This window comes from Carya illinoinensis, chromosome 2 (genome assembly GCF_018687715.1).
Source record: "Carya illinoinensis cultivar Pawnee chromosome 2, C.illinoinensisPawnee_v1, whole genome shotgun sequence".
NCBI classification, from domain to species: domain Eukaryota; kingdom Viridiplantae; phylum Streptophyta; class Magnoliopsida; order Fagales; family Juglandaceae; genus Carya; species Carya illinoinensis.
The window spans coordinates 333,079-405,167 of record NC_056753.1 but is presented as its reverse complement, the minus strand read 5'-3'; the positions used below and the strand labels follow the sequence as shown (position 1 = coordinate 405,167).

At 35.5% G+C, this 72,089-nt stretch overlaps 2 protein-coding genes across 3 annotated transcripts; one reads left to right on the top strand and one right to left on the bottom strand.

Annotated features, from left to right (window-relative positions):
- The first annotated feature begins 28,806 nt into the window (after window positions 1-28,806).
- Window positions 28,807-30,221, top strand: LOC122295781. Its single transcript, XM_043105023.1, has 2 exons — window positions 28,807-29,400; window positions 29,840-30,221. The coding sequence occupies exons 1-2, from the start codon at window positions 29,109-29,111 to the stop codon at window positions 29,926-29,928; spliced, it is 381 nt and encodes a 126-aa protein (XP_042960957.1). The 5' UTR covers window positions 28,807-29,108; the 3' UTR covers window positions 29,929-30,221.
- A 16,459-nt stretch (window positions 30,222-46,680) lies between these two features.
- On the bottom strand, window positions 46,681-64,606 carry LOC122295765 (flap endonuclease 1). Of its 2 annotated transcripts, XM_043105005.1 has the most exons (18): window positions 64,404-64,606; window positions 64,189-64,305; window positions 63,997-64,055; window positions 63,784-63,843; window positions 63,601-63,654; window positions 63,461-63,509; window positions 63,307-63,354; window positions 63,015-63,080; window positions 62,862-62,912; window positions 62,533-62,652; window positions 62,376-62,460; window positions 61,985-62,066; window positions 49,596-49,710; window positions 49,442-49,498; window positions 49,269-49,315; window positions 49,118-49,172; window positions 47,519-47,703; window positions 46,681-47,059 (listed from the first exon to the last, which is right to left on the bottom strand). In XM_043105005.1, exons 1-17 carry the CDS (start codon window positions 64,413-64,415, stop codon window positions 47,533-47,535), a joined length of 1,248 nt encoding a protein of 415 aa, XP_042960939.1. In that variant the 5' UTR covers window positions 64,416-64,606; the 3' UTR covers window positions 46,681-47,059; window positions 47,519-47,532. The 2 variants fall into 2 exon arrangements, with proteins under 2 accessions (XP_042960939.1, XP_042960943.1); XM_043105009.1 differs by lacking the exon at window positions 47,519-47,703 and having other exon boundaries at window positions 64,404-64,604.
- Window positions 64,607-72,089: the final 7,483 nt, after the last annotated feature.

Here is a 72,089-nt window from a genome sequence, read left to right as displayed (position 1 = left end):
GAATTAGTCGCCCAAATTGAAGAATGAGACTTCAACAACAAGTTCTCAGATGTTTGCAGGGTCCGTTCAAGACCATATATTCTCAATGTAGTAAGAGTTGTGAGTCGTCTAATAGATGTGCTGATTGAGGGTGATGTACATGAGAGACTGAAGTCGGGCTTTATTGCATCTTCTGGCTTGAAGATGGGAGCTGTGAGCTATAGAGGTGATAGGGCAAGGCTAATGTTGAAAATAGTGGTTGTGAAACACTCCATTTTCATAGGATAGAGATGTTACTCATGTTCATACTATAATACTTGGTAAAGAGATTCATATTCTCAAATATCTCATTTATTGAAAACATTAATTAAACTGAACATAACTATTTTTGAAAACATAAAACTGAAAACGTAAAGTAAAAACATAAACTAACCCTACGTGTAACTTTTTATCCAAAAATCATAAAAGAAACTAAGGCCTTGCACTAGATCTACTCGTAGTCCTCCAACTTTACATCCTTACAATTATCATCTGTGAAAGTTAAACATAAAAGAGAACAAACAAACAAACAAACAAAATGAGTCAAATATTCAGTAAATAGTATATTTTACCGTAAAATATAATTTAGCATAGACCTAATTTTTGAAAAACTCTTCAAACAAACATATATGTTGAACCCAAGGTTTCAAATTTTATATAATTATGCATCTACACATGGATTTTGATGATAACAAATGAATTCAAATAATAAAAGAGTCTCAAGCTCAAATTGTCTATACAATGGAATCAAGTACCTCAAGAAAACAAGCATGAGCAACAAAGGAACAAGTTTATATTAAAGTCATAGAGTAATGTTGTAAATCTCTTAAAAATTCAAAATTAGGATTAAGGCTTCAAATTAATATTTTATCATAAAGCATTAAAATACAGTTTCCACATGTACATAAATATTTTGAAAATTAAATTTGAAAATTTTGAAAGATGATTGATTGTCATCTTTCACATGTGTATGCCTTAATTAAAAGTTTGAACTTTGAAAATATGAAAGATGATTGATTGTCATCTTTCATATGTGCATGTTTTATTTGAATATTTTCAGAAGTGATTGATACTTTTTTTGACTTATGCAAAATGTAGATGTTTTTGTTTGAAAACTTTGAAGAGCAAAGTGTGCTCATTTTGTCATATGCAAAAAGTAAAAAGATTAGGTTTGAATTTTTTGAAAAGTAAAGTGTGCTCCTTTTGTCATATACCAAAAGTAAAAGATTAGGTTTAAAGTTTTTGAAAAATGAATGATATTGTCTTTGACAATTGAAAAAGAAGAACGTTTTATTTGAATTTTTTGAAAAAGTGAATGATGTTGTCTTTGACATGTGAATCTTTTTAAATTTGAACATGAAGTCTCATATGTCTATAAATAAATCATTTGAGAGATTCACATTTACAACATCAAGAGCATACAATATTCATTCAAAACTTTCATTCTCTCTTCTTTAAACATTGAGCCTTAATCTTTCTTCATTTTGAGAGAGATATAATTTGCGCTGTATTATTCTTATTTCACTCATTGAGGAGTGTTTTCTGATAACCTATCCATTATTAGCTCCTGTATCAATAAAATAGTGTGTATAACCCTTATGCGTGTAGAAAATATTCTACACAAGGAATAGTTGAATCACCACGTCTAAGGTGATTGCAAGTGTAGAGGGTGTTCTACATATATCCTTTGTAGCAGTGTTGTTTAAAGGTGTAATATGTTTCTATCTCCACCTAAAGGAGGTTGAATAGTGAATTTAAGAATCCTCAAGGGGTAGCTTGAAGCAATGACGTAGACAGTAGGGCCGAACCTCGTTAACATACTGAGTTTATTTTTCTCTTATGCCTACTCTTTATATTTATTGTTGTTTCGTATTTGTTTTATATTTTATATTGTATATTTGATTTATAATTACTTTTTTTAAATACAACTCAATTCACCCTCCCTCTTGTGTTAGTTATCTGGGCAACAATTGGTATCAGAGATAAGAGCTCTGTTATAAGATTAACTATCTTTTGAGTTAAGATCTTATGGCTAACATTACAGCTTTATTTGGTGAAGTTCAATCTAGCAGTCGGCCTCCACTATTTTGTGGAGACAATTACTCATTCTGGAAAGTTAGAATAAGAATATTCCTTCAGGCTCAAGGTCGAGAAATCTGGAAATGTATTGTAAATGGAGCTTATATTCCAACAAAAGTAGTTGATGGAGTAAAGATCAAAAAGGAAGAAGAAGAGTTTGATCGTGAAGACGATAAATTTTATATTTTGAATTTAACCGTTATGAATTTATTATTTAATACTCTCAATGTAAATGAATTTAATAGAATAATGATTTACGCTACGGCAAAAAAAATTTGGGATAACTTGGAAGTTACTTATGAATGAACTTCACAAGTCAAGGAATCAAAAATTTATATTCTTACTCATGAATATGAAATGTTTAAGATGAATGATGATGAATCTATTACTAGTATGCACACTCATTTTACTAACATTATAAACAGCTTGACAGCTCTTGGCGAAGTTTATTATAAGGTGGAGATAGTAAGAAAAATTCTCAACTCTCTACCAAAACGCTGGGAATCAAAAGTGACAACGATTCTTGAAACTAGAGACCTCAAGAAACTTGAAGTGAATGAACTCATTGGATCACTTATCACCCATTAGTACACATTGAAAAGAGGAGAAGAAGAATGGAAGTCAAAAAAGAGTTTAGCACTTAAAACTATTCCTCATGAAAGTGAAAGTGATGAAGATGAGGAAAATGACGTGAAAGCATAAATTAATTTTTTATCTTGTCTTTCACTTACTCTATGGTGAGCCATACTTGAGTCCATGGCACCCCATAACTTGTCATAACATGGAGTGAAACACGTTTGAATCTGTATTTCAGTTAACATAAGGTGAACCATGCTTGAGTTCGTGGTACCACATGACATAACTTGTGGTAAACACGCTTAGGTCCTTGTCACCCTTAACATAACTTGTGATAAATACGCTTAGGTCCGTGTCATCTTTAACATAACTTGTGATGAACATGTTTAGGTCCATGTCATCCTTAACATATCTTGTGATGAACACGCTTAGATCCGTGTCATCCTTAATATAGCTTGTGATGAACACGCTTAGGTCCATGTCATCCTTAATATAACTTGGAGTGAAACATGCTTAAGTCCGCGTTTCTCTTAACATATGGTGAACCACGCTTAGGTCCGTGGCACCGTCTTAACATAGCTTGTGGTGAACACGCTTAGATCCATGGCACTGTCTTAACATAACTTGTGATGAACACGCTTAGATCATTGTCACCCTTAACATAACTTAGAGTGAAATACACTTAGGTCCGTATTTCATTTAACATATGGTGAACCATGATTAGGTCCGTGGCACCGTCTTAACATAGCTTGTGGTAAACATACTTAGGTCCATATCACCCTTAAACCTCTTATCTTTTTTAATGCATGAGAACTTATTTAATATCATAAACTTTTCTAGCATGACATATACTTGTAAATGGCATAGCATAACATGGCATATTTTTGTACATGGCATAATATAATCTAAACATAAACATTCCATGGCATACATGATTTGAGTTCTATTATGAACTTTACATAACATACTTGATCTAAATACTTCATGACATTACATAGCATATATGATTTAATCACTACATGAACATGGCATACATGATCTAGATACTACATGAATGTGGCATACATAATCTGGTTATTTTATTATATGGCATACTTGACGTAAATTACTACATGAAAATGTCATGGCTTCCATGTGATTTTAGAATCATTCACTCCATCAAACAACAATATCATTCATATAAGCATAATATCATAATTCATCAAAAATCATGAAATGAATCTAACCTTGACTTAACTCGTAGCGTAGCGTAGACAAATATCATATTATCATATACCATTAGAAAATTTACAGTATACACGCATTTATATAATCTTACTAATTACTTCTTAGCACTACTTCCACAAGTTTGCATCATAGCTCGTGACATATACGAGGCATTAATCGTCACTAACTTTTCTAGAAAGACGTGTCGTAGCATTCTAAATACTTAAAAATCATATATAGATATAATTTAATTACCCTAAGATTATTACATAATAATATTATTCAAAACTCATATCATATTACTTAATATTCTGACTGAACATATATCTTAATAATTTTATAAAAATCTAGTTAAAGGTCAGTTAGAATATTAACTAAAATAATATGCTAAAAATAATATCAAAGAATAATTTTTAAAATATGATTAAAATCCTTTAAAAATAAGTAAGCCCAAGGCCTAATTAAAGAAAGTAGTCCACTTAAAACATTAAAACAATTTTTGAAATGTGGTAAATCAAGCCCAATTTAAAATAAGAGGTGGCTGACTTAACTAAAAATTAAACAAGCCCATGCTAATCAGCCCATCCCAAAAGAAATAGGGTCATTTTTGCTGAAAAATATTAAAAAGTTTTAAGTCTCTTACAGAATGTTACACGGTCAGCTTTTTAGTGGCAATTTCTGTTAATACTGAAAAGGCACCCATGAGTATAATTGATTGGGGCTAAAAGACTTAAAAGCAACTCTATATTTTGAAAAGTAACGATATGACTCAACTTTAGATGGCAGATACCGTAAATACCAAAAAAAATTATTGTTTGGCCCTTTTTATTTTGCAAAGAATTGGAGAGAAAGCTTCGAGAGAAAATTGTGAGAGAGGAAGAGATAAAAGCGATCAAATCGAAAATAGTGAAAGGGAGGGAAGATTTTGGCGTGGGCTTACCAAAAATCTATGGGTTCGTCGGGGTTTAGTTGGTCGGCACTTTCTAAGTTGCCTAGGAGTTGGTTTGACTTTCCCTGATGTGGTCAATAATGGCTGGGAAAACACAGGGACTGTTTTATTCTTGGTGGGTTTTGCTTTGTCTGTTATGGCTACCATGTTGGCTAGTGTGTAAAAGTTTCCTGGTTTTTGCTGAGGGTTTAGTGGGTTTTATAGAGAGGGAAAAGAGGAAGTACATGAGTGATTTAGAGATTGGATAAAGTTTGAATTTGAGTGTTGGTTCTTGTTGCCTAGATGACTAACACAAGAGAGAGTGAATTGAGTTGTATTTAAAAAAAATAATAATTATAAATCAAATATACAATATAAAATATAAACAAAATACGAAACAACAATAAATACAAAGAGCAAGGATAAGAGAGAAGTAAACTCAGTATGTTAATGAGGTTCAACCCCACTGCCTACGTCCTCGGCTTAAACTACCCCTTGAGAATCCTCAAATTCACTATTCAACCTCCTTCAGGTAGAGATAGAAATATATTACACCTTTGAACAACACCGCTACAAAGGATCCGTGTAGAACACCCTCTACACTTACAATCACCTTACAAGTGGTGATTCAACTATTCCATGTGTAGAATACTTTCTATACACACAAGGGTTATTCACACCCTTTTACTGATACAAGAGCTGATAGTGGGTAGGTTATCAAAAAACACTCCTCAATGAGTGAAATAAGAACAATATAGTGCAAAATATATCTCTCTCAAAATGAATAAGAATTAAGACTCAATGCTTAGAGAAGAGAGAATGAAAGCTTTGAATGAATGGTGTATGCTCTTAGTGTTGTGAATGTAAAGCTTTCAAATGATCTATTTATAGGCATATGAGACTTCATATTCAAATTTAAAAAGATTCACATGTCAAAGGTAACATCATTCACTTTTTCAAAAAATTCAAATAAAAAGTTCTTCTTTTTCAATTGTCAAAGACAACATTATTTATTTTTCAAAAATTTCAAACCTAATCTTTTACTTTTGGCATATAACAAAAGGAGCACACTTTACTTTTCAAAAAATTCAAACCTAATCTTTTTACTTTTTGCATATGACAAAAGGAGCACACTTTACTTTTCAAATTTTTCAAACAAAAATATTTACCTTTTGCATAAATCAAAAAAAGTATCAATTACTTTTGAAAATATTCAAATAAAACATGCACATGTGAAAGATGACAATCAATCATTTTTAATATTTCAAAGTTCATACCTTTAATCATGTTATGCATATGTGAAAGATGACAATCAATTATCTTTCAAAATTTTCAAATTTAATTTTCAAAATATTCATGCACATGTGGAAAATGTATTTTAATGTTTTATGATAAAATATTAATTTTGAACTTTAATCCTAATTTCAAATTTTTAAGAGATTTACAGCATTACTCTATGATTTTAATGTGAAATTGTTTTCTTCTTACTCATACTTGGTTCCTTGATGTGCTTAACTCCATTGTGTGGATAACTTGATCTTGAGACTCCTTTATTCTTTGAATTCATTTGTTATTATCAAAATCTATATGTAGATATATAATTACACGAAACTTGAAACTTTGGGTTCAACAGTTCTAATCTAGGAATCTATTCAAACTCGAAATTAAAGTTAACTATGTTGATAAGAAAACGTCCTAATGAAATACATATCCTCTTAATTTGATCCATTGTTAAATTATGGAAGTAATAAAAGTAAAAATAAAAACAGATAATAATGAAATAAATCAAAATTACAAAAATAAATAATAAAAAAAATCATACTTTGGGGTCTAGATGTTACAGGCTGGCATGTGAAGAATCGTTCTCCAAGTAATAGATTGTTGGGTTATAGAGCCTGATTAGTTTTGTGAGTTGGAAGAAGCGTAGACAGATTGGTCGCTCAATTGTTGTTCTAGCAAAACTCAAATAGTTAGTTTGCTCAAGACGTGCTTAACAGTTAGCTTGAGCGAAGCTTGGATAGAAAATTCGCTAGAGACTCGCTTGACAGTCTACTCCAGCCAATGTTGGATTGGTTTTCGCTCAAGGCTTGCTCGACATCCACTTGAGCAAATTTTTCCATATTAGGGTTTCCAGCACCATTTGCTATATATATATATATATATATATATATATTATATTTTATGTTTATAATGTATCAAATTGAGAGAATAGTGAGAGACAAACGGTGAGAGCACTCTGAGAGAGAAAAAAACCTAGAGAGAGAAAGTTGAGATTTGTTTGAGTAGAAAGATTCTCTTGCAACTCACTGTATGTGATTGTAATATCATTTGAAATAAAATTGTCTGTAACTCTGTGGAAATAGACAACTTGTCGAACCACATTAAATACGATGTGTCATATGTGTGTGTGCACACCTAATTCTTGTGTTTCTGCATTTATTTCATTATTTGTCTCATTATCATTGTGTGTGGGTGTGGTATTTTTCATAACATGACATTTTGGCTATATTTGGGAAGTGAGATGAGTTGAGAAAATCTTATATCAAAACTTATCATAATTTTTTCATAAATATTACTCAAATACAAAATATTTTTCAATTTTAAATTTTTAACTTTTTCATTTAATCATTATGTAATCATTATAACTTTTGAAAACTTTTAAACAAAACATAAAAAATAATACAACTTTTTTTTCAAATTTGGAAACAAAAATAAAATCCAAACAATATTTTAACTTTATCATATTTTTATTCAATTGTTTCTCACTCATTTCTCAAAAATCCAATAAAAATCTTAATTCAAATCATTTCATTACTATTCACAAACTGTTTTATTACTATTTACAGAATTCTCGTATTATCTCATTACTCAAGCATGCCCTTTAATCCAAAGCCAATATTCAAATGCTAGTATGCTACTTTATTTAAAGAATAATAATATAGTTACAATTTTTTTTATATAAGGCTCCGTTTGAATATAAGAAGTGTTTAATCTCATTTTATCTCATCATTACAACTTTTTCAAATTTATATACAAAATAAAATAAACAATTCAACTTTTTTTAATCCCAAAATAATAATAATATTAAAAAATAATATTTTAACAATATTTTATTTAAGTTTCAATTCTTATCTCAACTCATCTCATCTCAACTTACTATCTAAAGGGCACCTAACTTATTTTAACATAAATCAATTTAATCATGTAATCGTGCCACTTCATTAAAATAATTTTATTTTTTCATAATTAATTTCCATTTGAAATAGAATTGTAAATAGTTATAAAAGAAATTGGAATTTTATCCTTTTTATTATTTAAATATTTTTTGATTATTCATCTTTTTAACAATTATATATATATATATATATTAACATTTTGTTCTAACCATCCTATTTTCAGAAGTTCATTATGGCTAGCTATAAGGAGGAAGCTAGAAAAGCTTTTATAAAATTTTCAGCAATAAAATTAAAATATATACTTTGAAGGAGGATTGGATAAAAATAACAAATTTCCCAAGCATGCCTTAACATATACAGCGCCAACTTTTAACATGTTTTTTACACTAATATTAGATCATATTTCAACATCATTGCTGAAACTGAAAGTCCTACATAAAATAAATTAATTATTAACCAACTAGTTTTGATTAAGAAATTCTTATGATATAACTTTTTTATTAAATAAATTAACTTATTAAAAAAAAGTAACACATAAGACAAATGCAATAAATTTAACCATTATATATATATATATAAGTGTATTAGAAGCGTATGATATAAGCTTTTAGTTATAATATATAAGTTATTGTACATATATAAACACTACAAAAATATAATAATATGCGAGCATTAAGTAATAATTAATGGTTATAAATTACAATATGCATTGTCATTTATTTAGTATAATGAAACCATATTGTGTATAGGGTTAATGATATAAGTCCTTAATTAAAAGAAATACTCTCCACTTACGTTAGGATATGCATTATTTATACGAATTATAGTTAATCAATTAAAGTTAATTTGATAATTGTTTCAAGTAGATGTGCATTCACTCCTTCAATTATAACTATATGAATAGTCGACTATAATCTATATAACAATTAGAAAATAGATATTTAACATTAATGTTATATTACATAATACATAATTAATTAAATTTATACAATAACTTGTATTACAAACATAAAATAGCTTTTATATATATATATATATATATATATTATATTGTGATGACCCGCTTTTGAGTGTATTTTCGCTGAAATAATTGTTTTTAATTTAATTGATGTTGTGTTTTATTTCTTTTAGTTGTTTTGTGGGTTTTAATCTCTTTTTGGCGGTTTAATTTTGTTTCCCGGAATGAGGATTGGATCTCATCTTTTCCCTACATCTCTTTTCCTTTTTCTCTTCTTTTTCCTTTTTCTTTTTTTCTTTTTCTTTTTCCTTCTTTCTTTTTCCTTTCTTTTCTTTTTTTTTCTTTCTTTTCTTTTTTTTTTTCCTTTTTTTCCTCTCCCCCGCGTCGAGCCCCCCCGGTCTCTCTCTCTCTCTTCTCTCTCCCTCACGTCGGAACTTCTTAACCCTAGTGTACCGCCGTCCGGCCACCGTGTGGCTCACCGCCGGCACCATTCTCTTCGTCTCCCTCCGGCGCACCACCCCACCGATTTTCACCCCCATCCGGCCGGCCGTTTGGCCGGAAAAGCTCTCCAAAGGCTGCACGGATTTTGCCCCGATCCGCCGCCGTCGCTCCACCTCCGGCCACCATTTCTTCACCACTTCATCACCGGTCCCTTGCCGTCCTAACCCACCTATTTCCGACCTCCAACGACCACCGGAACAGCTCCTACGAGCTAGCTTTCCTTTTTGGGAAATCCGGCCTATTTCCGGCGATTCCACCGCCACCCACGGCCAACCACCACTTCCAATAGCTTCACAACCATCCCTAGACCATTCCCTATCAATCCCAAGCCCTAGTTTGTCCCCATTCAAAAGTGGGTTTTTCACAACCCGCGGCCACAGTGAATTTTCACTGTGACGTTGCTTTTTCGCCGCCATTTGCAACGCCTCGTGTTTTCTAAAATTGCCATATAGCGCTGTAAGTATTTTCCAAACTCTATTTTCAGATTTAAATATATATTGCTCATTCAATTATTTTATCTGTTGGTTGGTTGATTCCGAACTGAGTCCGAGGAGTTCGGGGGTCGGATGGATGGAGGACGGAGTTGCCTGTTTACTTGATTTATGTTGTTGGATTATTTTATTATGCATTGTTATGGCATTGCATGGTGCATGCACGTGTGTTTGTGAAATAGTGTGAAAAGCCTGTGTATTGGCGTAAGTGGTCTTACGGGTGCGTGTGTATCACAACCCCAAGCCGGGATGGGGTATTATCCCGGTGGAGCTCCTCTGGTCACTCGGGAGCAGAATAAACTGAGTGATGTCCCCTGAGTTGTCGCTAGACGACGGGAGCGGGGGCTAGGGGTTGCTTGGCTACGAACGCGCCGGGCGCGGAACCGAGCATCGCTCTACGCACCGACTCCGTGGCCCTTCGCTGGTGAGGGCTAGAGGATGCTTGGCTACGAACGTGCGGGGCACGGAACTGGGCATCGCTCGTTAGGTGTCACATGCGTGGTGGTACTCTGCGGTGTGGCACTGGAGCCAGGGTGTGCGGATGACCCCTAGGGGAGGTCATGGTGCATACGGATAATATGGATAATGGTTTGAGTCGGTTAAAGGCCAAATGTGACTTTTGGCGTGTTTTTCAGAAAGTTTGTGTTTTTGGGCCAAATGGATTTTTGGCGTGTGTGGAAAATTATGTTTTTGGGTTTTATGCATTGGGCATGTTTCATGCATATTGTTTGAGTTCTATGTGTTTTTACCTAGTAGTGTTTGGGTTTTACTTACCTGCGGTACCATTTTTGGTTCCGTAACTTTTGGTGCAGAGTTAGAGGACGAAGAGGAGGAGGCTGAGCCCGAGGATGCGGCTCCGCCGGATTGCTGATGCTATGCTTTATGTTTGGTTTAAAACTGTATTTGTATTTTTGTAATATTTTATCTATGTATGTTTTAAACAGCTTGTATTACGTTAAGAAAAATTCTGGTACTTAGTTATGACTTTCGTTATTCGCTGCGTGTTTCTTCGTACACATATGTTGCTTTTGCACACACTTGGCACCCGTCGATAGGATGGTGACCCGGGTTGTCACCATCCGGATGTCTCGATTTTCCCGTGTTCGGGCGTGGGGATTTGGGGGCGTCACAGGTGGTATCAGAGCGGTTTGGCTCTGGGTAAAACCACATGTCCCGTAGGTAGTACCAGAATGTTTTTAAAGTTGTGTTTTAAAAATTACGTTAAGTACAGTTGTTTTATTTGTTTGAGCTTGTTTGTTTGTTTGTATTTATTTAATTATGTTTTTGCAAGCTGGTTTCTTTTGTTTCTTGCTGTGTGGTGTTGATTTTGTTTTTGTTGGTTTTATGATGGTTTTATTTGTTTTCTTAAAGGAGGGTCAAGAGTGGTGTTGTGGCAGGAAAATGGGGAGACCAAGAAAATCTACCCAGGAACCACGGGACAATACCTCTCGGGATGACTCCATAGCCGAAGCAATACGGCAGATGACGAAATTTATGCAACAGAGTGTGAGGTCTCAACAAGCAGGGCCTTGGCCACAACAAGGACCTTGGCCACAACAAGAGGGTCCCTGGCCACCATCAGGAGGGCCTTGTCCACAACAATGAGGGTATTGGCCACAACCAGGAGGTCCTTGGCCATATCAGAGAGGGCCTTGGATGTATCCAGGAGGGTCCAGTAGCATGGTGCAAGCTGGATGCACCTATGAGCGCTTCCTGGCGCATAGGACTCCACACTTCACTGGAAATGAGGATCCACTTCAGGCTGGAAAATGGATCAAAGATCTGGAGAAAACCTTTGAGGTGTGAGGATGCACTGAGGCACAGCAAGTACTCTACGCCAGCTATCTCTTGCAAGGTACCACTTCTGATTGGTGGGATACCAAGAGGGTGTTGTTGGAAGCTGAACTGGGATCTTTCGCTGCGGTGACCTGGCAGCGTTTCAAGAAGGAGTTCAATGACCGCTTCTTTCCCGCATCGGTAAGGAAGCAAAAGGCAAGAAAGTTCTCCAATCTGGTCCAAGGGGGCGCGACAGTGGAACAATACGCTCAGAGGTTCATCGAACTTGAGCGATTTGCTCCTCACCTTGTCGCCACAGAGGAGATGCGAGCAGATCGGTTTCAGGAGGAGCTATGCCATGACATACGCCGTATGATGGTCAGCCATCGGATATCCACTTTTCAGGAATTAGTGGATGTGGCCACCCTCGTGGAGCGGGAAAATAATCTGAGTGTGGGCTCCCCTCCAGGGCATAAGAGGCGGAGTTTTTCTGGTGAAGGAAGCAGCGCGGGTTCGCCCCAGAAGTTTGTTCAGCGGACCGGAACTCAACCTCAAACGTCCTCAGGTGTTCGTATGGGAGGACGGGTGCCTATTTGTGGAGCTTGTAATAGAGCTCATGAGGGCGAGTGTCGGATGAGTAGCAGACTCCAGTGTTACCGGTGCGGCCAAGTAGGACATATCGCTCGGGATTGCTCCGTCAAAGTTCAAGGAAGCCGTGGAGGTAGACACGGTGGAAGAACCAACCCGAGACAAGCAGTGCAAGCCCGGGTTTACGCTATCACACCCGGAGAGGTGGATGATGAGGCACCAGTGACCCATGATGCTGGAGTAATTACAGGTATGGTTTAATTTAATCTTAAGTTGGATTTAATTTTTGGTGTTTGTGGTTTATTCTTTGCTTTTTGGATTTCATGGGTTGATGTGTTTGGTTCAGGAAGAGTCCGTTTGTATGAGTTTTATGCTTGTACTTTGTTTGATTCCGGTGCTTCACAATCGTTTGTGTCTTCCACGTTTGCACGGGTGTGTAATTTGGTCACGGAACCGTTGCCGAAGGCTATGGTAGTGGCTCTACCCGATGGTGAGATGATGTGGTGTGCCAAGGTTGCTTTGGGATGCCCGTTAAATTTTGAGGGAAGATTCTTTGATGCTGATTTGGTGGTGTTCAAGCTGTTGGGTTTTGATATCATCCTCGGGATGGATTGGCTATACCGATATTCTGCGAGTATTAATTGCAGAAGTCGGATAATTAGCTTTCAGCTTCCAGATGGCGATTGTCTGGAATTTGTGGGGAGTAGATTAAAAGAAAAACCGATAATTATATCGGCGATTCAGGCAAGAAGAGAGATTGCATGGGGAGCGGATGCATTCTTGGTTCAGATGGTGTCCACGCCGTCTGAGAAGAAGTCTTTGGCAGACATTCCAGTTGTGGAAGAATTCCCCAATGTGTTTGTGGATGACTTGCCCGGACTACCCCCTGTTCGGGAGATGGAGTTTGTTATAGACTTGGAACCTGGAGCGGCTCCTGTGCATAAAGCTCCTTATCGCATGGCACCGGCTGAATTGAAAGAGTTGAAGACTCAATTGCAAGAACTGGTAGAGAAGGGATTTATTCAGCCTAGTACGTCGCCGTGGGGTGCACCAGTTTTATTTGTTAAAAAGAAAGATGGAACCCTCCGTATGTGCATTGATTATCGGGAGTTGAACAAGGTGACTATCAAAAATAAATATCCTCTCCCTCGGATAGATGATTTGTTTGATCAGCTTCAAGGAGCAGCCGTGTTCTCTAAGATTGATCTGAGGTCGGGATACTACCAGCTGAGAATCAGAGACCAGGATGTGCCTAAAACTGCTTTCAGGTCGAGGTATGGGCATTATGAATTTAAGGTGATGCCGTTTGGGTTAGCTAATGCCCCTGCAGCTTTCATGGATTTGATGAATCGAGTGTTTCGACCTTATTTGGATTCCTTTGTGGTAGTGTTTATTGATGATATACTGATTTATTCCCGAGATGTTGAAGAGCATGTGTATCATCTTAGTCTGGTACTTGAGAGGTTGAGAGAACACCAGCTATACGCCAAGCTCAGCAAGTGTGAATTCTGGTTGGAAGAAGTTAAATTTCTTGGGCATGTAATTTCCCGGGGCGGAGTGGCTGTTGATCCTAGTAAGGTAGAAGCCATTTTGTCATGGCAGCGCCCGACAACAGTGCGCGAGGTCAGGAGTTTCTTGGGGCTCGCCGGATACTACCGAAGATTTGTAGAGGGTTTTGCTCGCCTATCCGGACCTCTCACAGCTTTGACTCGAAACAATACAGAATTTGTTTGGTCAGAGAAATGTGAGAGAAGCTTCCAGGAATTAAAGAACAGGTTGACAACGACACCAGTGTTAGCACTCCCAGAACCGCATAAGCCATTCGTAGTCTTCAGTGATGCGTCTAAGTTCGGTTTGGGTTGTGTCCTTATGCAGGAAGGACGGGTTGTAGCTTATGCATCTCGTCAGCTAAAGGACCACGAGAAGAATTATCCGACGCACGATCTAGAATTGGCTGCGATTGTTTTTGCCCTTAAGATCTGGCGGCACTTCTTGTATGGGGAAGCTTGCGAGGTATTTACTGATCACAAGAGCTTGAAGCATTTGTTTTCCCAGAAAAATCTGAATATGAGGCAGAGGCGATGGCTGGAGCTAATCAGTGACTATCAGTGTGAGATCAAGTACCATCCGGGGAAGGCTAATATAGTTGCTGATGCTTTGAGCCGGAAGTCACACTTGGAAGATGAAGCCGAGCCGTCAGAATTGGAGTCGTTGCTTTGTGGGATGAGAAGGCTCATTATAGAGAGTTCGCAACAAGTGGAGATCTTGTCTTCAGTTCTTGATATTCGGGTAACTGATTTTGAAGAATTGAAAACTCTCCAAAGAAAGGATCCGAAGCTGCTGAACATCAGGAAAAGAGTCAGAAAATCTCGAGGGCCGTTGCATTATAGCATGGATAATGATGGGATACTTCGGTTCCGAGATCGCAGAGTGGTCCCAAAGGACTCAGATTTCAAAGAACGGATCATGGCGGAAGCTCATGCGGCCCCTTATTCAGTTCATCCCGGCAGTACAAAGATGTATCGGGACTTGAAGAAAAATTACTGGTGGGACGGAATGAAGAAGGACGTTGCCTTATATGTGGAGAAATTCCACACATGCCGTCAGGTAAAGGCCGAGCATCAGAGACCTGCAGGTATGCTCCAACCCCTCCCTATTCCTGAGTGGAAGTGGGATGACATCACGATGGACTTCGTTGTGGGTTTGCCGAGAACGCCTAGTGGGAAGAATTCTGTTTGGGTGATTGTGGACCGGTTAACGAAGAGTGCTCATTTTCTGCCTGTTAATAACACCGACTCTTTGGGTAAGTTGACCCGCTTGTATGTCAAAGAGATAGTGTGGCTACACGGCGTACCAAAGAGTATAGTGTCGGATCGAGACCCGAGGTTTACGTCGCAGTTCTGGAAGAGTTTGCAGGCAGCTTTGGGTACTAAGTTGAAGTTCAGTACTGCTTATCACCCGCAGACAGACGGTCAGTCAGAGCGCACCATTCAGACCCTGGAAGACATGTTGCGGGCATGTGTCATGGAATTCCAAGGAAGTTGGGAAAACCATTTGCCGCTCATCGAGTTTGCATACAATAACAGCTTCCATGCGACCATTCAGATGGCTCCCTATGAAGCTCTTTATGGGAGAAAGTCCAGGTCGCCCTTGTGTTGGGATGAAGTTGGGGAGAGTAGGATAATTGGACCCGAAATAATTCAAGAGATGCAAAGCCAAGTCCAGATCATCAGAGATAAAATGGCGGCAGCTCAAAGTCGCCAGAAGAGTTACGCTGATACCAGGAGGAGAGAGTTGTCGTTTGAAGTTGGTGATTGGGTTTACCTTAAAGTCTCTCCCATGAGAGGTGTTAAGCGTTTTGGTAAGAAGAGGAAGCTAGATCCGAGGTACGTCGGCCCTTTTCAGATTCTGGAGAGAGTAGGGTCCGTCGCCTATAGAGTTGCTTTGCCAGATTATTTTGGGGATGTTCATGATGTCTTCCACGTATCATCCCTGAAGAAGAGCTTTGGACAGCAAGAACCACGCTTCGTCGACCCAGCGGGTATTCAGTTGCAACCGGATCTCACTTATGAAGTTGTTCCGTCACAGATCTTGGATTGGAAGGAGCAACAGTTGAGGTCCAAGACGATACCTTTGGTTAAAGTGGCTTGGGGAGATCCGTTAGCTCAAGACTTCTCTTGGGAGCGAGCAGCGGACATGAGGGAGCAGTACCCGTACTTGTTCGAATAGAGAAGGTATGTATCTTAATCTTGATCACAGTTGGTTTATGTGCTTTCTTGTGGCTTGCTTTAAGTTAGTGGTTCATCTGCAAATTTCGAGGACGAAATTTGTTTTTAAGGAGGGGAGGATGTGATGACCCGCTTTTGAGTGTATTTTCGCTGAAATAATTTTTTTTAATTTAATTGATGTTGTGTTTTATTTCTTTTAGTTGTTTTGTGGGTTTTAATCTCTTTTTGGCGGTTTAGTTTTGTTTCCCGGAATGAGGATTGGACCTCATCTTTTCCCTACATCTCTTTTCCTTTTTCTCTTCTTTTTCCTTTTTCTTTTTTTTCTTTTTCTTTTTCCTTCTTTCTTTTTCCTTTCTTTTCTTTTTTTTTTCTTTCTTTTCTTTTTTTATTTTCCTTTTTTTCCTCTCCCCCGCGTCGAGCCCTCCCCACGGTCTCTCTCTCTCTCTTCTCTCTCCCTCACGTCGGAACTTCTTACCCCCGGTGTACCGCCGTCCGGCCGCCGTCCGGCCACCGTGTGGCTCACCGCCGGCACCATTCTCTTCGTCTCCCTCCGGCGCACCACCCCACCAATTTCCACCCCCATCCGGCCGGCCGTTTGGCCGGAAAAGCTCTCCAAAGGCTGCACGGATTTTGCCCCGATCCGCCGCCGTCGCTCCACCTCCGGCCACCATTTCTTCACCACTTCATCACCGGTCCCTTGCCGTCCTAACCCACCTATTTCCGGCCTCCAACGACCACCAGAACAGCTCCTACGAGCTAGCTTTCCTTTTTGGAAAATCCGGCGATTCCGCCGCCACCCACGGCCAACCACCACTTCCAATAGCTTCACAACCATCCCTAGACCATTCCCTATCAATCCCAAGCCCTAGTTTGTCCCCGTTCAAAAGTGGGTTTTTCACATCCCACGGCCACAGTGAATTTTCACTGTGACGTTGCTTTTTCGCCGCCGTTTGCAACGCCTCGTGTTTTCTAAAATTGCCATATAGCGCTGTAAGTATTTTCCAAACCTTATTTTCAGATTTAAATATATATTGCTCATTCAATTATTTTATCTGTTGGTTGGTTGATTCCGGACTGAGTCCGAGGAGTTCGGGGGTCAGATGGATGGAGGACGGAGTTGCCTGTTTACTTGATTTATGTTGTTGGATTATTTTATTATGCATTGTTATGGCATTGCATGGTGCATGCACGTGTGTTTGTGAAATAGTGTGAAAAGCTTGTGTATTGGCATAAGTGGTCTTACGGGTGCGTGTGTATCACGACCCCAAGCCGGGATGGGGTATTATCCTAGTGGAGCTCCTCTGGTCACTCGGGAGCGGAATAAACTGAGTGATGTCCCCTGAGTTGTCGCTAGACGACGGGAGCGGGGTCTAGGGGTTGCTTGGCTACGAACGCGCCGGGCACGGAACCGAGCATCGCTCTACGCACCGACTCCGTGGCCCTTCGCTGGTGAGGGCTAGAGGATGCTTGGCTACGAACGTGCGGGGCACGGAACTGGGCATCGCTCGTTAGGTGTCACATGCGTGGTGGTACTCTGCGGTGTGGCACTGGAGCCAGGGTGTGCGGATGACCCCTAGGGGAGGTTATGGTACATACGGATAATATGGATAATGGTTTGAGTCGGTTAAAGGCCAAATGTGACTTTTGGCGTGTTTTTTGGAAAGGTTGTGTTTTTGGGCCAAATGGGTTTTTGGCGTGTGTGGAAAATTATGTTTTTGGGTTTTGTGCATTGGGCATGTTTCATGCATATTGTTTGAGTTCTATGTGTTTTTATCTGGTAGTGTTTGGGTTTTACTTACCTGCGGTACCATTTTTGGTTCCGTAACTTTTGGTGCAGAGTTAGAGGACGAAGAGGAGGAGGCTGAGCTCGAGGATGCGGCTCCGCCGGGTTGCTGATGCTATGCTTTATGTTTGGTTTAAAATTGTATTTGTGTTTTTGTAATATTTTATCTATGTATGTTTTAAACAGCTTGTATTATGTTAAGAAAAATTCTGGTACTTAGTTATGACTTTCGTTATCCGCTGCGTGTTTCTTCGTACACATATGTTGCTTTTGCACACACTTGGCACCCGTCGATAGGATGGTGACCCGGGTTGTCACCATCCGGACGTCTCGATTTCCCCATGTTCGGGCGTGGGGATTTGGGAGCGTCACATATATAATTTGTAATAAAATACCAAATTAAATATAGATAACTAATTACATAAAATATTAATATCTATATCTCTATTTGTTATGTCTATGTCTCTATATTATTATCATACATCATGAATACACAAATTTAAAAGTTATTACTTCTAATCTAAGAGCATTGTTAATGGATTATACATATGTAAATGACAATTTTGATGAATGTAAGATGATTTAGATTTTGACTATTTCATTTACATAAGTCTCCACATTGGAATAGCTATTTTTTTAATTATTATATAACAATAAAATAATATAAGATAAATTTGATTTTGGCTATTTTATATCAAATCTCCACATTAAATTATCTATTTATTTATTATATAGTAATGAGTAATTAATAATTTAAAAAATATTTAATTTTTTTAATTATTAATTTATTTTATTTTACCATATTTTAATTATCCAATATTATTATATTTTATTTTATCATATTTTACTATTTAATTTAAAGAAACTGGTAAAAATTTGTGGATGTAGATGGAGAGAAGGGAGAGAGAGTGTTATAAAAAAATAATAAAATAAGATTTGCTCTTTGTACAGTATAGATCAAATTTGATATTTTCCTTTGGAATACTGTAGCTAGGAGCTATAAACTTTGCTGATAGCTAATCTATTGTAAGTTTATCTTCTATCAAATAGTTAAAAAGTATAAGTTATTTTGAATATAGAATATCTAATGAGACTGCTCTAAAAGAACATGACTCTTTGTATTTAAGTATGAAAGCACCTATTATTGACATTGAAGAATATCTCAAAGAACTTTGTGAATCATATAAAAGGTATCAGGATCAACCGACCTTTCTCTCCTTAAGTCAGAAAAAAAAAAAAAAAAGGAGTAAGAAATTAGTAAGACAAATTTTTAACAAACTAATCTACTGGAAGGAAGATTAGAAAATATCAAGAGTATTATGTTGGCAAGCCAAAAAAATTCGTTAGCAACCTGTCAATGCTACGAAGCTTTAGGATGGTCCCTAATGGCGGAACCAGGAACTTTAATAGGAGGACCAACTTTTCTATTGTGTGACACGTTTATATAAAATAAAAATAACTAAAAAATCATAAAATATAACTATATATAAAATTAGATCTTAATAATTTGCTACATATACTTAGAAATAAAATTCTAAAAAACACAAAATGTTTCAAATTTCTGACAATAACGTTTCATGGAATAATATTAATCGATCTATTATTATTATTTTTATAATGAAGTATTTAGAATTTTTTTTATAGAAACTATCAAGTGATCTTTTAAAATGTCATCTTTAATTCTAGTTTGTAAGCTAGTTTATCAAGTTTCATGCAAAATCAAGATATTTTCATGTCACATTAAGCATATAATATTATCATTGAGACCTTAAATAATTTTTTTTATTCAATGAAGTCTAGAGAATAAAATATCTCAACTATTTTTCATGCAAATTATCAACCTCAACTGATTTTTCTTATATTTTCACTTTAGATTCCATATTAAGAAGTCTAATATTGTATAACAAAAAAAAAAACTTGGAGATCCATACTAATAAGTTTATTATTTTTGCTAAACTTAGTTTTAATTTAATTTTAGTGAGACCAGATTCTTGAAAATAAATAATATATAGACATTATACAAAATTTCAGGACTATAGGAAAAAAATTGGAGAAAGGCATTTCTAAATATATTGAGATTTTAAAAAATTTTAAAAAACATATGGGAGTGTAAATTTTTTTGGGATGGCCATTTCCTATATTAATTAAATTATAAATAAAATATAAGGTATATTTTGAATTTTTTAAAAACTTTGGTGGGGGGCCATGGCTCCCCTTAAATATAAGGTAGGTCCGCCACTGGTGGTTCCGGTAGTGTTTCCTCAAGATGTGATCTATCTATTTCTCTTGTGATAGATATATTTGGTATACTTCTATTTTTATGAATTCCTTATTCAAAGTCTAATTCAAATAGATCTTCAATGTCCATTCTAGTAGAGCAAGATTTTGTTAATCAAATATATTAGATATTGAAAAAAAAAAAATTGCAAGATTGGACTATTCCTTGTACTCCAAAAATTAAAATTCATAAACAATCTACTTTCTCCTCTAAATGATCACTTCCTACTAATTATTCGATTGAAGTTGTTGAAAAAATTATTAACTTAAATAATGATTACGAATCACTATAATTATAAACTAAAGAAATTATTAAACAACACATTAGCCAAAAGTATTCTTTTATTCACATTGGATTAATACAAGTCACTATAAAACCACCGAGAAGAAAATGATTTATTGTTTTAAGTATTATTATGTTTAAGAGATGAGCATCATTATAAGTTTTATGATTCATTACTGCCTATATGAAGGATATGTTTATGTTGATTGGTATCATAATTATTCCTTATCATTATTTGATATTAACATTCTTCGTGCATTATTATTAAATATTAAGGCTAGCGGTTATCATATGTGCTATTTTCTCTATCAAGATCTTTTTTTCCAAAGTCCTATACATGAAAGTTGTAGGGTTTTGTCTTGAATTTTCATAGATACCCATATTGCCCTCTTTGGAGAAAGAAACAATAAGGCTTTCTACTAAATTTTTCAGAATTTAACTATAATAAAACAAATATTACAAACCCAAATAATCAAATATGAACATAAATCCAAAATTACAATCTCAACAATAAAAATATAAGCATTTTGAGAATACCAATATTATAACTCAACAATAATAAAATTACAATTTTGAAATAAAATTTAAATGGGTTATTGCAAGTTGATTTCAACTTAAGCGGGTTAATTTTAGCTTAAGTAGGTTGATCTGTTTTTTATTCGTTTATTATTCGTATCTTAACAGGTTTACCCGTTTTGACATGAATTCATTTATTTCAAATCTAAATTTGCTTATTTTATATCATGTTCAGATTAATTCACAATTCGTGTCGCATATTGCCGCCCTACCCTGCTGAAGATGATATGAAAAGAGGAGTGTATTTTCTTCTTTATAATTTCGAGGTTACAATTTCAAATGGATATATTAATTACATTCGGATCATAGCTTTCTCAGGTGGCTCCAAACTGTTAAATATTTTAACATGAAACATTAAATATAAGCATCCACGATAATAGATAATAATAATTAGAAAAACGCACCGCCCTATATTACAATTTGATAATGAGTCTACTTTATTATGAAAAAATGATCACCCTAACAACTTTACCTCTAAATGTCTCTCGATGGCTAGAGGCACAATAATATTGTGAAGGTGAGAACCCTTGAACCCCTCAGTACTATTTATAGACTTCTGACCATTATAAAATTTAGAGACTTTGTATCGCATTGTGGTTAGATGTAGATGTATTCTAATCCCACTGTAACTCATTAAATTAAGTGATAAAATTCAGCAATCTAAGCCCATTAGATATGGGTGTATAAGACATAGAATTAAATAAAACTCTTACATTCTACCACTTGGCCCATATTAGGGTTGTAATCGGTCCGATTTAGTCATATTTTGGATAAAATTTAGGACCGAACCGGTATGTACCGGTTTTGCAATTTTCAAAACCAATTACGTACCGGTTATCCTCCAAAACTAGTATTTCGGTTTTACTGGTTTTTGGTCCGGTTCGGTCCAATTTTATCGGTTTTAATATACTATATTATAATATATAATATAGTATATTATAGTATATAATACTATAGTGATAATATATTGTAATATATTATAATATATATTATAATTGTATTATAGACTATAATGATATAATATAATATATAATATAATATAATGATATATTATAGTATCTTATAATATATTATACTATAATATATAGTGATATAGTATTAGTATAACTATTAATATGCATTATATAATATTAGTATAACTATTAATACAATAAGCAAAATGATATAAGATTTTAGAATTTAATATTATATTAATTAGTAATTTGTCATATAATATAAAACTATTTTATATAAATATTATATAAAATATAAAATATTAAAATATATATATAAATCGGTCCGGTTTGTTCTGGTCCGGTTTTAGAAAAAAAAAATTGAAACTGGACTGATTTTGACCAGTTTTAAGAAAACTAAAATCGATACCGGACCGAACTAACCTCGGGACCGGACCGATGCCACCGATTTGGTCCGGTCCGATCCAGTTTACCGGTTTATTGGTTTTTCTTTACACCCCTAGCCCATATGCCCATAAAATAACAATTTTCCATTCATGAGTTTAATTACAATAAATTAGCCATACTACATAAGTTCATTTCCAGAAAACTTTCATAGCTCAAAATACATTACATGAGCTCCGTAATATCAATGTCAAATCAGCTACTAATATAAGTCATTTCAGTCCTATGTAATATAACCAACAAATTCCTTTCCATGTACCACAATACTAATAACTTAATTTAATATGATCTTTAATTGGGATAATTAAGGCTAATACCGTGATGCCTTGGGCTCCAATTCATATCTATTGCAAATATTATTTTGTCATCATTCTTCTACACTATAAAGTGGATCATGAATACTTAACCATATAAAGTGAAAAGACAAGAAAACAGAAACAACCATAATATATATCTTTCATTGTCTAGTAACAAAATACTCAAAATCTCAATAATCTCTTTAACATGTTCACATCATAGGTATAAGTATATGACCCATCTTTTCAACATATTCTTTAAAGTATAATCATTAACACACTATTGATATGGACATATTTATTTATGTACTTTTTCCTTAACACTTAGGTATTTAAAATTTCATTAAATACTCATCACTTGGAGAAAAATACTCTAAAGAATTATGCCATACAGTCTTAGTGGCTTGGCTATAAGTTGACAAATCCAAATCATAAAATAAATTTCCTTAAGCATTTACCATACATTGTTGCCTTAAAGTATACCATAAACTCAATCCCTATTACACATGAAGTAGTAAGAGATTTGCCTCAAACTTTTTCAAAAAATAACTCTATTGGATAGAAAAATATATAACCATAACTGTATTTTCTATAATTAGATTAATCCCACAAAATAGCAGAAAAAGTATACCATAAACTCAATCCCTATTACACATAAAGTAGTAAGAGATTTGCCTCATACTTTTTCAAAAACTAACTCTATTAGATAGAAAAATATATAACCATAACTGTATTTTCTGTAAATAGATTAATCCCATAAAATAACGGTTGAATATCCAGTTATTTTAAGAGTATCAGTTCTTCTTAAAACAACAATATAGTCTTTAATTTCTTACAAATAATCTTGCACTCTTTTCACAGCTTTTGGGTCAAATTTTTGTAATAACCAAGGATGTTGACTGAAAAGATGATATTTAACCTTATACAAGTTTGTGCAATTATCAAAATCCTTATAACAATCATATATAGAATTTCTTTAACAGCCTAATCAATTTTAGGACACTGCAAAGTACTGAGTATGTCACATTTTATTTTTGAAGTATTCATTGACCAATAATTATCAATGCAAAATCTTTCAAAACTTTATATAACTATACTGAAACAATCCTAACAGTCATCGTTTTGATATTAAATTCAATCCCAATTACGAATAATGTCTTATTCATAAATTTCATTTTTAAAGTTCTTGAGAGACATAACTTCATTGTCATATTACAAACCATGGCTCATACTTGCCAAAAAGTCATATACATACATGACCATACATACAAATATACTTCCACTGACGTACATGTATATACATTAACAATAAATAGTTTTTTTAAATCCAAAAACAGTATTGGTATTATCAAATTTCAAATACCAATTTTCAAAAATATGTTACTTTTTCTAAGTAATCATTTTATTCGTTTCTTGTAGATTTCAAACTTTCACTCTATAATTATTTTCACACCTATTTAATATAACTCTAGAGCATAATGAGCTATTAGTGCCATAGTGATCCTTAATGAGTTCTTTCAAGTTTAATAGAAAATTTCTTTCTGATCAAGGCTCATTTCTGAGTAAAACCCACGATTACAAGTCTGACTTTCCATCATTCAATATTGTCCTTAAAATTAGGTTCAAGACCCATTTACATTAGAATTTTTATACTTTTTAGACAATTAGACGAAATTACATACTTTACATTTATTCATAAATTTTAAATACTCTTTTATGTATTGATCTTTTATAGAATCACTTATTTCTAAAACTTGTGAAAACATATGTGAACTTTTATTTATTTATATGCCAAATTCAAATTTTGAAGATACACCACGTAGCTTGATCAAATAGAAAATCTAGAAGATTACGTGAGGTTACTTGTTCTGATGTCTCCATGGACAGTTCTTCAACAATATTTCTCTGATAAGATAGATATTCATTTGCTTATTGTTCCACATTATCATTGAGATAATTATATATATATATATATATATATATAAAAAACTACAACAATTTTCAAAGTACAATAATGCACTTCACGACAATCACATCTCTAGTTTTTATACTCCCACTGATTTTGCCAGTCTTAAGGAAAATGACATTTCAATTTTCTCAAAATTCAAACTATAAATGGAAACAATACAGCCTATATCATTTTTATCTCCCAACTAATCAATAATAATAATGTACGTAATAACTATTATACGACTCAATTTTCTTTCATTTGGGTTATAAAGTATACTTTAACTTGACTATCCATACATGTATATGCCTTTAATCAATCCATAAGTCAAAAATAAGTCATTAAGATTGCATTACTAAGAACACGATATAAGTTCTATACCATTATTTTTAATAGTTTTACTACATGTTTTCAAGAAGTTAACAAATTAGGTTAGGATTATGGCACAACTTTTAATATTTTTCATGACACTACTTTAATCCAATTCGATGATTTTCACCTTTCTACCTAACTGCACTTCCTCCCCATGAGAAGTATCTTAAGAATTATTAATGATTTGAAACTTCTCATGTAGTAGATAGATATATCCATACCATGAAAATCATCTATAAAAGCAATGAAATACTTCTATCTATCACAAATTATAGAGAAAAAAGTTTATATGCATCTATATGTATCATCTCAAGAAATTCTCTATTTCTTGTGGCATATTTTATTGATATGTTCGATTATTTTCCTTTAATACAAATCAACACACATTATGAGATTAGAAAATCTAAATGTGGAAAATATTTTATTTACTAACATCTTCAACTTTTCTTGGAGATATTATTCAAACTTTTATGTCACAAATTATATTTCAATTCTATGCTATAAATTGTAGAAGTTTTTTTATAAATCATTTTTCTTTTGATTCCAATACATACCTCATGAGTATGAAAAAAACTTTTAACAAAAACATTATTATGAAGGCATGACAAATAAAACTTTATTGGAAGGAAAAATGGAACCAATATAAATGGCATTTTGAAAAAAATTAAAATTTGAACATTTGTACTCGAGTGCAACAACTAAAATAAGTATCAACATTTATAAAGTTTGATTTGAAACTTATACAAACAAAATAAATATGAACATTTACACTCGAGTTTAATATAAAAAATATGTATAAACATGTATAAGATCTTATTCGAAACTTATACAGAAAATGGTTTACCCTTCCATTTGAATCATGTTTATGCTCAAGGCACCTAAACCTTCATGTGTCACTGTTTCTTTCAAATTTCAATTGACACAATTCTTATATTTTTATCACAATTATTTTCTTCATTTCCCAAAAGATACAAATGATTTTTCATATAAATTAGCAAAATAAATTTGTATCTAACTAACAACCATGTTACTAACTTGTTTATATCTCATTACTTTAATAAAATAATAATGCCTCTAAAGCAAACCATTATGTATAAAACTAAGAAATTCTTATAGTTTGATATGTAGTAATTAATTCAATATTTTTAAACATTGTATTTTTTTACCCTTATCACTATTCTCAATAATAATTGGTGTTAGACTTAAACAGATAAACTAGGATCTAAAACTCATAGTGTAAATCAGACATGCTAATCTTTATCTGAACTATAGTCATTCTGTATAAGAAATCTTGTAACGATATTCACATACTTGCTGCAAGAAAATCATTTTAATTACACTAATACTTTGAGTTTGACACTCATAAACAATAACATAATTTAAATTATTATGGATAAACTAATAGTATCATCGAGATCCCTCATTTGGGAGTGAATCCCAACACACAAAATGTTTCCTCCAATTTGAAGTTCATAATTTGAATCATGCATTATCGAGAATTTAAACTATTATAAATTAAATCATAGTGTCATCAAGGTCACTCCTTTGAGAATGAACCCCAACACACAAATTATTCCCTCCAGTTTTTAAATTATGTAGATAAATTAGCTGTATCATCAGAATTCTCATTTGTGAGTAAACTCTGATACACAAAGTGTTCTCTCTAGATTTAAATTTTGTGAATGAACTAGCTGTATCATCAGAATTTTCCTTAGGAGTAAACTCTAACATACAAAGTGTTCCCTCCAACCTTATTTTGATGGATGAACTAGTAGTATTATCAAGATCCCTATTTTAGAGTAGATCATGATATACAAAGCGTTCTCACCAACATTAAATTATGTGGATGTATTAGTTGTACCGTGAGAATTTTCCTTTGGGAGTAAACTTTGACATACAAATTGTTCCCTCCAACATTGTTTTGATGGATGAACTAGTAGTGTCATCAAGACCCTCCTTTGAGAGTATATCGTGACACACAAAGTGTTCACTCTAACTTTAATTTGATAGATGAACTAGTAATGTCATCAAAACCCTCTTTTGGGAGTAGATCTTGACACACAAGGTTATTCACTCCATCCTATCTAATTTACTATGGAGTTTAATGATTTTTCACCAAAATTTAAGAAAATCTTGTATCTTTGAGCAACAATATTTTCCTTAATTTTGGTATAAATCATTTGTGCATGTTTATTCACATAATAACAATAATTTAAATAGGAGCCAAAAAAATAAATACTATATAAATCATACATATATTTTAATAGTAAAAACATGTATATAAAAGAAAATAAAAATTTCAAATCTTTTAATAAATAAATAATATTAAAATATTAATATTGTATTATATTATATTATAATCTGACTGGTTCGATTCAATAATCTAGACCAAAACCTGATTAAAAAAAGAGACAATGGTCGGGCTAGGCCACAACAGTGGCCCATTTTTCTCTTCTCTAGGGCTGGGCCAGAGCCCACAGCATAAGCCCTTCACATATCATAAGTTTCAATTTTTAATATCTTGGACTGGATCAAAGCCCATAGCCCAAGTCCTTCACATCAGAAGAAAATACTAGCAGTTTTCTACTTCTTTCCTTAGTGACGCACAATAATTTTTCTTTTCTTCTTCCCTTGGCATCGTACCATTGCATCGATATATTTTTCATACTTCGTTTTGGTCACAATGGTTGACGTCACTGGCGAGGAGAAGTTGGCATGGCATCTCCAGCCTCTTCCTACCGCCGAGTTCCACTTCCATTCGTTGTTATCCCTTTTTATTTATTTATTTACAATCACCACCATGGCTACTGGGCTTTAAAGACCCCTGTGCCGCCATCACAGAGGTGTCGTAGAGGAGGTTCTCAGCCTCCTCCCAGAACCAAACATCCCCCTTTATATTTTTTTTAAGAGCAATCGCAATGGCCACTACGCTTTAAAGCCCCTTGCGCCGCCGACACAATGGCGTTGACGAGGAGATTTTCAACCTCCTCGCAATGCCACAACACCCTTCTGTTTTTACACCAAACACAAATCAAAAACAAAACTTTCAAGTAGCACCCATTCATGGCTTCATAGCCCCTTACGCCACCCCTTTTTACAGCTTCATACGTGGCGAGTTATTGGCACGGTAACACCGGTCATACACCGCATACTATCGATCCACATGGCAGCCCTTTTCCTCAACTCTCTCTTTTTCCATCTCATACACAATACAAAGAAGGGCAGTTCACATTTCAGGAAATTTGAAGCAATTTTAAATACATATGCATAAATACACATGCAATTTCAAATATATATTTGAAATACAATTCATGAATATAAATGCAAGAATTTTACACATAGAACCAAAATTGTGTATAGATGGGACATTCACGTAGCAGTTTATGTTTTGATGCACAGTATCACAAAGCAGTTTATGCTTTTGTCTTTTACACCGAAAAGAAATAACAAAGCGAGGTACGGGCATATGCAATATTTTATTCCATAATAAAAATCTATAACCTGACACTCTAATACTATATTTTAAATATTTTAATATAAACATTAAATATAAAAAATTTTTATTTTATATAATTTATGATAATAAATAATAATAATTAAAAAAATATATCTCACTTTGTTACAGTTTGATAATGAATCGTATCTAACTACAAGAGAATAATCAAACTAACAATTTTACTTTTAAATATTTTTTAATAATTAGAAATATAATAATATTATAAATAAGAACACTTTTAACTTTTTAGTATTATTTATAAATATCTTACCCTCATAAAATTTATATACTTTATATTATTCGATGTAAAGGTATATCTTACTGTAATTCATTAAATTAAATAATAAGATATTCTAAATCCATTAGGTATTGGTGAGTGGGTGAGTGGGAGGTAGTCTTACACGGACGACCAGGCGAAGAAATCGAACAATTATTTCTCCGATCTCGTGAAACTCTTCCTCTGAGAAAAGTTTGCATAATCAATTGAAATTTCCATACCTCGGAAAAGCAATTTCCAATCTTTTCAACTGGATCTTCTTCTAACCCTCCTTTTATCCCATCTCTTTGATCGAACCTTTTAAATTATATAAATTTCAAAATATTGTGAGCGTCGGAATTTTGCTTTAAGAATACGAATCTGGACAAATAGAAATTGATGTCTGTGCCTGATAACGAGATCTTCAACGCGATTGGCACTGGTGGTGGGGTCCAATCCAGGGATGCCGAAGACGACGACGACGACGACGACGACGACGATAGCGGAAAGAAGCAGAGAGGTGATAGACATGGTGTTGGTCGTGGTGACGGTGGATGTACAAGATATTTCACAAAGGCAAAGCTGGTGGTTCTACGGCCATTCACAAAAGCCAAGAAGCAACTCCTCAGAAAAATGAATAAAAGAACTTCCTCCTCTTCTCGTTCTGCGGCGGAAAATGCCGGGACTTCAGGTAAGAGGTTTGGTTGTGTTGGTCGTGGTAAAGGTTGTTACTTCTGTTCCACGCAACCCCAGACTTTGGAATCACCGACTGGGTCTTGCGCAAGCGACCCAAATAGCCCAAATTTCACGTATGACATGCTGAAAGCTTTTATAGAAAAGAATGATTTCTATTCTAAAGAATGCAATCCCCACTTAGATTTTGATCTCACTGCGGGCGGTATGGAATGAAGGACTCGTGTGTAATCATTTCCTTAACTATCGTTATGTTCTTGTTGTGTGGTAGTAATTGTTCGGATTAGTATCAGTAGCTTTGGAGTTTAAAAAACATACAGTTGAAGGCTACTGAGCTCATTATGCAATTCCAGGCATTAAATATGTATAGATTATGAAAGAATTTTGTGAACTACTGGAAGTCTAATGCACTGTGTTAATGGGGAATTATGTCCTAGATGTTTCAGTCATGTTCCTTGTTAGCCTCAATGGTATGGACTACAAGCTGAGGATTCCTGCTGCACAAAGTTGTGAGAACGGAGCCTGAGTCCATCCAATGTTATTGTGGTATATCAATTCGGACCCTTCTTTCGTTGCGCTACACGTCATTTGGCATCCCGCATTACCTCCCATTGTTCAATGAAGAAATTCCATCTTCTGTTATACTTGGCAGTCAGTTGTTACCTTCCATACTAAGTATAGTTGCAGGTAGCAGATATTTTTTACAATCTATATGTTTCCTAGAGGAAGAATAGATTGATCCATTTCGGGAGTGGAAGGGGTTGTTGCCTGTTGGAACCTTTCATTGTTTCAAGTTATATAGCCTTTTTGTTTAATTAATTTATTTTCGTACAGAATATATTTCTTAATCTTCTGTGCATTTATCTTCCCATTTTCTGTTTACTTTATGACGGAAATTTTCTATATCTACTCTAGTAATCCATGATCAATGTCTTTTTGTGAGGAGATTTTATACAATAACAGGAGCGTGAATTCAACTTCTAGTTCAATCGCCATCACTTAGTTGGGGTCTTTACTTCTTGTTGGATTTGATGATGTTCAATAGAAAGAAATACCGACTTGCACTTCAGTTTGGTCATGAAATCACTAGGGGGATCATTTAGTTTGTTTTATGGACATGAAGTATTTTGCACTAAAATGGATTTATGCATATTGGTTTCTTTATTATTACTTCTGAGGGATAAGAAGCCTGTAAGAAAGAGTTTCATTGACCTGAAAGTGTTCTCTGCCAATATAATCTTTATTCAGGGAAGTTAATCTTGGTCACTTCTTTGAAGTTCATAGGCTTCTCTATATTTATTCTTGTTCAGGGATGTCACTCTTATTAACATAGGTTTCTGGGATAAGATATTGCCATCCAGCAGAAATAACTTTGTGGTATTCATTGTCTGTAGTTCCCAGATTTCTCTTTTGTGTCATTGTTCACCTAATTGGAGGCACGTGTTCTCTTAAGAAATATTCTGTAGCGTTTTGTATCAGATAATGTGACCTCTCCGTGTGAGGTGGATGGAAAATTTCTAGGATTCCCAGTTTAGTGTTGGCAACACATGCCAATCCACAGGTTATAGGAGATTTCTAATTAATAACGATGCACAATGTCTTAGGCAGCTAGCTGTAAGTTTTAGAGTTTCATCTGAGTGTCATGAAATTTTCCGTTCTTCTGATTTGTCATATCTCTTTTCACCTCAATTGTTCTCGGCTGTGCGAATATTAATATTTCTTGATCAACTAGTCAGTCATCGGTTTGATATTGGAGACCATGAAAATTTATATGTTTTTCTCAGTTCTGAGAGTACTATCCCCAGTTTGTGGTATTGACATAATTATGCCAGGTGAGAAAAAGAAACCCTCCAAGTTTCTATACGATGGACACTTTTCTCTCTTTTTTTCTCATTCTTTCTTCATTATTAAATTGCAAGTAACAAGAACCGAATCTGGAACTTCTTAAATATTAGTAAGCATAATTTCTGTTATGCAAAGTTAAGATTCATTGAAATTTCTTTTTTTTCTTTATAGGTAAGATTCATTGAAATTTCTTCAAGAGAAATGCTTTAGCCACAAAGCAATTTCACAAAAAAAGTCACAAACTGACATGACTTGATAAGATATATCAAATTATAAAGTTGCATTTACTGTAAAATAGGTCTAATGTATTATATGAAGCCATGTTATACAATGAGTTCAATTTTATGAAATTTCTTTGTAGCTGTAGCACTTCTCTTTCTTCAATAATGTAGTTTAGAGCATAAGACGATTTCCATTGATCAAATTTATAGAAGAGCCTTATGAGAAGTGAAGATTTTCTGCAGTCTGTTCTGCAAGCATCACTTCGTTTCTTGCATCTAACCTTGTCCACCAGCCTACGGCCTGCTGGCCTTATGGCACCACCCATGGTCTTTAGAGACCATTGGGTCCATGGGTTTCAACTAGGGCTGATGTCACTAAAAAATTACCTATCAAAAAAAAAAAATCTATCCTTGTCCACCAAGTTTTCTTGGGAATGTTGCATATTCTGATAATTAGATTATCTATACTAAGTGGATTCAGCTGTACAAGGTAATTTTTAGGGGTGTAATTGGTCCAGTCTGGTCTATTTTGGATAAAATTTATGACCAAACTAGTAAGTACCGGTTTTACATTTTTCAAAACCGATTACGTATCGGTTACCCTCCTAAACCGGTTTTACCGATTTTCGGTCCAATTTGATTTTAATGTAATATATTATATATTATATTATATAATATATTATAATATATAATACTATAGTGATAATATATTATAGTATATTATAATATATAGTGATATGGAATTAGTATAACTATTAATATGCACTATATAATATTAGTATAACAATTAATATAATAAACAAAATGATATAGGATTTTAAAATTTAATATTATATTAATTAGTAATTTATCACATAATACAAAATTATTTTATATATAATTATATATTATATATAAAAATTATATTCAATAGAAAAAATTAAAAAATATATATAAACCGGTTCGGTCTAGTTTTAGAAAAAGAAAAATTGGAACCAGACTGATATTGACCGGTTTTAATAAAAATAAAACCAGTACCGAACCGCACCAAACTCGGGATCGAATCAATTCAATCGGTTTGGTTCGGTCTAGTCCGGTTTATCGGTTCATCGGTTTTTTTTGTACCCCTAGTAATTGCTAAGCAATCAACTCGGCCATTTCACTATTTAGATTTCCATGATCATAGACAAATGAAGATTCACAACCCTCCCTACTTCGTGTTCTACATTCCTGGTCATGAGGTTAGGCTATACCATTAACAACCTCAAAGATAATTTAGGAAACTAATTAAAGAAAGGCAATGATTTTCTCTATGGCCACAATGCTACGAGACGTTTGATATCTCAAGTAGAACTTGCAATTTTTTACACAAGTTGCAAATTCAGCATAAATATGATATGAAATAATAAGATTAAGATTGAGCTTAATTAGATCTAATCTATTGGACATTAATCTAATTAATCCCATGAATAAGTGTCATTTCGATTCAACCAAGGTAACACGTGAGTTTGCCCAACTGGTTTTGTTTATATGATTCATCAATTTCATAATCCATAATTTTGATTGCTATAGTCTCACAATACCATAGTACAACCATTCAGAAAGTCTTCTAATCAATTAGTGACTACTTTATCCCCACTATCATCAAACCTGTCGATGGATGGGATGATGCTCGCTTTGCTAATGCCATAGAAGCTATCAGCCAACCATGCTCTCCTTTCATGTCCATTTGTTGACGCCTAGGAGGAATAAGGCATGCATTATGATCAAGTGATTACTATAACCATAATACTTAGTATCATCGGAGTAGAGAATATGGAAGTAAGAGCGGTTCAGATTTGTGAATTTAGCCAGCTGAATATATATGGTGCATATCTTAGTTCTCAACAAGCATAAGCTTCCATGGTTCATTTTGTAAAAGTGCACATCAGAATACCTCAATTACAGCTTATTGAGTTGCTCCACAAATCTATCCAGCCTGAACAAATAATCTAGCAAGCCTCAAGTGTCTTCGCTTGGTGGTAAAGTGTACTTTGTAGAATAAATTAGAGTAACTCAACACACCCACAACTTAGATATTTTTTCAAGAAAGAATAAAAATAGAGAATGATTCTTTACTTTTTTTAAACTGTATGAGAACCATCTGAGGAGGACTATATATATAACTCTCCATGTGCATCACTCACAGCTGGCCCTTAAAGACCAGCCTTTAATCCTAGTAATAAAGTGGTTGTTGCCATTTTTATTCTCAAACATGTAATTAAGCCATACGTTACATGCCGTTACAGAATAGGAGGGGTTTGCCCATGTGGGCACCCCTCCATCTTACATCTCCCACTCGCAAACAATGGGCATGATCCCAAGTTTGTATCTCTCAAATATTCTCAATCTTATTCATACAATTAAATAGGTTGTACAACTACTACACATACCTACAAAAGAAAGGTGCGAGCACTATACCAAATCTCTCCCATAAAAGACCAATATAACAATATCTCTAAAGTGTCTTGTCATGTCTTAGACTCATTCAATCGCATCAAATCAAGTATTTTCGAACCCTCTTGAGTTTAAAAAACTCTAAATAATGTTTGACTACCTCAAAATCATTTTGATGTGTTCACAACCTTAGTCGCTACAAATGTGTAGCGCCATAGTTTGACGTCAGTAAACACCATCAAAGATACGATGTTCAATAGTCTTCCCTTTGCCTCTTATCATTTAACTTTGATCAAACCACTTTTCAAATAATGCCTCTTTAGACCATCTCAATCATAGTCATAGAAAGCACGCCAAAGTAGCAAATGTCACAATCTCCATCTTATGAATTAGTCAAAAGTAAATAAAGGGTGCTCAATAAAATATGAGAGTGAGAAAGAAATGAACCATTTACTTACTTCTCATTTGGTCGAATAAGCACATGTAGTATAAAATATATGTTATGGTGTATTTCTCTTCCTTAAAGAGCGTATGTCTATATCAAAGAGCCAGTGTCGGATTAGATTGGAATCTACTCACCAAACCAACTGCATAGAACATGTCTCGTTGAGTACACATAATTGTGTACATCAGGCTCCCCACAACATTAGCATAAGGAACACAAGCCATCCTTTCCATGTCGAGTCTTAGGACACATCTTTTTGGACAAGCTCTGGCCTCTAGCAATAGGGGTGTCAATGGGTTTATATTCACACATTTGGAAACACTTGAGAACTTTCTTTATGTAAGCCTGTTGGAAAAAACACAGAAATCTCTTTGATCGATCTCTATAGATATTAACTCCTAAAATGTATTTTGCCTCACCCATATCCTTCATCTCAAAATTGAAGGATAACCACTCTTTTATGTCGACTATCAACCATTTGTCATTTTCAGCCAACAGTATGTCATTAACATAATAAAGCTCTTCTTGGACCTTTTGACATAGATACAATGACCCTCCATGATCATTGTAAACCCATTCGAGAAAATGACTCAATGGAATTTGAAATACCATTATCTAGATGATTGTTTTAGGCCATATATAAATCGTTTTCGCTTGCGCTCTTGACCTTTGACTATAAAGCCCATGGGTTGATCCCTATCGATCTTCTCATCTAGTTCTCCATTGAAAAATGTTATCTTAAAGTCCATCTGATAAAGGTTCAAATCCATGTACACTACCATAGCTAGAATCAAGCGAATCAAGGCAAACCTCACCACTGGTGAAAAAGTATCCTCATAGTCTGTACCCTCCTGTTAGGTATATTCTTTCGCCACTAAATGAGCTTAATACATTTCTATTGATCCATCTGACTTACACTTCACCTTTAAAACCCATTTGTTACAAATAGCCTTATGCCCTAATGATAGATCTACTAGACCCTAGACCTAGTTAATCCTCATAGATTCTATCACATCATTTAGTATTTTTATCCACTCATCTTTAGTAGAAGACACGAGAGCCTAATAAATTGTCCTAAGCTCATCATAATCTTGTGGAGCTACCATGAAAGTTTCCCATTCAATCTAAAAACAATGACGGGAAACACTTTCACGGATGCTTTTGCATGACTGAGGTTGTCGTGGTTGATTAACAAGTGGTGTACACCCACTTGGAGGCAAGTCACTCTCATAATTTGTAGGAGCTTGAGAAATTACTTCCTCATTCTCAACTAAACCCCTTAGAGTGACTTCCTCTTGACCCATAATCTCATGGAGTTCCAAACTCCTATCAAAGTCATTCACTATGAAATCCACATCTCGTGACTTAATCTTAGTTATAGTTCTATCAGATTGTTTACCTATTAGCACATACCTTTTAGAATGTTCTGAGTACCTTATAAAGATACATTTATTTCTTCTAGGGCCTAATTTCCTATAGTTAGGAGAAGTATCATAAGCAAACCCTGTTAAAACCCATGGTCACAAGTTACTCAAATTAGGTTCCTCGCCTATCCATAGTTTATATGGGGTGGAAGATATTGATTTGGAGGGCACTCGGTTAAGAATACAGGCAGCAGTCAAAAGTGCATCTCTCAAAATGAAATTAGTAGATTTGCTTGGCCATCATTGACCTAACCATCTCAAGCAGTGTTCGGTTTCTCTTTTTTGCCATGCCATCTTGCTGTGATGAACTTGGCATTGTCAAGTGTCTTTTTATTCATTTTTCATCATATAGCTTTTTAAATTGCTTAAAGAGATATTCAATTTTGTAGTCAATCCTCAGAATTTTTAAACTCTTGTCTAATAGATTCTCAACCATTCTAAGATATCGCCTAAAGTACTTCAACACTTTAGACTTATGGGAGATTAAGTAGACACGACTATAATGTAAAAAATCATCTATACATGTGATGAAGTAGACACCTCTATGAGTTTCCCTCACACTCATTTGACCACAGATATATGAGTGGACTAATTGTAATGGAAAATATGCCCTAGTTGCTTTTCCAAATAATATTCTCTTAGCTTTACCCATAAGATAATGTCAACATGTAGGCAAAGTGACCTTAGTGAGATTTTCTATAAGGCATTCTCTAGCTAACTTAGTCATTCTTTCTTACCCTATATGGCCAAGCCTAGTATGCCATTTGTATGAATTCAAATTATCAGATGTAGAAAGAAAAGTAATAGACTCATTCATATTTGAATAATCCAAATCTATTATCATAAAACCGTCTGATAGAAAAACACAACTATGAAAACATTGCTCAAAAATAAGGAAACACCACTATTTTCAAATACAATCTGAAAACCAAGTCTTGATAAAATAATTACAGAAAGTAAGTTTCATCGGATCTCAGGAGCGTATAGCACATCGTAGAGAAATAGAGTGCGGCTGCCTCATAAGTCTAGCTTGTAGGTACCACGTCCTAACACCTCCACTCTAGCTCCATCCCCACCTTGATATCACGACTCCTGTTTGAAATTCGACAATACTCCACAAAACCGACTTAATCTCGTGCTATGTGCTCAGTCGCTTTTGGATCAATAGTCCACACCGGATAGGAATGAGCAACCATCGCATTGCTAGTTACAAAAACAATGTGAGAATAGTCGGAGTGTATCTTCTTTGGCTTAGTGCAGTTACGAGCGATGTGACCTTTCTTTCCGTAGTTGAAGCACTCTAACTTGGACTTGTTTTTCTTGCGCTTACCTCTCTTGTTGAGCTGAGAAGTTCTTAACCCTTTCTTCACTTGTCCAGCAACTACCCTTATCTTAGACTTCTTGCGCTTGAGCCTAACCAAACTCAGCCATATAGGCTAAATGTTTGGGATTAGCGGCCTCTAGGCAGTCAGCCTCAAGCTCAAAGTGATGCGACACGTCATCAAAATCCTTGATTTTCTCATTGTGCATCTGATTCTGACTCATTGTCTCCCTAAAATTTGGTAGCGAGTGTAGAACTGTCTAGACTTGTTGCTCGGCAGTCAAATTGTTTGCTGTTATCTTAAGTTCGCAAATCATGGATGACATCACCCTAAGATGATGCTTCATCATGTGGTTAGAGCGCATCTTATAAGAGTGAAACCTCATAGTTAATCTGCGCAACCTTGTGGCTAAAGTTTCCCCAAACTTCATCTTTAATGCTTGCCACATCTTCTAGGCAGTGTTATAGGCTTTGAACTAACACGAGATCATTGTGCATGTTGCTTAACATGATAATGTGTGCATAACGGTTCTTTCTAGCCCATTCATTATATGCTTCTTGATCTCTCTTGTGCTGGTCCTAGTCCCCTTTATTGGGTTCATTAAGAGAGTGAGTTAAAGCCTCAAAGACCTCCTGCTCATCTAAGACATATTGAATCTTATGATTCCAAATATCATAGTTCTTCCCATCTAATTTCTCTCCCTTGTTTAAACTGACAACTATACTCTAGATGCCATTTCATTACAAAATATGTAAAAAAGGGATATTGCACACACCTAAGAAATATGACAGTCCATCCAAACTAGAGGAAAAATAATACAAACATATCGCAAGATCAAAAATTCGCTAGACTTTATAATCATCTCTTGCGCTACAATGTCTAATTATTAATTTTCAACTCAATTTTTGTGCAAATTTAAAAAATATATGGGAGATCAAATCCTCCTTAATCTCGACCATACTCCCACTATCTTAAGTAGTTATCTACTCCAGATTCAAGTTTAAAGAGCCTTTAGAAAGAGAAGGTCTGACATCTCTCTAGAAAAAAAACCCATCCCCAACTCTTGACAACCTTATCCTGAGAGAAGGGTGAGAGCCACGGCTTCACTCTCCTCTCCATTTCCTTCTCATTTTCCTTTTTCTTTTTGGTACTTAGGTGTGCATTTGCTTTCATGGTAATGTTTTTTTTCCTCTCCCCTCCACCAGTTTGGTTTTCTTAGATCTATTGCACTCCAAACACCATCAGACGACACGCGCCCCACCACGCCACTCCTTAGCCGCTGATCTACTGGGATGATGCGGAACAGCGCCATAAATGTTGGCACGTCACCCTTATGCGCAGCTTATCCCCGTGCATGGGCTTCGTGCGCCGCCGCGCCCCAACAACTCTGCCGGCTACATGCACTATTCTAGCAGTTTTCCCACCTCCCGATCTTTCAGATTGGCCTCACCTCACCTCCAAACCACCAGCGATTGGCTAACACACGCCACTACAAAGTTGCATGATGACTTTTGTTCTGCTGTAGATCTGTCATTCTGATTCCGGTTTTCCCACTATGTTATTGTTTTTTTTTTTAAGTTATGTCCTATCTTTTGTTTTAGAAAATAAAAAAAACCAAAAAAAAAAAAACACATTGTCTCTTAAACTTCTATTCATAGAGTATGTCATCTACTCCGTCTTAGACTGAGTATGAGGTTTGTTTTAACTCTGTCTTGGACAGAGTTGTGCTGTCTCTGAGACTTTTGGTCTTTAGAGGTTTGCAGTATGGATTAGATCATTTCAATCACGATTGTGTACTAGAGAGCAATGAATGTTGTAGTTGGCTTGTAATGTATGTTTCAGGTCTAATTGTGATGCCTATTATTAATAAATGCATTATGCTTATATATATATATATATATATATATATATATAAAAGAAAAAAGAAAAATAAATTAGTCATCTAGCCCTAGTCACGTGTAAAGACAAATTCTACTAAAATGAGAGTAACTTTTTGGACCAATCTACAAGGACAACTACTCAAACCTAGTAACATGTTGGGCCAATCTACAAAGATGGTTCTTTTAAGACTATTACAGTTCATTTTTCTTATCCCTTCAATGCATTTACAGTTCTTACAGGGGCTATTGTAATCCTTTGGCTATACAGTATAATTACAGTTCTTAATAGGGTCACTGCAATTCTTTTAGCCTATCATTTACACTGACAATACTAATTAAGATTACTTAGTGGGAACTTTTTATTTTATCACAAAAACAAAAATGAAGGCTAATATCTAAACATTCAAGCCTAATACACAGTTGATAAAATAAGCATATAACCACATGTTCATTTTACACATACATGTAATCACATTTTATCTAAAATATTAAATAAAAGATCACATAAATCTTTAACAATATGGAATAACATTAAAAAAAACATCTAAACAAATAAATCATGCAAAAAAAGAAAAAGAAGAATGGGTCGAAGGGCCCAAGCCCATTTCAGATGACATGGGTCATCTTCATCTTCTTCCTTCTATTAGGGCACTGTTCATATGAATAGTATGCACACAGACACCACAGCAGCTGTAGTCGCCACTGAGACACACACTTGGTGTCCCTCCTACACCTATGTGGCGCTACACCACCAGCAATACACAGCGCAATGCGTGCAACACCACTTTGGTTTACGCTGCACCTTGGGGCTCATAGACCTGTTGTCGGTAGGCCTATTCATCCGGGATCCGACCTGGGAATCCAGGTAGACCCAAACCAAAACCCAGATTTCAAATTCAGACAAAGTTAGTCGGGATCAGAAACGTGCTGGAATCCGGATGAATCCGGGTTTTTCAAAACCCAGATATCGAGTTCCGAATTGAACCCGGGTCTTTTTTTCTTTTCTTTTTTTTAATAATAAAAAAAAACCCATATAAAAGCCTAAATGTATATCCAATATTTTCACATGTAGCTCTGATTTTTTTTTTTATAAAAACAAAAGAATAAATTTGATTTTGCACTTTAGAGGCTGAAAAATATTATCAACTCCTATATCAAAGTTCCACTTAATTTGCCTCGCAATAAAAATGCATGTAAAAAAAAAATTCAATATTCATCTATGCAAGTATGCATGCATTATAATACAATCCACTACATATTATATTATTTATTATTTATACATTACATTACTAAATACTAAATTACAATATATGAATTACAAAATCTGTGATTTAATTTTTACACCAAATAGCAACTTCAAAGTGATTGGCCTAAAAGTGATCGTGCAAAAAACAAAATAGAATGAAAATGGCATAAATCTGAAAGCAACACATCTTACAAACCCTATTAAATTGGGGAAACTAATAGATTAGCACAAGTCATGGAAAGAAAAAGAACTGTTCAAAGGTCGAAAATCATCATTTGGCTTGCTTAGTTTTTTCCCCCTCTCCCTTGTTTGAAAGATTACCTCAAACACCCCAAAAGCTCTACCTAACTCCCTTCCTCGTCCCCCAATGAGAAACTAGATCCCTTCTTTCCTCTATTAAATTTTCCTTTGTTCAAGTAAACAAATCTAACCCATAAAAATACTTATCAAATATTCAAACATTATCTATTTGACCCTCAACACAATTTCTGACTAACCACCATGTTTGCTCACAAACAAAATGGCTCTTGCAATAATTTGATGTTGATATTGGAAGGATTTAGATATTGATGAAACTGTACTCACAAATGGTGGAAAGAAAGTGGGAATCAAAAATATTTTGTCTTCTGCATTGGACAAGCTCCAGCCAACTTTGAAACATCTTGGATAATGCAAGAATATCATCTTTATAACCAAGGTGAGTTAATGTTGCATTTTAGAAAAACACACAAGATTTATAAAGCGAAAAATTTAGTGAGATTGATATTTTCTTATATATATATATATGATAATTTCTTTCCTCAGTACTGATGCATGATGAAGTACTTCTTTATAAGATTATAATAATAAGATCATGACAGTGCTGATCTTTGTTTTCTTATAATCATGTATAGGAGTACTACTTAATTTTGGTGTTGCATTAATGGGGATTAGCTACTACTCATGACGTTATAATATTTATTGTTAATATTACTACTACTACTACTACTACTACTACTACTACTATCATAATATATATTATGATAAAATATTAGCACTGGTTTGGGACCCTCTTGCAAATATGGAAACAGAAGAAAATATATTGAAAGTCAAACATTAACATGCACTTTTTCCCAAGGGAGTCTCAGAACATACATCTAGGAGAAAAGGCATTAACATTGACAAGAAACTAAAGAGAGGAGAGAATATTCTTACTTGTCTTTCTGAGATATGAAACTGTGGCAAACTATACCATCCTGCAAATAGGGAAAATTTTTGCAAAAAGTATAATGTTGATACAAACAAGACACTAGCCCCCATCACCCAGCACAATTGCAATAGAAAATAGAGAACACTAAACGAATACTTCCCCTCCGAAAGAAACTTGCACATTGCAAAAATATCCAATTTATCCAAACACAAAATATCAAAGGGGCCAAACAAAGAGCAGGTCTTTGATCATTCATTTATATGGCTATTAACAACAAATCATGAGAACCAGAAGAACCAAAACGTAAACCCTCAAAAACCTTTTTTTTAAAAAAAAAAAAAAAAAAAACCCATGCTTAACAAAATAACAAAAAACACCCACATCTAGCAAACAAGAGCATATACTTCATACCCACATAAGATTTGTTCAAAGGCATTATTCACTGATCGAGAGAGAGAGAGAGAGTTATCAAAGTGTGAGAGAGAGAGTTATGAGAGAAGAGGGAACGGCAAAATAGAGCAAAAATAGCAAAACAGAGAAAAGGTTAGGGTTTGTCATAAGGAGATCACATTAGTATTGGTAGCACCAGTCATGAGGAGAGAGAGGTCATAGTCGGCAATATGGACGCTTGTCTTCTCATTGAGTTGTATGTTGATGTAAGATTCCCGTCCAACTAGGTGTGCAAATGGAGTAAACCAAGTGTAAGTGCAAGTGCGGCTAGGGTTTCGTCTGTTGAGAGAGAGAGAGAGAGAGAGAGAGAGAGGAGAGCTAGCAAGGGTAGACGAGAGCCAGCAAGGGTCTTTTTTTCACTCCCTTATATACAATCCTAGTTAATCGGATTATGAATATGGAACCTGGATTTCATACCTGGGTTTGGACCGGATAAATCCGATTTTCATAATATGGGTTCCGACCTGAATTAAATCCGAGCAGAAACTCGAAATCGGAATCCGAATATCTTGTTCCAAACTGGGCCAGACAAAAATCCGGCCCAGATGAACAGTCCTAGCTGTCAGTGCCCCTAGTGTGCGGTAAATCTCTCAGGTGCGCGGGCACTTCATCTCCCAAGTGTTGTAGCATTGTTGTCAGTGCAGGTGGCACTGCTAGTGCTTACAGCGGCTTAGCCAACATAATTTTTAAAACTCAAAAAAAAAATAATAATAATGGCACTCATCACAATTAAAATATATGCGGAAAAAAAGAAGGCTTTGGGTAAATTGGAAGCAACTTAAAAATGGACTTTGATACCAATGTAAGAGTGAATAGCGAAATACCTTAAGCACAACTTATTAAGTTGCTCTACAAGTCTATCCAGCCTGAACAAATAATCCAACAAGCTTCAAGCGTCTCCTCTTGGGGGTGAAGTGTACTACATAGAATAAACTAGAGTAACACTTAATACATCTATAACCTAGATACTTTTTCAAGAGAGAATTGAAATAGAGAGAGATTATGTACTTTTTTACGATTGTATGAGAACAGTCTAAGGACTCACGACCTTAGGCAAGCCTTTAATCCTTGTAATAAAGTGACCGTTACCACTTTTATTCTCAAGCATGTAACGAATGGAATTATGGCATAGGAGGGGTCTACCCATGTGGGCACCCTTCCATCTCACACATTAAATATGGAAAGGTTGAAGGATGGGATGGGATAATGCTCGTTCCCAATTGTCCAAGTGTTCATAGAGGTTCAAGAGTTTAAGCATTGATAAAACTATCAAGCATTTCTCTATTCCATGCTTCTTACAATTGCAATTATGCGATTAGGTTTAGATTGGGAAAGTGTTTGTTCATGGGTTTGCTCGAGTTTGTTGTACAAGATAGGCATTTTGGGATTGTCATCTCCTTGAGAAAGTTAGTTATGTCTGTTTTATTCCCTTTCAAAGAGCATACAAGAAAATATCGATCTGATGGGCTAGGATGAACTTTGCAGCCAAGTACATTTGAACAGGCCAACAAGTATCTAACATTTTCAAAGTAGGGCTGACGATTGCCAAGTTTTCTCTATTTAAATAAGCTCATGGTTAAAGATTCACATATCAGCATGCAGGTAGCAGTCAAGGAGCACATGACAATCACCTATGTCATGGCTGTGGATACTACTCAGTCATCTATGATTCATGCTAAATGATCAGAAGATTCGTAGCAGACAAATCAATGTGTGATATTATTTCCACCATTGTAGCACATTGGATTGCAAGGGACTGTTATTTTATTTTGTTTCCTTGAATAACATACAAAATAGGAGCATAGCCGAGACTATATATATCTGTACATAGTGCAATGAGAATGTGTGGAATGTTTTCCTTCAAAGCTTGTTTTGTTTTAGTTTTTTGTGAATTTAGAGCTGTTTTGGATCTGATCACCATCACTTCTCTATATATAAAGCAATAGCATAATCAATTTATGTTCCCCAAATTATAATGCCTCAATAGCATAATCACTATATGCTTGCTTTCATAATATGTTTGGAAACTAATTAAATTTCAAATCTAGTGCCTCATTCTGGACTTCGACTGCTCTCAGAATTGGATCGGGGAACCATGGGTAAAAACACCAAAGTAGCATAAATGTTTGACTTGAAAGAATTCAGGTTGCAGATTATGGGAGAGAGAAGCTTCTCCTCAGGGTCTAAAATTAGTCAAGCTCGGTTTTAGGGCAATATCATTCCTCAGCTGGTGAACAGAAACAAACAAAATCAATCGAGATCGACTTGAACCAACCGCTAAATGCCGAAACCGGTGAAAAACCGGTAGGCTAGTGGTCCAACTAGGCGAAAATCGAGAAAAATCATTCTAATTCCTTTGTTTGCATTGGGTTCAAACCAATGAACCCATCGATTATGTATATTTATATTTTTTTATATTTACATAATGATGTTATTTAATTTAAATAAGTTAAATTGTGTTATTTCAATTGAAAAGTAACGAAAAAAATAAATTAGACAACATCGTTTGACTTAATAAGCCAAACGGAGTGGTTTTGGTTAAAGATTAGTTTGGTTGTTAGAATGCACTGAGATCAACTCAATTCAGTTTAATTTTAAGTTAAGTCTAATATCCAAACACACAACTCTCAAATTACTAAATTCATTTCAATTCAAAACTTCCTTACATATGAGATCTACAACATTTTTCAACTTCCTATAAATACTACTAAATTCATCTTAACATATAAATACATCTAAATTCATCTTAGATGAGCCACACAGAACTCACTCATCCATCTCTACTCACTATTATTCATAAAGAACTGAACTCAACTCAATTCAACTAACCTCAACTCAACATCCAAACGCAGCGACATCCTTGATTTCTCCCTTCTTCAACCAAAATTCGAATCCTCTCTCTATCATCTCTCAGTTCTTTGGTTGTCAACTCTCCCTCTCCCCATTACATTACGTCGTCCCGCATCTTTCACCACCCTCCAAAATGTTGTCCCGCATCTCCACCCCCCCCCCCCAAACATTGTCCCACGTCCTTCCCAACTGGTGTACATTGTCCTCCTTCCCCCACTACCCAGCTCATTGTCGCAACAAGTATTGAAACCCCTGTGGAAATGTTCACTGTATTTGCTCCATCACCACTTGTTTCACCAATATTGACTGCATCAACTAACCCTTCTACCTTCACACTATGCTTGAGCATGGCCCTTGCCAATCCCACAACCTGTTTAATCGTTAAGAACCACGAATTACACTTTTACTAAGTCCCCACTAGTCTCAAGATTAAGAATATGCTTTGTAACCTTCAGAGAAAAATTTCAGAGATGTAAGTTCTTAATAAAGCATTTAGGCGATTCAACATTAGCAAACCTGGGTGGACTCAGAATGTATCAAGTATTATACATCAGAAGAATGTGTCAGGTATTACACATTAGAAGAATTTTTCTAGTCTAATAAATAATTATATCCATGTCGTGCATATCATAGTCTTGTTTAGGATTCACTCAAAAATGATCAATAGAATGGCTACTATTATATATTATAAAAAAGGGGGAATGCTATTCTCTCAAAATACCAATAACGATAAACTCTGAGAGAATCCCAAAGAATAGAACTTTTACTTCTTCATATGTCTCTCCTTTAGCTCTCAGCAGCAAAAGAAAAGCACTGATCAATGCCTCATTGGCATCATTCAATAAAAACTCCAGTGAAGTTTCAGCTTCATACTCTTATAAGTCCACTCAATTTATCAGGGATTCAATCATCTACATAACAACCAACAACAATAGAAATTCAACAAACAAACACAACCCAGAAAATAAAATTTACAAACAAGTAAAACCGCCCCAAATCCATACCTCATTGAAAGACGTTATTGGTGGGGTTGACCTCTTAGAAACAATGGGAGACAAGGCACTGACCTGAGTGCTAGCAATTAAGTTTTTTTACAACTTTGCCTTAAGAATTAGGGGCATGAAAGAGCAATTTCAAAAATCAAGTTTGGGACGGAAACTTGAAGTAGAGAAAGAGATGAAAGATATGCACGAGGCAATAGCCATTTACAGTTTCCAGAGCCGAAGAGCAAACAAACTACGAAATTGAACTTCGTCTGCAATGTTTTCTTCTCAAGCTCTCACGAAAGCCACGCAATGAAATTGTTGAGGAGGGATTTGCAAGAGTGTTGGAGTGAGGATCGAGTGAGATAAGAAGATTGTAGAGAAGAGAGGCCTGGGCGAGAGAGAGGATCGAGTGAGAGAAGAAGAAAGGAGAAGAGAGCCTGGGCTAGTTTGAGAAGGGTTGAGGGAGAAATGGGTCTAGGCGAGTGGAAGAACCTGTGAAAGAGTAAAACCTGGGTTTGGTGTGGTGTTTGCTAGTGAACCGGGGGTTGACCATTGGCCCAAACTGATGAACAGTCTAGCCAAAGCTGGATTGACATGTTCTCTACCGTCACTTCGGTCAGTTTGGACTACTCAAAATGACTGATCAGTAGGTTGCTTTTCAGCCCTAGCCATACAGACTAATATTCAGCATACCAAGGACACGAGACGTTATTCTTGGACGATTATTTCAAAAACCAAAACGATGCAAAAAGATTACATTCTCAAATCTCCTACTGCCACATTTGATTGTGTAAAGCACCCACAGCGTTGCTGCATCTTGTTGAGATCTCAAACTGCCCTGATCAGCATACGAGCACATCCAGGCAGTGCCAACCATGAAGGCGCCATGGTGTGTACAAGTCGGCCACAGTTAATGCATACCATAATTTCCGAGATTTGAACCAATCTCGATTTCAACGTTGTTTCATTAATTAGTTTCTTGGATGATAGAAGTGAAGAGCACCATTTCAGAAGCCTACTTCGCTGGTACCAACCAGTCGCCCAAAATCTATTTATTATAAATCAATATTTGGGTATATTTTGATAATGGTGTCAGGTTTTCTCTTCTCAATAAATTCTAAGGTAGTTTACACGATTCCACTACATGTTGGCTAGAAGTAAAAATCTTGTCAAGTGTGGATGAAAATAACAAATAAATAACTGCACTGCACCATTAAATTGGAGGATACATCGTTGAGTTCAAAATTCCAACCTAATCAGAATTCGGCTGGTTCCATCAGTCTACATTGAGATAGATATGCTAAGTCAACTACTTCCTCTTCTTACTACCACCAGACTTTGACTTTTTGTCAGTAGTTTCTTTACCAGCATTCTCTGGTGTTTCCTGTCACATTGGTGAGCAAACAAAGAACCTCAGAGGTAAACTATGAAGTTAAGCAATTTCCAAAGTGTCTAATTCCAGCATTTATAATTGCTTGAAATTTCTTAAAATATTCTCACATTAGTAAAATTAACTATTACCACTAACACTTGATAATTGAACCACAAAGAAAGACTCTACATACTGAAAACGACTAAGCAAGGTCACACCCGGAAAAGAAGGATCTGCCGCAAATCACATAAAGTCACCATATGAAAACTCTAGTATGTCTCCCAAGCAAAAATCACTTTACAAAACTCTAACGCTGTTAAAAGTTTTTTTCCCATTTTTTTGATGGTGTGGAGTCATTATGGACTACCCCAAGGGAGGAAACCCCGGATGCATGATGCTGCCCAGGATAATCAATTTTGTTAATGATTTAATTGGAATAGAAATAAGCGTAGATTGCCTCAGACAAATCACCAGGGTTTTGAGCTTCATGCTCTGAAGATGACACCTCTGAATAATGATGTGGAGTTCTTGACACCTAGGGCCAGGATTGGCAAGCTCAAGCTGGCATGGACCATGAGCCCGGACCTAGATGCATGAAGAGAAAACATCTTATGCCCAATTGCTGGTCTGGGAGATCTAAGCACGCATTTGCTTTCCTGACATTCAGTGTAGGAAGAAATTAAGTAGCCAAACAGATCTAGACTTCCAAATAGATCAATAAAAAAAAATTGGAAGGCTTTCCACTCAGCTTGACTTGAGATATTTGGAAGGAAAAGATTATATGACACAAAAAGGTATGGGATGAGAAAGGTTTAAATAGTCTGAAGATTAGAAGCTTTAGATCAGTTAGCAGTGGGGAAGCTGAAAAAAAAAAAAAAAAAAAATTGCAGTGGAGAGAAGATTAGATAATTCAATTTGGACAAAAAAATTGTAAAGAATCTCGATCCTAGAGTTGATAGATTCTTAAAATTTTGAACTTCTCCCTACCCTTCCTCGTATTGTTTTGGGATGTGGTAGGTGTGGATAAATAAATGGTTCAGAAATTTGAAATAATTTTGGTTCCAAACTAAAGAAGGCCTCCCAGCCGAGCCAAGCAGACCGTACCACACATCTAAATCTAGACCGATGTGGCAAAGATCTAAGGAGGTAGATCCAACGGTGAGAGTCAAATGAAAATGGGAAAAAAAGAAGAAAATCAAAATTCAGAGGCAAACATGGGAGGGATGAATGCTGAAAAGGCTGTCAGCCAGGTATATCTTTTCTTGTGTTGGAAATTATTGCTCCACCTTCTCTCCTCATCTTAACCTTCTTTCTCTTTCCCATGTTCAATATTGGGGCATACAGATACTTGTAGCACAAAGAAAAATAATTAGTTTTTAACAAATTTGTTTACATTGAAAAAATTAGAGAGAGAGAGAGAGTGCACAAAGACTTTGTGATATAGCCATGCACGGGCAACATCAAGCACCAAATCTTGTGTGCATCAAACTATATATCTGGCATTTAAGAAAATAAATCAGACAAGGAGGAATCTATATCTTCCCACTAGATAGTCACTCTATAGAATATTACTGGCAACTGCCCACTTTCTAGCTAATGTGATTTAATAAGGATATGAGAGCTTACTTCCAAGTTCATAGCCATGAGAGAAAATTAGCATTTGGCAGGAAAATAATTCAACTATAAATGTATTTAGACTAATAACAACAATAAATGCAGCCTTACGTATGATAAGCAACAAGAAGAGTTATGAATGAGCAGTCTTTATTGATAATTCATTAAATGAACCAAGTGATCCAAGTCAGAGCATGAAGATTAAATATAGAGCAATGATGCTCTTCATCCTAAACCTTGTCATCCTCAGTCACACTTGTTGATGTGGCACAATTCAAGTAGCTTCTTCATCACCCACTTAAATGGCTACCACCGAAAATGTGTTGCATAACAAGTGTGATTGGGAATGATAAAATCAGGATGAAGAAAATTTCTGTTAAATATAAATATTTCATTAACCTCAGAAGTCATATCTGTGTAGAGGAACTACACCTTGAGTACATAGTTGAAACATACCTTTCGTTTAATAGGTGCAGGTGGGTTAGCAACTGGCTTAAAAAATGACTCTAATCTGCCAAAAAAATAGTATTACTAGTAACATCACCGACCAAGAAAGAAGTTTTAAAAGAAAACTTCGAGAGCTCATTCCCATTCCTATAAGACCTACCGGCCCTGAGATGACTTGTTCTTGGCTGCTTTAATTTTTTCTATTGCCTAGACAAACAGACAAACAGACAAACCAAGATAATTAAGCATAGATCTTTCCTTATCATTCCAAATAGCAATATAAACTCATGAAAAACCAATTTAAGAACTTTATAGTGATAACAAATCGCACACCTTTGTCACTCTTTCACTGTTGAATCCATTTTCATTCACAAGGAAGGTAATCAGTCCCTGTATAAAATGACAAGACAAGGCAACCTCTCTAAAATGCAGAACATTTAAAACAAAACTTTATACTACAAGCAATTTTCAACAAAAGATTAATTACTTCTTCATCTGGGGCAGTCCACTTAATCTCAAGTTGCTCTTCATCAGTATAGACTACTGGTTCTTTAAAAAGCTGCCGAGCCTCTTGATATGGCCAATCATCTGGTATATGGAACCTAATTATAGAGCAAATATGATTAAAACTGGTAAAAAAAATGGAACAGAAGTATGCCATCATAAAAAATTATCCATTAGCTAGAACGCTCCATAAAATAATCAGACGTTAAATTTGCACAAGCTAGTAACATAGATCTGTGTGATAATTAGACACATAATTTGTAGATAGAAAATCGTGTAACATGGGTTACATTCACAATAGCTGAAAAAATTACAGTCTATAAGGAAGCTAGACTTTGCTATATTTCCATGATAGAAACATTTCACAAACAACGGTAAAAATGGAAGAATCTCAAAGAAAATGCTATCAGATAAATCACCAAGCATGCAAAGAACCTTTTTTTTTATTGGTAAACAAGTTTTTATTGATCAAAAGAGTAGGCAAAAGCCCAAGCATACGGGACATATACAAGAGCAACACCCAAGCATGCTAGTTTAGTTATACAAGTAAATCATGGAAGGTTATGCTATGAAAATCAATTACAATCAACCAATGGAGTAAAGGATTGAAAAACAGAGTTCTAAGCTCATCCATTGACCGCTCTTGATCTTCAAAGCTTCAATCATATTCCTCTCCTCCAAATGCACCATTATAGGCACATATTGGTACCATCTTCCATATGGATGCAATTTGAAAATTGCCCTGAATGCCTCTCCAAGAAGCTAGGAGGTCACTTACCCTTCTCAGCATCACCCAAGCTAATCCCAAACGAGCAACAACTTCAATCCACAACGTCACAGCGATCTCACAATGAAGTAGTAGATGGTCAATGGACTCTCTGCTCTTCTTGCACATACAACACCAATCCATGACTATGATTCGACATTTCCGCAAGTAGTCTAGAGTGAGAATCTTCCCCAAAGAAGCCGTCCATACAAAAAAATGTTGCCTTTAGAGGTGCCTATCTTCCAAATGCTCTTCCATGGAAATGTATTTATGTTATGCGTGGTCATTGTGTGGTAAAAAGATCAGAATGTGAATATCCCTTTCTTAGAAGGGCACCATATCTTGTCTTCAACTCCCCCCAAGAAACGGGAGGAGTACACAAGGTCAAAGAATGCCAAAAAAACATCAATTTCCCAATCTTGTACATCTCTAAGGAATTTAGCATTCCATTGGGGAAGACCATTGGAGATGATTAATAGATCTGCAATCAAGGCTTCTTTCATTTGTGCTAAGCCATAAACTTGTGGATAACTTCCTTAAGTGCCCTATTGCCGCACCATACATCATGCTAAAATTTGACTTTCAATCCCTTACCCACAATAAAGCAAGTATTTGCTACATGTGTCCCAACCTCTTCTTATATGATTCCATAGCCCCGCTCCATAAGGCCCACTTACCTCATCAGAACACTATCCTTCCCCACGGTTCCCCTTGCTTCAATGCGATGATGATTCTCCACAAGGCCCCCTGTTCATAGTGAAATCTCTATAACCATTTGCCAAGCAAGGCTTGGAGCATTCACCAAATACCTTTCCAACAGCACATAAGATCCCAAACACTTCTAGGCATGACCCATGCCACCCCTATCCTATTAAAAACTTCATACCATAAACACCGAGCCACTTCACAGTGTAATAAGAGATGATCAACTGATTCCCCATCACATTTACACATATAACCAATCTGAAATAATGAACCCACGTTTTCTCAGATTATCTGAGGTAAGAATCCACCCAATAAATGTCTAGACAAAGAATGCAATTCTGGAAGGTACCTTGCACTTCCAAATAGCCTTCCAAGGATAGCTATGACCATTTGATAAACCCAAGAGAGACGAATAAAAGGATCGCACTGAGAATTTTTTATTTCCACTTGGATTCCACGACAGCCTATCCCTCATCTCATTTCCAATTGATATAACATATAATGAGTCAAAAAAAAAAACCACAAAACATGTCCAACTCCCAATCTTGAGCCGCTCTTGAAAATCTCACATTCCAATGAACAGCACCATTAGAGCGTATCAATAAATCAGCCCCAACAACCTCTTTATCGCATGCAATTTCGTAAAGCATAGGAAACACCTGCTTAAGAGCCATGTCCCTGCACCAAACATCGAAAATAAAACATTGTTGCCACTGCCAATTGTAACTCTGAAAAATTGAGAAAATCTATCCCCACCAGCTCTTATGTTTTTCCACAGTCCCACTCCACGTGTCCTCCTAACTTTGTTAGAGCACTAACCCCCCCGCCCCCCAGGCGAATACTCCCATACTTAGACTCTATCACTTCTCTTCACAAGCCCTCTCATTCAATACGATACCCCCACAACCATTTCCCCAATAAAGCTTTGTTGAAAACCCTTACATTTCGCACCCCCAGTCCTCCCCATTGAATAGGAGAACAAACTTTATCCCAACACCACGAGATGGATTTTAGCTTTATCCCCTATTCCTCCCCAAAGAAAATTACGGAAAGCTTTCTCAATACGAGAAGCCACACTTGCAGGTATCAAAAATAAGGAAAGAAAATACGTGGGGAGATTAGATAACGGACTTTTAATGAGAGTCCATTTACCACCCTTGGACAGATATAACCGTTTCCATCCAACCAATCCTCTTTCAATTTTTTATAACACTACATCCCAAATAGATTTGGTCGACCCCTGGCCCCAATGGAAGACCAAGGTATTGCAAAGGCAGTGAAGAAATCTGACAGTCCAAGATAGATGCCAAACCTTGAATATTGTTCACACTACCCACAAGGACCATTTCAGACTTCGAGAGGTTTACCTTCAGACCTGAAACCGCTTCAAAACAAAGCAAAACAGCTCTCAAATACTGCACATGAACACTGTCCGGCTCACAAAACAGCAGCTTGTCATCAGCAAATAATAGGTGGGATATAGTAATCCCTCCCACTGAGAAACCAGCAATAAAACCTCTACTAATAGCTGCACTCAACATGCGACTCAAAGCATCCATAACAATTACAAACAATAAAGGGGATAGGGGATCCCCTTGTCTTAATCGCTTGGAGCTGTTAAAGAATCCCTCCGGTGTTCCATTCACCAAAACCGAAGAGCAGATTGTAGTTATACAATGCCGAATCCATGATATCCATATCTCCCCAAAACCACATCTCGCAAGTAAATAGCACAAAAAATCCCAATTTACATGGTCATAGGCCTTCTCCATGTCTAGCTTACACAAGAGACCTGGTTTACCCTCCTTGAGTCTACAATCCAGACATTCATTGGCAATCAACACTAAATCCAGAATTTGTCTCCCCTTCACAAATGCGTTTTGGGGTTTTGTTATAATACTACTCAAAACCTTACTAATGCGATTGGCCAGCACCTTTGCAATAATCTTGTATATCCCATTAATGAGGCTGATCGGTCAAAAATCTTTCATCTCCACTGCTCCAACTTTCTTAGGGATTAGAGCAATGAAGGATGCATTAAGACTTTTTTCAAATTTACCAAAAGTGTATAGCTCCTGGAAAACCTTCATAATATCCTCCCCCACGACATCCCAACACTCATAATAGAAGGCCATTGAGAACCCATCCAGCCCCAGTGCTTTGTCCTTAGCCATCCCACGAAGCACCCGAAGAACCTCATCAACTTCAAAAGGTCTCTCCAGCCACTCAGAGCTAGCATGATCAATATTCTCAAAGTGCATACCATCCAATTTGGGCCGCCATGAATTTTTCCGCAAGTAATTCTTTGTAATAATTAACGATGTGGTTCTTAATATCCACATGATTGGAAAAAACCTGTCCCTCAACCTGAAGCACATCGATAACATTATTCCTACGGTGTGAATTAGCCAACAAATGAAAAAATTTCATACAACAGTCTCCTTCCTTCAGGCAAATGGCTCTTGACTTTTGTCTCCATGAAATTTAGTAACATCCTTTCCAATTCCAAAGAGATAGCTAATTTCCTGCAAGAGTCTTCTTCTGAAAGAAGCGCACTCACCTCCCTTTCCTCCAAATCCTTTAACTCCTCCATAAGAAACCTTTTTTTATCATTAATAAGCCCAAAAACTTCTGCATCCCACCTCTTCAAGTCCCCCTTCAAGGCTTTCAATTTCCCAGCCAATATAAAGCATGAACCCTCAAGCGAGTACAAAGTCTACCACGACCTCACTTTATCCACAAAGCCCTCAACTTTCAGCCACATATTTTCAAACTTAAGTATCGTTTACCCTCTTGAATACCTCCACAATCTAGAACAATGGGGAAATGGTCCGAGCAAACTCTATCCATTCTTTTCTGCAACACCGTAGAGTACTATGCCTCCGATGAGGGAGACACCAAAAATCTATCTAAACAAGACCACGCCTGATTATTAGACCAAATATACTCACCACCAAAAAGTGGTAAATCCACCAAATCCATATCAAAGATAAATTCAGAAAATTCATGCATTGCTTGGTTAAACCTTACATCTCCTGATCTTTCAATAGGAAATCTAGTGACGTTAAAATCACCTCCAATGCACCATAGTAAGTTCCACCAGCTGCCCAAACTGACTAACTCCTCCCAAAGGACCTTCCTATGAGTGTCCATGTTCGGCCCATACACACCAACAAAAACCATCCTCCACATTTCTAAACGAATACGCTGCCATGAAATTTCCAACACTCCTCAATAGACTCAACCATCCTTGAATCCCACATAATAAGGATACCCCCGGAGGCTCCCCTTGAAGCAAGAAATACCCATCTTACAAATGGACAACCCCAAATGCTAGTGATAAAGCTACGATCTATGAATTCCATTTTTATTTCCATCTTTTACCTCTACAGCGCCAAGTTTTTTAGGAAAAAGTGCTATAAAAGTTGCATTTAGACTTTTTTTCAAACCTTTCACTTCCCAACTAGTGATAAAGCAAGACTTTTGTCACCCGCCATGCATTTTAATACTTCCCTAACCTCTAACTCATCAAACAACCTTTCCAGTTGTTCCATTTCCTGTGAGTCAAGAACATCAAAAGCAAGCTCATCAAGTCTCAGTCTCCAATAAAATTTTTTCAGAAAGCACTCTCATTGTAATTGACAATGTGATCTGCAATCTCGGTTTGGTTGGAGGAAGCCACCCCATCTATCATCAACATCTAACCCCTACGGGTTGACTCAAGTGGTAAAGGCCATGGGCTAGGGGTATGCTTCCCCCAAGTCTAAGGCTCAAATCCTCTTGGGTGCAAATAATCTCTAGGGGCCATTAGACTAGGGAATTCTCTTTCTCCTTGAAATACCCAGGTGCACTTGTGGGAAATTCATTGCTGAGGACCTATGCACCGCTGAGATTAGTCAGGACACTATTTCTAGACACCTAATGCCAATTAAAAAAAAAAAAAAAAAAAAAAAACCTATCATCAACATCTCTATCGCATTGTTTCTTCTATGTGAGTTAGCCACACAATGGAAAAACTTGGTGCATCTATCTCTGTCCTTCAACCATAATGCTCGCTATTTTTGTCTCCATGATATTTATTCCAAAAGAGAAACCCGTTCAATGTCCATAGTCACTTGGGTTTTACGAGCCCTCTTGCTTCAGATAGTTCCCTTTCCTCTTCCACTCTCTCCCATCCCTTGAGTTCCTCCAAAAGAGTTTTCTTTTTTTCTTGTTTTTTGCCTTCCACAATGCCAAACACTTGCTCATTACACACCTTCAAATCTTTCTTCAGGGACTTTAATTTGCAAGCCAGGATATAGCTGGGATTTCCATAAAAAATAGTAAGAAGACCACCGTTGTCAGACTATCAAGAAATCCCTTTGACTTCAACTACATGTTCTCAAACTTGAAGTACTTTGGCCCTCTACGAAGACCTCCACAATCCAGGAGGATGGGAAACTAATCTAAACACAACCTAGGAAGTCTCTTTTGAATAAGGTGCGGATAGTGTGTCTCCCCATCTAGTGAAATTAAAAATCTATGAAGCCTTGACCAAGAAGGGTGTTCTTGGTTGCTTGACCAAGTGAATGAACCACCAACAAGAGGAATATCCAATAAATCTTGTTCAGAGATGAAGTTAGAGAAGTCGACCATTGGTGGGTTAAAGCTAGAACCACCCGATCTTTCACTTGGGAATCGAGTGACGTTGAAGTCGCCAGCAATACACCAACGTAGGTCCCATATGTTACTTAGTCCAGCCAGCTCATCCCATAATAAGCTTCGTGTGCAATCTAGATTAGGTCCATTAACTCCTTCAAAAGCCCATTGGTATCCATCCATGACATTCGTAAACAAGCAAGCTACCATAAAATCCCTCAAGCAATCCTCTATCTTTTCCATCACCCTTTTGTCCCACATCACTAAAATACCTCCCGAAGCTCCATTGGATGGTAAGTAATGCCACCACAATTGATTACAACCTGACAAACTCCTAATAATGTGAAGGGGGATAATTGCCCATTTCGTTTCTTGCAAACATACAATGTCTACCTTCCATTTACGAACCTAATTACTGACTTTGAGGCATTTTCCTTCTCCTTCAGCCACCTCACATTCCAAGAAACAATTTTTGGTTTCATAAAACCACCCCCATTGTCCTTCCCTTCAATCTTTCACGGTTGGAGCTCTTTTCTCTTGTTCCATCATTTACTGTCCAGTCAAGTCTTTTTAACTCTCTTGCTCTCTTCTTAACTGATGTGAGCTCCCCGGATGATCCAGAATGAGTCTTTCCAGCCTCTATAATTGCAAGGAGACTAATGAACTGGTCCTCAAAACCATCACACAAAATCCCCACACAGTGTTGAATCTCCTTTGCCTTGTGTAGAAACCAATTTGAAGCCTAGATGTTGTTGTTTTTGCTTGGATGTAGAGAAAACAAAGGAGTTGGTTCTTCCCAACAAGCATCTTCACACAAAGATGGGCATAATGTTACCACACCAACACTGTCTAAGGCTAGACCTAACCTCTGCCAATCCTCTCCCTCAGTCCCACTAGACTCAAACACAACCATCACGGTGTTTGAGGTTTTCCTGTTACCTCTGTAGCCTCTTCACAATTCCACATCTGTTGGATCATTTCCCAGGCTCAAAAGCTCACTCATTTCCAACGACAGCACTCTCTGGGTGGAACAAAGGTGTTCCCGTTGGTTTGGACAGTCCGACTAACATTTTCAGTGTAAAAAACCAGCCCAAAGTCCATTGTGTTTAACATCGGCGCCCCCTCCTCAGCCGAGATATCAACCACCGGCTCGCTTTCCTTCGTCACTCTATTCTGTGGCGGCCCGGTCCAGAGATTGACAACCACCAATGACTGTTGAGCAGCTCCAAAGGTCAACCCAAGCTCGAAGGTGTATTGGTGTAACATCCAGACCCCAAAAGTGTGATTTTACTATTATTATTACTATTATTGTTAATTTAAGTAGAGTCACCATAACTATTGGCTAAAATTAGTTATAGTTTTGAATTAGAATTCGTTCCCACCTTAAAACCATTATCCTCTCAGTGTTGGTATTCCCATAGGAATAGGTTCCTAAATTACAGTCATCCTCTAGTTCCCAGTTGAGTAGTCCCCTGATTGGAAACAAGCACCCAACTCTAAATTTTATCCAATCTCCTGAAGACTCAAGTACCCTTTTTTTTTCCCTCTATATAAAATCCACAAGACCCTCAGCAAAAAAGAGAAAACATTATACACACTAACCCATCGTAACAACCTCAACAAATCAAGAAAAACCACTCTCTCAGCCAACCGAGACACTTAACTCGCTGGAAACAACCGTAGAAATCGTCGGCCAGCCCAACTCCGACAAACCCACTCCTTCCAGTAAGCCCACGACAGAATCTTCCTTCCTTCTCTCCCTCTTTGTGATTCTCAGCTAGGTAGTTCCTCTCTAACTCTCTCTTTTGTTTTTTCTCATGTCGCACCACCATTCCGGGGAGTTCAATGTTGTCGCCGACCACCCCCCAGCCACCCCAGAGCCACCGTCGCCTCAGCCTCCTTCTTTTGGTGAGTATCACATAACTTCCCTCTCCCAAGTCCAGTTCCTTATTCAGATGCTGTGTTCTTTTTAATTGCTATGTTTCAGACTTCCCACAAAGCCCTTCTTACTAAGTTGAGTTTTGCTAGGGCTGGGTTTTGATTGTAACTAGGCTAATGTTTTAAATTCGGTGGGCTGGATTTATTTAGAAACTATTATATAGTTAAGTGAGTTGAATTCATGAGAGCTTGATGTCTAAAGTGGGCTGGTTATATTTTTCAGAAGGAAAAATATGGTTGCAAGCACAATTGTGCACTAATCCGTGCACTAATGTGATGTGATTGGTTAAAAAGTAGATTTTATTGAAAACAGTGTTAATTTAAATTTTAAGTATGAATGAATCAGAAACTCTTTTAAGAAACTGTTGAGTGTTTTAAGTGGACTTTTTTTTTTAATTGAGCCTTGGGCCTTCTTATTTTTAAAGGATTTTAAGCATATTTCAAAGTATATTTTTAAAGTATTCTTTTATATTATTTTTAGCCTATTATTTTGGTTAATATTCCAATTGACCTTTAAGTAATTTTTATAAAATTATTAAGATAGAATTTTGCTACGTACAAGCAAATCCGCGTACCAATTCGCGTACCAATACTGATGCCTTCATATTCAAAATTAAAAATTGGCACTGTTTTTAATAAAGTCTACTTTCTGACAAATCATATTGAATTGGTTCACATATTGGTGCGCAGAATTGCTTACAACTAGATTTTTCCATTAAGATATATGTTTACACAGAATATTAAGTAGTATGATATGAGTTTTGAATAATATTATTTTATGTAATCTTTGTATAATTGAATATTTATTAAATTATCTCTTTGGTATTATTTTAAGTATTTATAATGCTACGACGCATTTTTTCTAGAAATGTTAGTGACAATTAGTGCCTCGTATAAGTCACGAGTTACGACGTAAGATTTTGGAAGCAACACTAAAAGGTAATTAGTATGATCATCTAATTGCATGTGTATTGTAAATATTCTAATGGTATATGAAAATATGATGTTTGTCTACGCTACACTACGAGCTAAGTCAAGGTTGGATTCATTTCACGATCTTTGATGAATTATGACATGCTTGTATGAATGAATTTGTTGATCGATGGAGTTAATGATTCTAAAATCACAAGTAAGCCATGAAATGTTCATGTAGTAATTTAAGTCAAGTATGCCATGTAATAAAATAGCCAGATTATGTATACCATGTTCATGTAGTGATTAAATCATATATGCTATGTGATATCATAAAGTATTAGATCAAGTATGTTATGTAAAGTTCATATAGAACTCAGATCATGCGTGTCATGGAATTTTTATGTTTAGATCATATTATGCCATGTACAAGAATATGCCATGTACAAGAATATGCCATGTTATGCTATGCCATGTACAAGGATATGCCATGTTATGCTATGCCATTTACAAGTATATGCCATGCTAGAAAAGTTCATGATATCAAATAAGTTCTCATGCATTAAGAAAGATAAGAGGTTTAAGGGTGACTCGGACCCAAGCGCGGTTCACCATATGTTAAGTGAAATACAGATCTAAGCATGTTTCACTCTAAGCTATGTTAAGGGTGACACAGACCTAAGTGTGTTCATCACAAGTTATGTTAAGAGTGACACGAAACTAAGCGTGTTCATCACAAATTATGTTAGGGGTGACACGGACCTAAGCATGTTCATCACAAGATATGTTAAGGATGACACGGACCTAAGCATGTTCATTACAAGTTATGTAAAAGGTGACACAGACCTAAACGTGTTCACCACAAATTATGTTATGCGATGCCACGGACTCAAGCACAGTTCACCTTATGTTAAGTGAAACACGAACTCAAGCGTGTTTCACTTCATGCCATGAAAAGTTATCGGATGATACAGACTCAAGCGTAGTTCACCATATAATAAGTAAAAGATAAGATAAACAAGTAATTTATGCATTCACGTTATATGTTTGCCATGATTATATATGTTTTCGCTCATGTTGATGATGAATAGACATGCATGAGAATATGTGAATGATATATTTAATTTGAAGAGTCTTTCAAAAATTAAGTCTATGATAAGTTATGTAATATTTTACAGTATGATGTGTTATTTACTAAGTATTCGACTCATTTTTATTTGTTTATCTTTTTTTCCTACGTTTAACTGTCACGGATAATGATTGTAAGAATGTAAAGCTGGAGGACTAGAAGTAGATCTAGTGCAAGGACTTAGTTTTCTTTTATGATTTTTGGATAAAAGGTCACACGTAGATTTAATTTATGTTTTTAATTTATGTTTTTAGTTTCGTGTTTCAAAAACAGTTATGTTCAGTTTAGTTAATGCTTTCAATAAATGAGGTATTTTAGGATATGAATCTATGAATCTCTTTACCGGGCATTATGTTATGTATGTTAGTAACATCTCTATCCTATGGAAACGGGGTATTACAATTGGCCCACATGTTCGACCCACCATCATCGGGCTAGATGCCCTATGGGTTCATGGGCTTTATGCTTACCCTTCTCAGCCCAAGACTTTCTTGTTTCCCCAAGCCCACATGTAAGCCCAATAACATAGAGACAAGTTGGGCAACTTCCGAGCCCTGGCCCAAGTCCATATCTTTGTCAATTTTATTTATTAGACCTGTGAGCCTCTCCCTTAAATCTATCAATTCCTCCTTTATGCTAAGTATGGAAGTCTTCTATGCATCATGCTCCTTGATCAGAGAGCCACCATCCCTTCTTACATAAACACTCTTGGCTGGCGGCTCATCATTCCTCCACTCTCTACCCTTCTCTCTAACGGTAACTTCTTTCTCCTTCAATATCCCGATACTACCCTCCAGTGCTTGATTTGACGTTGCTCTTCACAGTATCGCTTCTGTTCTACCGGCGTCACCTCTTATGGCTAGAGCAAAGCCCACGATAGCCTGTGTATGTCTTAGCAGCAGTTACATTGCTTGTGGCTTTCTTCAAAGGTCGCTCAATGAGAGACTTAACACTCTCCTATTTCTTCCCTATGGCTTAACCCACACAACCACACATCTCACAGAGCTCCACAACCATCTTTCTCCAACCTTGACCTTCAACTTCTTCGAGGACGATGATGATACTTCTCCTGCAACCACCTCTAAACTCTACCATGGCCCAATATCTTACATAAGCATTAGAGAACAGTTCTGCAATATAAGCACTACAACCGAAGCCAGAAGTTTTGATAAATTCCTTATTATCGTCTGATTGAGAACATTCTTCCAAAGTCTACACAACCCAGAACACTGTTGAAGAACTTGTTACTAACTCTTTAGTCACCTTCCTTCCCCTCTCTATGATGCGAAATGATCGACTTCCATCATGCGAAGTCTCAAATAACTGTCTCTATAAAAACTACCTTCATGTACCCATCCTTAACAATTACGCCTCCTAATATCTTCCAGAATAATGCTAATCATGAAGAGAAATACCGTCCATGGAGTATTGATCACAAGTAGCAAGGAAATGAAAGGTGTACGGTGTGAAAAATTGGAGGTGTTTTAAAATTAAATCACAAGAAAATGCTCTTGGGGAGACTTGAACATGTGACCTCCCATGGGAAAGGGAGGCACCTAACCACTTGACCAGGCACGTCCCTTCTTTTCTTTTCTTTTTCCTTTTTTTTTTTCTTTTCTTTTTTGATAGGGAACCAAGCATGCAAAAGACCATAAGAATCTAGTCCAGAAAGATAAATGCTGATGCAAGTAAATCTACAAGCAATGAAATAAGAACCGCTGACTGAACTGGCTTTCAAGTTCAGCTAATCTTTTTTTATAAATAATTAACTTCAGCTAATCTATAAGGTAAGAGAATCATACTTTTGATTAAAAAAAAATCAAAGATTTTATTAAAAAATGCAAAAGGCATAGCCCAAGTACACAGGAAAGGTAAGAGAATCATACTATAAATTGCAATCCAATTATTTTTCAGGCTATCAAAAGTTTGATGGTTTCAAAAACAAATTGTACGATTAAGTTCATTTGAACATTGCTCTAGGATTTTCATGTTTTCTTCCTTCTTTTTTCCTTTGTAGTAATGAATCATTTTTTTTATTGGCACCGGGTGTCTAGGACAAAGTCTTGACTAATCTCGGGGATGCACAAGGGGAAATTCCCCCAGTCCAATAGGCCATAGAAATTATTTGCACCCAAGGGTTTGAATCTTAGATGAGGAAGGAGCATACCACCAAGACCAAGACCCTTACCACTTGAGTCAACCCCTAGGGGTTTAGTAATGTATCATTTCACCATGTTAGCTACATAAACAGAAGAACGCATACAAACTGAAATGCAAGAAACACCTCTCTTTGTTTATGTTCTCCAGTATATTCTCAATAGAGCCATGTTGACGGATGAGCTTCAAAGCAGTCTGCCCTCCAATTCCTGTAGCAAAAATTACAGTTGCGCCATATAATAAATGCATGGTTCAGCATTCAAGAAATACATGCAGCATATTAAAAATAAAAATATTCAATCACTTCACAAATGACATTACTTGAAAAAAATTATTGAAAAGCAACACATCTTTTTGCGCATCATTTATATCTATAGAATCAATGCATGGAGTTTTCTTGAAATTAAGAAAAAGATATCAACAAACACATGAAAATAAGGATGAAGAAAATGTAGAAGTATACACATGCTAATAATACTCATAGCAGGCTGAATAGTGGAAATGAAAATCCAAAATACCTCGAATGCTGTCGCAGTAATCACATCCAGACAGAATGCATAAATCAATGAATTGATCCATAGTAAGATTTAGTTCCTCCAAGGTCTGAAAATGTCATTATCAGAACAGTGAACTAATATAGAGAGCAATTATATCAGATTTGAAAGTAGCAAGTACCTTTGCAACTTCAAATTCCATTACTGGGACTTTTCTTGAGCTAGGATCCATCAAATGGCGAAGGAACCTGGGAGCTCCAAATGTTAGGGAGTCCATGTCTTCTGAAGCCACAGCATAAACCTAAAAAAAATCAAGTAACTCTTAATGTGTCATTTACTTTGAACATGTTGGACAATAGAAGATGATGAACTAATCCATTAGAAGAATGTCGTGGAAAACACCATTAACCGGTTTCAAATTCAAATGAAAAAATAGAATAATCATTCTTTTCAACGGGGTGTACCCATAAACACAAAATAACCAAATTATCACAAAACAGAGATACTTGCCTTTCCTGATTTGCAAAGTGCAGCACATTGTGCCTCTGCTTCTGAAGGAGCCTTGGAAATCAAAGCCACACCAACACATTACAAGAAGAATAAATTTGTGTACTCTCTTAATCTCACACCAACAGTAAATTATTTTAAAGAACATAATATCACCTCAATTACAGGCACTCCCATGAGTCTTAACAGTCTTTTGCAGTCCTCATTGTGCTGCTTTGTCACCTGCGAAAAGTAAGGAGTAGATGGCATCAAAAGCTCACACAAATTCTCACTTATCCTATACCTAAAGGCTAAAACCTTTCAGTTTTTCACTTGAAAACTACAAAAAAAAAAAAAAAAAACAAAAACAAAAATATTCAACACTACAGTTCTGATTGTTAACGTTCCACACTAGCCATGAACGCCGAAATAGCACAGCAAAGGAAAGGGATATGAGGAAAGAACCCACCTTCACTGTACGTTTACTGAATTTCTCAATATCTTCCTTATTCCCAGTCTGCAATGGAAACAAAAGGCAACTATGTTATACATGTAGTGAAGTACTATGAAACCAAATACAGTAGCAAGATGGAAAATGAACAATGAAATCAATATGCACTTACCTCCATGGCTTCTGCCAAATCCTGGCTAGCATCGGCCCTTTTCGAGTAACTAAACCAGTTAAAATGAAACCGTTATTTAGCATGCACATGTAATATTGTTAATCACGTTAAATAAAGAAGGTAAACTGAAAGAAAAATACCGTTTTGCCAGCTCTTGTTTTTTCAGATCTGGAGGCTTCCCATCAAAAACATAGCTGAATCCAATTTTCAACTTGCTTAGCAAGGCACACTTCACCCAATATACCAAGTATAACAACGTGGAAATAACATTGCCTACACTTGAAAAAATTTAGGAAAAAGTGCAAGGTAGAGAATGTAATTACACCGGCTTTATTCCAGCTTCCAGAAGTCTTATGGTGCGCGTAAACATGCCTTGCAGATGACTGTAAACGGACCCCAAAGAAGACCCACATCAATTTCCACAAAACAAAGAGTTCAAGTGAAGACACCAAAAATTCAAAATACGCTTAATTTAGCATAATCTCCCACCAAGACGTATTTATTTACTTGATAAAAGAGAAGTCTGTGAAGCATACCTAGTAACTTCACCAGCCTCATTGGTCAGCATCTCGGTCCCAATTCTTCCCACAACAATCTGCACCAAAATTCAAGCACACCCGTATACTGAATCCTAATAAATACTCATTGATATTGACATAATTCATGTATAAATAAAGGATTAACTCATCCAAAAAAAGAATAAAGAGACGGAGGAAAATAGTACGGACGAGGAACTGATAAATGCTCATGCTGGCGTCGATAGCGATTTTACGGCCAAAATAGCTCTCGAATTTCTGCTCCTTCATGGCCTTTGGGGCATTGTCCGCCAAGAGCTTTGTTAAACCCTAGCAGACCCATCATCAATTTACATCAAATGAATAAGTAAAAAATTCAGAAATTATAGAATTAAAGAGGGGGAGGATGGAGTTGGAAAATCAAATACCTTTATACCCATTATTTGTGTGTGTAGTGTGTAAAGCTGTGAATCAATGAGAGAAGAAGAGTGAGGGCAGTGGGAGAACAAATAAAAAACAAGGGTTTTGGCTAATTTCCCGCCCACTCCATTTTACTGTCCCTGATTTAGCACTCTGTTCCTTTTTTTTGTACGGTAGCACCCTTTACTTTGGGAGCCCAGGATAGCGCTTCATGCAGAGGACAGCTGATGTGTTTAATTTTTATAAATTTTGTCACATTTTAATCTTATGTTAGATTTTGTTTAATTTTTTTATTTATTAGAATTTTTATTTAAGAATAAATAAATTAAAAGAGTAATTGGAATTAAAGAAGAAACTTTTCCTTTCAAATTTAAATTCCCTTTATTAAGAGTAAAAATAAATAAAAATAAAAATTACTTTTCAAATTTTCTAAAACACTCTTTATTAAGCATAACTTTTACTAAAGAAGTCCAAAAAAGGCAATTTGAGTATCTACGGAAAGTTAACACAAATCCCTACAACTTTCATGTAGAGAACTTTAAAAAAATAAAAGATCTCGATAGAGAAAATAACACATTAAGACAGTGGCAGAAAAACAACCAATTTGGAGAATCTTGTTTTGGGGAGATAAGAGGGAGGACGACCATACCCTTAAAAATTGAAGATTTTTTTCATTATCGAAGAAGAATTCGAAACTTGAAAAAAGAAGAAGAATAAGACAGAGGCCGAATTGGAATTAGCGACGATTGAGATTCTCGATTTATATGCAGTTTCCTTCTTAACTCTTTCATTTTCTCTTTGTACAATTCTCATTATAAATTATAGAATTATTATAATTTGTTTTTATTCTATTATGAGGTAATTTTTATTGCTAAGGCTACATCAATGTAACCTTTACATGACAATTCCAAATCTTATTTCTATATGATCATAATTTTATCATTTCTCTTGAGTATACATGATTGAGTTTAATGTTTTCAGTTATCTGGTCAATAGTTGATTGATTTGTTATACATGTTAATTCGAGAGATGATGCATGTAGTGTAACTTCATATGATGCATGCCATGAATTAAACCAAAGACAAAAATGTATCAACGTGATTTATGCGACTTTTATATGAAATATTTTAAATCTTAATATATTCAAATGCTTTTAAATTTGCATATACATATCACGGGTTATCGTATGTTGGGTAATTCTAATTCTACTCAAGATAGAGTTTTATATAAGTTAAAATATTTTGCCGTCAAATAAAATAATAATTGATTGATTGTATGGTTAGAATTTGGGATTAGATTGGTTGGGTGAGTTGAATGCCTTAATTTTTTCTTCTTAGGTGAAAGCTTTTTCTTTTTAAATATTTGGTCAATTCTTCATTAGTTGTTTAATTTATTTTTTTTTATTTTTATTTCTCAGATTCAAAATCCACCACTTTTCTTTATTTTCAAATAATTTAGAATTAGAACAATTTTAATAGTTAATAGGTAAATAATCATCGTGGGTTTGACATCCTTCTTTATCACTATATTACTTATTACGATTTTGTGCACTTACGAATTTTCATAACAAGTTTTTTGCGCCGTTGTCGGGTACAATTTATTTTCTATTAATTTTGATACCAACTAGTTCTAGGTTAATTTGATTTTTCTTTATCTTAGTTTTAATTTTTAATTTTGTTTTTATTTTTCTTTTTGTTTTCAAGCTTCCTAAGTAATGCATGACATACTCGAAACTTGAATTTTAGTACCTTTTGACTCTGAAATTGAACTCATCCTTCATCATTTGAACAATGAGAAGAGGAAAGATTCTACAATGGAGAATGAAGCAATGAAAGATCAACTTAGAAACGGGACTTTGGGAGATTATGTTGTTCCCTAGGTCACCGGAGCTACTTCTAGCATTAGACAGCCTGTCATTCAAGCTAATAACTTTAAGATAAAGCCAGATATTTTTCAAATGATGGCCTCAACAGTGCAATTCAGTAGCATGCCACATGATGATCCAAATGCTTACATAGCTAATTTTTTGGAGTTATGTGATATTTTTAAACATAACGGAGTTTTTGATGATGCTATTAGATTGAGACTTTTTCAATTCTCCCTCCGTGACAAGGCAAAGGCATGGTCAAACTCACTTCCACCGTTAACTATAACTATATAGGATGATTTGGCTAAAAAGTTTCTAGCAAAGTTCTTTCACCTAGTCAAAATTGTGAAAATGCGAAACGATATCATCACTTTTGTCTAATTTGATATAGAGTCACTTTATGAAACTTGGGAGAGGTATAAAGAATTGCATAGAAAGTTGCCATTCAATCTACTAATATAATTGGTGAATTTTGTACATGGAATCATATAGGGATAGATTGTCAAGTGAGAAATCCATTTGCCAATAATAGTTTGGAGCAAGCAAAATTTGTGTCGAATTACCAACAACAAAACAATCATTATTCCAACACTTACACCCCAGGATGGCGAAACCACCCAATTTCTTATAGAGCAACTCCCAAAATATTTCCAAGCTTCCACCAAGTTTTTAAAATCAACAACAAAAGAAGAAGTCGAATATAGAAGAGGTAATGGCACAATTTATGGTCAATGTGGGTGCTAGATTTATAGATTATGACATTACTCTTAAGAACAATAAAAATACTATGTAGAGCATTGAAATGACGGTTGGTCAATTGGCAAAATTAATGTCTGAAAAACCTCAAGGATCACTTCCAAGCACCATTAAAAATAACCTAAAAGAGCAAGTGAAGGCCATTACTTTAAGTAATGGAAAGAACTTAATTTACAAGAGAAAGAGCAAAATTCTAGAAAAGATGAGGAGATTGTGAGAGCCGCAACATCCACGTCCAAGGCTGCGGCACCCACCCCTGTCCTGAGCCAAATAGTAAAAAATTCGAGAAATCCTCTCATTTCTTCTTCTCACACTTCTTCTTATGATCCTCCTATACTTTTTACTCAAAGATTTCAAAAAAATAAGCTAGATAAATAATTTTATAAGTTCCTATATGTTTTTTAAAAATTACATATTAACATTCCTTTTGCACTTGGAACCAAAGTTTTGAATACCGTTCCGGTGGTCGTTTCAGTTAAGGCATTGAAATGAAATATTTCGGTACCAGTACCGTTTCGAAATTAATTATATATTATATAAAAATAATTATGTGTATATATAAACTACCAACTAATATAATAAATACAAATATATATATATATGTAAGTGTATCAACTATTATGTATATGTGTATATATATGGAATAATTGAAGATTTATAAAATGAATATAAGTTTAAAAAATCACAAATTTGAGTTGAAAAATAGAAACAAAGAAAAAAAATAAAAGAATAGAAAAATTATTAAAAATAATGATATTTAAAAAAAAAAAAAGAATGAGGAGACATACTTAAAGTTATAAAAAAATTAAGATTATATAAATTAATTTTATATATAAACTATATTCCAAAATAACATCAATGCAAAACTTAAAAATATACATACATAAAAAACTCAATAATACTTTTCAATACAAGTTTAAAATAATAATAATAATAGTTCTAGATTCACAATCCAACTATTAAAAAAATAATCACTTATATTCGTAAATAAGATAATAAGTATCAAAGTCATGGCTATCTTTGAATTGGATTGAGCTTATGATAGGCTTTAGCTATCCTTGAATTGAATTGGGCTTATGAGAGGTTTGACCTAACTTGAACCAAAAAAGTATACTGAATGGACGGGCTTGAAGGGATCTTTTAGCTACATGGCTAATATACACCGGCTACATGTGAATGAATTGGATTATATCCAAACAAGGTTACTTTTATCCATAACACGGAAGATACAACTCAAGCAACCAAACTGGAGTCTGCTTCTTCATTGAGATGCAGCAAATTGTGATTTCCGATGCCGACGTCGCGACGACAACCAATTTGAAACTTCCTTTCGAGATTTGAAACTTCATTTCACATACCAAGAAATTTGAAACTTCATTTTAAGATTTGAGAACCCAAAAAAAATTCCCGATTTTGGAGCCTTTGATGAATTTCATCGAGCGATAATGATGAACACAATCGAGTTCACAGAGGCATAGCCCCCCACAGCCCACACGGGCAGAGTAGCAATATGTTGAAGCTTTTCTCAAAAAGCTTTGATAGTATGTCAAGAATGGCGTTTGGGTGAGAAGAAATTTTGCTAAAAGGTAGGAGAAGTAGCAGAGGACGAACCATTAAATTGCCACAGCCATGCCACCGGTTTTCATGCGAAAACTACGAAAAAACCAGGAGTTTCCCATTAATTACAAAACTGCCACAGCCATGCCCCTAATGTTTATTTTTTGGACCGAAATCTGTATTTCGTCTGGTAAACTGGAAACCGCCCGAAATTGACCGAAACATGCTGAAATGACCGGAATTTGATTGCAATATTTACTTCCACCATGCTGGCTTCTGTTCCAAAACAAAAAAATCCAGCCATTCTTACCGGAATGGAATGGTTTTTAAAACTTTACTTAGAATAAATGCCTAGTTATGTGAAGTTTATGAAGAAGATTCTATCAAATAAGAGGAAATTAGAAGAATATGAGATCGTGATGTTGACCAAAGAGTTGTACAACCATTTTACAAATAAGTTGCCACCAAAACTTAAAGATCCAGGGAGCTTTACTATTGCACCATTGAAAACTCTTATTTTGAAAATGCTTAAACTCTTATTTTGAAAAAGCTTAAACTCTTATTTTGAAAAAACTTTGTGTGATTTAGGTACTAGCATAAATTTGATGCCATTTTCTATTTTCAAGCAACTGGGGCTAGGACAGATCAAGACCACTACCATTTCACTTCAATTGGCGAACCCATCCATTAACCGAATAAGAGGTATAGTAGAGGATGTTCTTGTTAAAGTTGACAAGTTCATTTTCCCTGTAGATTTTATTGTTTTAGATATGGAGGAAGATCAAAAAATCCCACTTATTCTTAGTCAACAGTTCTTGGCTACGGGAAGAACTATCATAAATGTGCAATAACAGAAACTAAAACTACAGGTACAAGATGAACAAATTACATTTAATGTATTTTAAGCAATGAAATATCCATCAACAACTAATACATGCTTCACCATAGATATGATTAATGAACTTGTGATAAACACTTTTGAAAAGAGTTATCCTAAGGAACCACTTGAGGTATGTCTTGTTCAATTCGGCATTAACAATTCCAAGAATTCCAAGATAAGCAATTGTGCACACTACTTGGAAGCATATCCACCTTACTTGCCTAAAGGGAAGCTAAAAAAATAACATTGGGCCAAAGCACTACTTAACAATAGCCATCCATTATTGAGGCCCCATCTTTAGAACTCAAACCTCTTCATTCTCATATTAAATATGCGTAGTTATATGATTCTTCTTTACCCGTAATAATTTTTTTTATCTTTGACAAGTCTTAAAGAAGATGAGTTACTTCGAGTTTTAAGAGCTCACAAGCAAGCTTTAGGATGGAATATAGCTAACATTAAGGAAATAAGCTATTCACTTTGCATGCACAAGATTTTAATGGAAGAGAATTATAAGCCTGCGGTGCAGCCACAAAGGAGACTTAATCCAAACTTGCAAGAAGTTGTAAACAAAGAAGTTATCAAATTGTTGGATGTCAGAATTATTTACCCTATTTATGATAGCTCGTGGGTAAGTCCGTTGCAAGTAGTACCCAAGAAGGGAGGAGCGACGATGGTAGAAAATAAAAATAATGAACTCATCCCAATAAGAATGGTCACGGGTTGGAAAATGTGCATAGACTACTGCAAGCTCAACGATACCACATGAAAAGACCACTTTCCACTACCTTTCATTGATCAAATGTTGGAACGGTTCGCTGGTCATGCATATCATTATTTTCTAGATGGATACTTAGGTACAATCAAATCCAAATTTTACTAGAAGATCAAGAAAAAACCACTTTTACTTACCCAGCAACTCAGTGTTGCTGCGCTAGAAGAGTCTGCTACAGCACACACGAAGGTGTTCCTACTCTAGACTTATCATAGCATCTCTGTAACACTTCTCCAAACCTACCATTGCCGTCATGCAACATTCTTAGGGAAGTCTACTTTTATCGTTTTATTTTTTCATCTCTTTTGATTCTTCACATTGGGGACAATGTGTTCTTTAAGTTTGGGAGTATGTGTCATTTATTTTGGAGTATTTATATATATATATATTTTAAAAATATGTATATATATACTTAAAAATTTTGAAAATCACAAAAATATTTTCTTTTCATTTTGTTTTGGTTTGGGTTGATGATCACAAGCCTATGATATTTCCTTATTGAAATTAAGTTGGATTTGTGGAAAATGCTAAATTTGTCTCGTTTTGTGCTTAATTCTTATGTTAGCTTGATTTATTTGAATTCTTTTGAACACTTTTGCACAATACCATGATCAATAAGTTGTTTTGTTAGCTTAGAGTATATTTGTGTGAATTAGACATTTTCTAAGATCTCATTGAATTCTAGAATCTATTTGATAATCTCTTGAGGCGAAATCATAGGCAGCACACTACTAGAGAAATGATCTAGGCCATCTTTGGAATGTTTGAGCTTTTTTAGCCTACCTTAATTATCTATCTCTAGTCAACCCTTTGAGCCTTAAACACATTGGCCATTTTTCTTTCATTAACCCACATTAACCATACATTTTAACCCATAAACACTCATCCTATGTTTTTAAGAAAATTTATTATTTACTTAGTCCTTGAAGAAGAGAAAATGTTAGTTAAAGAGTTAAAAGAGCAAGAGTAAGTTTTGTTATTCTATTATACAAAAAAATACAACTAATACAATCTGAATTATTTAGAAAAAAAAAAAAAAAGCTTGGGGCTTGTGGAATTGAAAAATAAATAAATTAATTGAAAGAAAAAAAAAAAGAGAAGAAAAAAATAAATGAATAAATTGCTCTAGTAAATTGCTCAAATTGGACAAAAGAGGTGATATCGTTTCTCTCTTCATTGGTGAAGCTTGTATTGAATTTTCTTACTTTGATTTCCATACCATTTTTTTCTTTTGTCATTACCCTAAGCGGAACATTACAAGTTTTAATTAAGACCTTTTGATATTTTGTGGTGTGTTTATACTACATCAGTGGAGAGGTTATTTGAAAAATAGGCATATGAAGTCTAAGAAACTCATTCTCATAGAGATCAATCATAATTTAATCGAGTTTGCATAAATTTATTTGAGTTATTAGAGTAGCAAGTTTAGACTCACACACACACACTCAAAGGCTTCCTTGTAAACCCAAGCATGCTCTTGAATTAAGTTAAAAAATTATTAAATGTTTAGACTTTTCTTGAATCAATTTCTTTATACAATCCATGAGGTAATCACTGTGAGAAATTAACCTATTCTATTTGTTTAATTTTTCTTTTCTCTCTTTTTTTTTTGCTCGAGGACTAGCAAATCATAAGTTTGGGGATATTTTGATGTGTTTAATTTCTATACAAGTTTTGTCATACTTTTACTCTTATTTTTATGCTAGTTTGTGTTTAATTTTCTTATTTATTAGAGTTTTTATTTATTTGTTTTTGGGAATAAATAAATTGAAGGAGTCATGGGATTTAAGGAGGAAACTTTCATTTTCAAATTCAAATTCCCTTTATCAAGAATAAAAAAAGAAATTGTTTTCTTGAAT

Coding starts and splice junctions, on each gene's coding strand:
- LOC122295781 (XM_043105023.1), top strand. CDS start 29,109: ATGTCTGTGCCTGATAACGAGATCTTCAACGCGATTGGCACTGGTGGT. Junction 29,401..29,839: donor GGAAAATGCCGGGACTTCAG/GTAAGAGGTTTG, acceptor ATTATGTCCTAG/ATGTTTCAGTCATGTTCCTT.
- LOC122295765 (XM_043105005.1), bottom strand. Junction 62,653..62,861: donor CACTTTGCAAATCAGGAAAG/GCAAGTATCTCT, acceptor GATTTTTTTTAG/GTTTATGCTGTGGCTTCAGA. Junction 49,173..49,268: donor AACAAGTCATCTCAGGGCCG/GTAGGTCTTATA, acceptor TTTTTTTGGCAG/ATTAGAGTCATTTTTTAAGC.